Genomic DNA, 72,089 nt, shown 5'->3' with positions numbered 1-72,089 from the left:
GGCACAATCCCATTGGAAAACACTCTGTTAATCAGGCCCTTTATGTCAGCAAGTTTGACAAAGTCCCCTGTCTGAACTTGGGAACCCAGAGTGGGGTTGTGAATAGGATTGAGTGCAACATAGAGGTAGCATATGCTTTGCCCAGAGGAGGAGTTCAAGAGATCCCCAGACCACCCTCACTGTGTCCCCACCCTAAGGCAGTAGGCAGTCCCAAAATGATTAACGGCACCACCCCACCCCAATATGCAAAACCACCAAGGGAGTGGGGGCTGTCGCATCCCCATAGCCCATCACCCAATCAAGTACCAACACAGGAAAAGGGGATTGCCAACAAAACTTAGAGACACTCTTTCCTATAATTTGAACACACTAAGTCATTCAAACTCTCTAGCCAGACCCAAACGTCTAACATGGAAATGGAAGCACCTCTTCATGAATGAACACTGTTCCATCATTTCAAAGTCCCCACGAGCAAGGACACATATGTTTCCCTTCAGCTTGCATGCCGGACAAATCGTTTGTGACTCATAGTCGCGCAGCCTGTGGAAAACTCACTGTTACACAGTTGCTCTCAAACAATGAGGGGGGTGATTCACGTGGAACACACGAGGAAGCAAACACACCCCATTTCCCTAGCATTGCAGGGATTGCAAACTGCCAGGGGTATAGGAAGTTTAAATGTAACTGACAACTTCCCATGATTATCAGAGGGTTCCATAACTCCGGATCCATTCGCTGGTAGAGCAGAGGAAACCTCCTTAAAGAAGGCACAGGCAGCCTGGATTCCACGGGGAAGGGCGAAAGCCTTCATAACTATCAATTGGCCTTAAGGAATCCATGATAGCAGCAAGCCATCGAAACACCAACCCATTTCCCAGTTACACAACTGCACAGCCTGCAGGACGCATGTGTCCTCAAAACCATTAAAATCCCTTTTATAAATAGCTAACAGTTCCCTCTGGCTTCATTGGGTGTTCGAGAAGGAGTTGGATTTTAGGATTTTGCCAGAGAGAGACATACTAAGAGGAGTGAAAGAGAATGTAGTTGGAGATTGGAGAGAGAGCCTAGACGAGTTTGGAGAAGTGAGAGGTGTGATCAGACTAAGAAGAGCTTTTAGGGGATTGGAAAAGGTGGACCATCAGTTGAGAAGTGATCTCTTGATCTCTTTTGTTTTTCTTTGGCATGAATAAGGTGTTCATTTGGCCTTTTGAAAGCTTGGGTAATGGTTGTGTGTAGCGTCTTTACCGCTGGCATTTCCAAGCTGGCTGGAAGGTCTAGTTCAGAGGTACGTGGATGTCTGCCATAAAGGGTATAGAAGGGCGTTTGTTCCGTGCTTGAATGCAAAGAATTGTTATATGCATATTCGGCTATCCATAGTAGGTCTTTCCAATTCCTTTGTTCGTGGTGCAGCATGCACCGTAAATATTGCTTGAGTGTCTGATTGGTTCTCTTGGTATGGCCGTCCGTTTGAGGATGGTGACTGGTAGATAGCCGAACGTCTATCTGCGCCATTGCACAACATTTTCTCCAGAAGTTTGAAACAAACTGGCTGCCTCGATCAGAGACCAGAACCCAAGGGAAGCCATGTAGCTTAACCAGACCCTCCAGGAACACTTTCGCTAAAGTGGCTGCTTCTGGGAGGCCTTTGAGAGGAATACAATGGGCCATCTTCGAGAATAAGTCCACAACTACAAGGTTGGTGTTGAACCCTTGGCTTGGAGGTAGATCAGTGATGAAGTCAAAGGAAAGAGTGTGCCATGGAACTGGAGGAATGCCCAATGGTTGTAGGAGGCCAGATGGTTTTTGTTTCTGTGATTTATTTTGTGCACAGACACCGCAGGACTGAATATACTGAATGATGTCCTTACGCCAGGTAGGCCACCAAAAGTTCTTTTTCACCTTAGCTAGGGTTTTGGCGATCCCAGGTTGCCCTTTGATTAGTGAATCATGATAGTTTGAAATAATATGCTGTTGTAATTCCTTCTTGGGTACATATAGGCGATCCCTAAAAAAGGGTAGATTGTCCTTGATGGTATTTTGTTCGCCTTGAGTTTGCCATGCGAGGAAGGCATCAGGATTCATTGTCTGTTGGATTTCTTTTCGTAGTTCTGCTTGTGTTAAGGCTGTTGTGATCCCAAGAGTTTGTCTTCTGGTATAATTGGTCCTGGGTCTGGAGTTGTATATACCATTTCATCTATGCCCATGCGAGATAAGGCATCCGCCTTTCCGTTCCTGACTCCTGGTCGAAATGTGATTAGATAATCATATTCGGCGAAGAAAAGGGCCCACCAGAATTGGCGCGAGGACTGGGCCTTGGCTGTTTTGAGATATTGCAGGTTTCGGTGGTCTGTGATGACTGTAATGGTGTGTCTGGCCCCCAGAATGTTGTGCCTCCAGGCTTTAAAGGTGGATTTGGTTTCCGGGTCTCTCTTTGAAAGGACAGCCCCCATTGTGAAACTGGACGCATCAGTTTCAACGACATAAGGGAGGTCTGGACGAGGATGTCGCAGGATTGGAGCGGAGGTAAATCTTCTTTTAAGTTCCTGAAACGCTTCTTCTGCTTCTTCGGTCCAAGCAAACTTTTTATTGTTTTTTCGTAATAGTACTGTGATTGGGTGCACAACCTGAGAGAAGTCTGGGATGAAACGGCAGTAGAAGTTCGCAAAGCCCAGCATGCTTTGTACCCCTTTTTAGAATGGCATCTACCTTGTGCTCTTTCATTCTGATGCCTCCTGGAGTAAGGATAAAACCAAGAAACTCTACTTCGGTGATGTGAAAAAAGCATTTTTCAAGCTTTGCAAACAAGCGATGTTGACGGAGCTTGGTGAGGACTGAATGAACGTGCCTGACATGATCTTGTTTCGAGGCTGAGTATACTAGGATGTCACCTATGTACACTAAGGTGCACACATCAATTAACTCCCTTAAGACGTCATGCATGAAATATTGGAATGCTGCAGGAGCGTTGCACAACCCGAAGGGCATGACTTGATATTCAAACAAGCTGTACTTAGTACGGAAGGCGGAAGGTGGTTTTCCATTCATCTGCTTTTCTGACTCGGACCAGGTGGTATGCTCCTCGAAGGTCCAATTTGGTATAAATCTGGGGATCTTTAACTCGGTCTAGCATCTCAGGGGTAAGTGGCAAGGGGTAGCGGTTCTTCACGTGATCTGATTCAATGCGCGATAGTCAATACAGGTTCTCAAGTCTCCTTCCTTTTTCGGTACGAAGAACAAAGGACTGGCTGCTGGGGACTTCGAAGGACGGATAAATCCGTTTGCAAGGTACTGGCCTAATAGGATTTCAAATTAAGGTTTTCTGGTTCTGTGAGAGCGTAGATCCTGCCGCAAGGGATTTGTGCACCAGAAACAAGGTCGATCTGACAGTCATAGGGCCTGTGCGGTGGCAATGTATTGGCTTGGTCCTTTCGGAAAACATCCTGGAAATCATGGTATTCACTTGGCAAGGTATTTGTTGCTCCCAGGGTTGATACTGTCGCTCTGGGAGTCATGCAGATACAGACGTCGGGTTTCTCCTCTTGGTAATAGCAGGCAGGGGAGCAGTCACTAGGGAAGGTTAATTTTCATGCCCGTCAGTCTATCAAAGGGTTGTGAGCAACCAACCATGGCATCCCTAGTATTAGCCTGAACTGAGGTGCCCTGATGAGATCAAATGATATAGACTCCCAATGTCCGTCCTGGCACAGCAAGGTTACTCTGGTTGTGCACTGGGTTATTGGTCCGGAAGCGATTTCTATCCCATCCACGGTGGTTACCTTGTGCATAGTTGGCTTAGAACACAAAGGAAGCCCCATCTCTGCTGCCAGTTCTTGATCAATATAATTTCCAAATGCTCCGCTATCGATGTATGCTTCAACGGCATGCATTCTTGACGACTGTTGGTGATTAATTAAGATCACTGGTATTGCAAAGTGCGAGGTCAGCAACTCTCTCTTCTCACTCAACAAACTGACCTCTACACTTGTCGAGCTTGGTAGTTTTCCGATTCCTTAGCTTCATCCTTCTCTGTGGTCCCGACTATTCTTCTTGGTGGTTTTACTGGACAGTCCTTCAAGAAATGTCCTGGTTTCCCACATTACAAACAAAGTTGTTGTTGTCTTCTTTTGTCCCGCTCTTGTTTTGTTAATGGAGGCCATATCCCTCCAATCTGCATGGGTTCTACAGCATTTTCAGGTACACGGGGTGTGTTTTCCCCTAGTCGAACATACACGGTTTGACGGTCCGTCTTAAACCGGTCTGCTTTTCAGTCTTGCAACCGGTGGTCTAACTGCATGACCAGATTTGTGAATTCGGCACAGTGTCTGCGTGGATCAACCACCTGGGCTAAGACGTCCTTTAATTCACCTCGTAAGCCTCGATGGAATAATGTGGTTCTTTTGTTTTCTGGCCACCTAGCTTCGGCAACCATTCTGTTGAAGGTAGCAATGTACGTTAACAAGTCCTGATTCCTCTGTTGGAGGGACAAGAGTTCATTGTCTACTGCTTGTTCCTGGGTATGGCGAGCAAAAAGTTTTTCCATTTCTCTCTGGAACCCCCCAAAGTCATGTAATAGAGGATCGTCATGGGTTACCAACGGCACCAACCAATCTGCTGTGCTACCACTCAGGTATGATAAGACAAAAGCTACCTGAGCTTGGTCGTTTGGAAATGCTCCAGGCCTACAAAGAAAATGAAGGCGACACTGATTAATGAATGCAGCATACTTCCGTGGGTCGCCTGAGAACCTTTCTGGTGGTGCCAAGGGAACTGTTCCAGGTAACGTGATCTGCACCGGAGTGGATGATATGGCGGGGTTTTGCATCGTTGGATTGCTTCCAGGTAGAGGCGTCTGTCCTGCCTGTGATTGCAAGTATTGCCTGCTAATCTCTTCAGTGCATTCTTTGGTCACTATTAGGTCTCTCCAGAGGGCATTAGTCTCTTGTCGGGCAGAATGAACCTCAGCACAAAGCTCTCCTAGTAATTGAGCCAATTGGTCCATTTCTGATGTCTCCATTGCGCCCAGGTGGATTTGTTATGGTAGGCTTTGCATTCTGTTATGCTCACCTGGTATCCACAGGGACGCCACCCAGGCGGGTTACTCGCTGGTATGCTTCTCAGCTCTGCCCAGATGTGGGCTGCGGGGAAGGTTCTGCCTGGTGGTAGAATTAGGCATGCTCTCTGTCCTGCCTTCTTTGCAGGGGCGTGTCCTCTTTCTTGGGCGTGTGCGGTCCAGTTACTTCACTGACGCCGGCCCGTTTGGTATTGTTCAGGTAGGTTTTATTGCTGTTCTTTAGTTTAGTTGCTATCCTGCATGCCTTTCTTTATTTAGAATGTCTCTTTTTCCTCCCTTAGGTATGTGGAGCTTCAGCGTGGCAAACTGGCTTGGTTGAGCCCCGCTGGTAAATGATGGCGCATTAAGAGTGCTATGATGCGGTAAGTAAGCACTATGCGCAGCGCTGCAAAGTCTTTCCTTTGCTAACCTGTGTTTTCCTTCCTTGTAGGTCGCGGTGTTATTCAGCGCGAGTAGAATGTCCGGAATGGTGCCAGCCGTGAGGCGACCAGCCAGGTAAGTCTTTTGAGCAGTTTGTAATTTACAAATGTCCCTACTGCTTTCTCTAATGTTGCCTCTATCTTCCTCTTTCAGGTCGTGCTGTCCGGGAGGCGTGCTGATTCAAGGAAGCTGTTCTCAGAAGCTGCGAGTGGTTAAAGATGAAGACTGCAGGTAAGATGCTGCTGCTAATGATGTTCCTTATGTCTCCTTGCAGGTTCTGCTTCTCCGAGGTTCGAGGGAATAGCTGGACACGCTGAGCGTCACACTGCAAGCTGCAAAGTAACGCGAAGCGTGTTGTCTTGCTCGGGTGTGGTTTAAATAGCCCCAACGAAATAGTCCAGGTAAAGTAGTCCCTAGGCTACCACACCCAAAACACTAGACCACATAGCTTGCTTCCTGGAAACCAAGCAATGTGGATGCCGCCATGTTGGCTGGCAACTCAATAAGTAGTTCCCAAGCACATGTTTCTCTTGGTGTATGAGCCTGGTGCCATAGGCGCCAGGAGTGGCCCCAAGAGAGCTTTGGCAAAGGATGCCTTGCTCTAGAGGCCCGAGTCCTGACTCCACCTGGCCAATGGGTTTGCCAGAGGGGGTTTTGGGCGAGGGTCGTGACAAGAATAAGAACTTAAGGGATTCCCTGGTACACATGTTCATCGAACCACCACCACGAGTAGACAACACATTGTGGAATCTACCCCCGCTCTTGGGGCATTACAAATGTGGGAAGTGTGTTCTTTGCCCTCTGACATTACAGAAAAAATTGTTTGAACACAAGACTATCAAATAGGTAATGAAGGACAATTCCAACTGTAACACAAAGGACGTAATCGACATAATACAATGCCCCTGTGGATTACTCTACGTAGGGAAGACTATCCCATCAAAATGCGCATTTCCGAACACCGGTCGTGCATAAGGAACATGATAGCCGACAAGCCCCTGGTTGAACATTTCTGCAAAGAACACCACAGAGACACATATTTGAGGTGGTTCATCCTGCAAAAAGTGACACCAGCTAAGCGGGGCGAAGACATAAACAGAATTTTGACACACCTTGAGCAACGATGGATACATGAATTGGACACTGTGCAAACAGGACTCAAAATTTCCGTTGAATGGAAATCCTTTATGTAAATCCCCTTATATAGGATGGAAGTTATATAAAACATACCAACCTGCACAGAAAAATAAGGTCACGCTGGAGTGACATTAATCCTTATGACATTGATCCCTTTGCTACAATGTTCACAAAAAGGATGGCTCCATACACAGGCCCATCAACTCTGATGTGACACAATTGTTAATCTAATGTTAAATGTATATGCAAATATTTATATTGACTATCACCTGTGTCTAAAAAGCTTCACCGAGCCACCATGTATCCACCATGTGTCCAAAATCAAGATCTGCCTTCCTGCTTTATGTCAACATAAACTATGATGGTTTTTCCTTCCTCCTTGTTAGTTGACACTATGGGCCTCATTACACGGTAGGCGGTGAAAAAAAAGCAGGCGTTAAATTCCCCAACCCGCAAAGGGACCTCGTAGTAAGGCGGTAAGGATTTACCGGTACCGGTAAAATACCGGTACCAGTAAACCCTTACCATCTACCGAGTAATGAGGTCCTATGTCAGCATCCTGCCAGCAATATACAATGCTTCCTTAGTGTACTGTACCTCATTTGTCAGACACGTCGCAGAGACACGAATGATAGATACCTGGCACACAGTCATATGTACTGTCCTTTTTCCGGATACCTCTACTCTTTGTGGTCACTACGCAACAGACACCATACTTTTACCACTCACAATCGACTTTTTGCGATCTAAGAATGGTAACCATGGCAACCGCAACAAACTTTGTGTCCAAATTAGACCACAATTAGTGGATTGACCAGGGGACCCGCACTGGTTTTTAACTTGATTTTTAGGGCCCGGTACGACTCAGACAGACAATTCAAGATGGCCGCCAATATAAATAATCCCAAGACCTGGCAACGGCGTTGGCAACGCTATGCTTTCTGGTCTTTAGACTCACGGAGTGATACAGCAATCCATGCAGATCTCTGCAGCACCTCGCCTGCCAGACGCGGCCCGCGAGCGCCCCGTGAGATAGAAATCAATTGGTATGTAACACGCGCCAGAGAAATTCCACGCTAGCTACATACATACATATATATTTTTTTGATCAGGTTACTGATACTATGCCCTCTTCTAGGACATTTACTGCCGTGAGGCCAATCCAGAGCACTGACCACAGCCCCTACTTAGAGGTAAGCTCTCTCTAGCTGGCCGTGTCTATATTCAATCATGTATTTTCTTGAAATCATGCAAGCATGTGAAGAGAGTATATTTAGTATGTCCCTCCCTCATTTTGCCAATAGGAGCAGTTTGGGACCACTATAACACAAGACGCCATACAAGTGCCTTGGCTAATCATCCCCATAGGTAAGCTGTGTGTTCTTCCATGATACTTCTCACATGGCACAGTTCATTATTTATTCATTTTATAACATTTCCACTTGAGCACTCCCCTGAATAATTCTCCCTTTCCCTGTCCACAGCACTCTATGAACTTCCTTCTCATACAGCCCCCCATCCTGATGAAGGCTGTGTCAGATACGAGGCTCACTTAGCCCATACAGATGGCTGAAACACCCCGGTGTAGACGCAACTTTTAAACCACAGTATATTGTCACTGTTTTCTGAAAGAACATTCTGTTATTTGTTTTGTTGTCCCTGTTATAAATGTTCATCTGTTTCCTCTACAACACTGTCCACCAGATCATGACAGTGAAGGATTCATTTCCTGTTTTGATACACAAGCAATTGGACTAATTATTGTTTATGCTTCTGTGTTTTTTCACCCTTTATGATTTTTATGGAAAAACTTGTGTTTTTTTTGACCAATGCACCTTGCTTGACCATATAAAAATCAAGAGGTTACCCCCTCTGGCTACCATAAATTAAGTGCTGTGTATAATTGCTATGGCTACAGGACAAAGGAGAGTCTAAACGTGAACTTTTTTGACCTATTCAAGTGTATCTTTGTCTCATAAGTAGCCTTCCTGGGCAGAATAGGTTCCTCACCAGGAGCCCGGATTTAGAAACCCTAAAATAACATAACATCACATTAGAGGGCAGGGTGATCAAGGTTTTTAAATCTCATAAGCATGCATACAAATTGCAAAAATGCACAATATTATAGGATCCTATAGGCAATCACAAAAGAAGCAGTGCAGCTCTCATGCAAAGGTTGAGTTTACTTTTGGCCAGAGGTCACACCATGTTCCTGGGAAATATTTTCCTCTGGGGAACAGTTAGGCCCCTGGGGACAATACTCCTTCGGTTCTTCAAATCCTGGAAGACAAAATCCAAAGCTGATTGCCCAAATAGCATTATAAGGAGGGGCTACAAGATAAAGCCAGCGGAAGAGCTAACACCATATGCTCAGGCCATCGCTCCAGTTCCCCAAAACGAGGTGGAACCCCAAAACATGGTGACACGTCTGACTTTGATCAAATAAATTCAATATCTGTGGAAAAATAAGAATGCACTGTAATGGGTGCCTGAGGTCTCGAAACCAAATGGAAAGTGTCATTTTGTATTGGTTCTGAATAGGCTGAATGCATTTGTGGCTTCCAAGAAGTTTAGGATGGAGACACTGTTAGGGAGAATTCTCCAAAATAGCTAATTTCCCTTACCTACTGAGTCCCTCGGCAGCTTTGCTGGATTTCTAGGATTTATTTTTTTCACCAGGCTGGTAAGAGTGTGAGCCTTTTTTCCCACTCTTACATGTGTTTTGCTGTGTGTGTTTAACATTTTTGTGTTCATTGACTGTGGAGCCTCACCTACTCAATAGGCATCATATTTTTACTGTGTGTTACGCAGCACCTTCAGGTCAGTGACACAGGGTTGTCTTTTTCAGACCTCCCACTCTGAACTCCATTTTCTGGGACTGACTACTTTCTCCCAGAACTTGTAAAGTTGCCATTGACTTTATTAGTCTTTTTAGTCTTTTTAAATCCACAGACCCAGTACAAACTATCTTACATAGAGTTCTGGAATGGGTTAATAGCTATCCCTTTTTGTCTGTTTCTCATGGAACATGGTTTCGTTCCCTTTTCATTAAGATTTGGCTGGTGGCAGTGGTAACTACCCTATTTTTCCTACTGCGGTTATTTTAAATAGCCTTGGTATTGTTTTAGACTATCTTAGTAGCCTCAAACTTAAAGCCTCTGGACCATATTTACTTTTATATGGTTCCGGCTGGGTTTATTCACCATTTCTTTTTGTTAAAGTCTTTCTCGTGTTTTACTCTGCGTGCCAAACCAGGTTTGGTTCCTTTGTTCACCGACCTTTGGCGGACTTCTGCACAGAAGCCCTCCTTAGGCGCCTGAATGTCTGAGGGGGACAGGATGTGAGGGAGGGGTTTGCGACTCCCTGCACAGGGTCTCCTTGGAGACCAATGTCGCACTCTGTGTGGTTGGCTGTGGTGACTGTCCTGCCGGGACAGCCACCCTGCTGTGTGATTGACAGCCAGGCTGTGTGAATGGGGTAAAACTGCATACAAAGCAGGTCTCTGGACTGAGAAGGCCGAGTCGCCACTGGATCGAGAGAACAAAGAGAAGCTGACAGAAGAGGACCTCTACCACGACTGAAACTCCCGGTGAAGCCCTGCTGCGGGTCCGAATCTCCAAACTTCAACGACAGGGAAGATCTGCAAGGAATCGTCTCTCCTTGAGCTGGTGGGAACAACCAGTTCGCCAAACTGCAAGCCAGGCCTCCCTCCGCTGGTCGAATTTGCTGTGTACAGCTACAGTGAACTGGATAGCCAGGAGGATCGTACCCTGCTTGGGATTTAAGGAGCAAACCTTTTATTCGTTGCCTTGCTCTGCTGCTTGTTTCTTCCCTGGGCAGTGCAGGAATCTCCAGTCTTCCTACTTCATGTCAGTCCAACAGTCGCTTCAGGATTCGTGAGCCTGCAGGACCTGCCAGCAACGTCCACCTCAGCTACAACCTTCTTCTCCATTTAAGGTACTGTTCAAATCCGGTTGTTCGTTTCATCCGACCGTGGTAAAAGTGTTTGAAATCTTTTGCCAATCCGAGGGCTTGTCCTTCTCTATTCTTTAAAGTAACTTTTCGTCCAACCAACTTCGTTCTGAACTCTTGGCAAAGACTTAACCGCTAACTACTCTGAACTGTGTGATCCTCTGCAAAGACTTTGGTTCATTGACTTTGGCCTAGGCCTCTTGATTTGATTTTCCTCACTGTAGTTACTTTGTCTAGACTGCCCTGTTACTTACTTGTTGGGGCTGCTCAACTCTCGTCTAACTTTGTCTTTCCCTCCCTTTTAAATTACTGGAGTGCCATTTTGCTCACACTTCATTTTGAGCTTAACTTGTCCAGAATCTTTTGGGTGTGGTGTGGTGTATTAAGATTGTGATTTTCCAACTGCTTGATTAAAGTGAAATGTTTTATTCTTTTACTCAGAAACCTTGAGTCAGTGTTTGTTTGAACCATAGTAACTGCTGTCCTTTGTGTAACTATTGATACTGCTCACTTTACTCTTGAGATAAGTCTGGCTTCTCAGCCATCGCTACCACTTTACTGTGTAGAACAGGCTTGTACCAAAGTTGAATTTGTACTGTCACTTGTAGTCTTAATTGTGTGTGGTGTTGCCAAAGGGTACTGCATATGATTCTGCCTAACAGACACTTCAATGGATAATATCAATGATCAAGGAAAACATTTTCCTTGAATCGGTCGACCTACCAGATGTATAATTTCACATACCAATCCATGGTTCCCGTAAGCAATACCGGACGTTGGCATTAGCTGGATGGGGGAGGATTCTCATCTTTCATTCCATGGACATTTGGTTACTCTAAGCGTCTATGAGTCACTGATTGTCTGAATATCTCAAGATAACATCTAGGACATCGGTAGCACTGGAACTTTTGCGCAATTCAGACAAGTCACACCTAACACAGTTGGAGTCACAGAATCTACACAGGAGCCATATTTGGAACTTCCCAGGTATGAGCCATGCTGCCTCTTAATTGTGCAGGCAGACTTCAGACTCGGTTGGGAGCTGTCCTAGGTAGCAGTGAGGCTTTGGCAGGTGCATGGGAATATGACCTCCAGCGTCACTATGGAACCCTGGACAAAGCTTCATCTGAGGCCATTGGTGGACCACCTCCTCTGCTTCTTGGATCCTGTGTCACAGGACTTTGAGGTACAAATATCCTCATCCCAGAATCTGTGGATCAAGCTCCAGTGGTGGCTATGCACTGACAATCTTTTAAAAGGGTTACCCTAAAGCCAAAGCCACTCATTATGGAAAAGTAGTACAAGGTTAATAGAGGTTGGTGGGGAAGAAGGTAATAGGTTATATTCACTTTTATATCCCATACTACAGGGGTGGTGTATACCTAAGAGTAGCAGGTTGTAACTAACCCTTTGGGATTCCTAAAGAGCAGAGTCTTCAGTTATTTCCTGAACTGCAGAAACATTGGAGAAAACCTGATTGCAACTGGGTTAGTGTTCCATGGATCGTAGCATGAGCAGGCCCATTTCAAGGTTTTTTCTTCTTGAAGTGCCAGTTAAGCTGTGAGCCTTGCAATGGTCTAGCTCCAAGAAGAGTGTGTCCCACCTGATCCCAGAAGTTTGTAGCTAGCTAGGTTTGCGTTTGGGCATTAGTTTCCTTATATGTGATGTAGGAAGTTTTGAAGGGTATCCTGGCTGCGATGAGGAGCCAGTGCAATTTCCTTGGGCGGGGGAGAGGTGGTAAAATGTATTAGTCACAGCAGTATTTTTCTGGTCTCAGAAAATCAGGCACAGAATGATCTACTGGTTCAGACACAAAAGTTTCGCAAAAAAAAAGTGTTGAATGCATTTTCTTTTATGGAGGTTCCCCCCCAAAACCCCACTTTTTTTTAAAATTAAAAACACTTATTTTACTATACAAAATTAAAATAAACCCTTTAATATAAAAAAAAATGCATTCCACACTTTTTTTTCTGGAAACGTTTGTGTCTGAACTTTTGTCATTCGAAACTATTTATTAGAAACTTTGCCTGGGCACCGTTTGAAAATAATGTGTTGTCCACAGTGGGATGTTCATGATGATTTTATCATTGTTGGATGCAGAACAGGCATCTATCCGAAGTCCCGTGGAAGTGCACTGACTGTGGAAAGCAGTGGACTGACAATGGAAGCATCTAGCCTCAAAACTGTTATTTGATTTACTCTTCTTTGTAGAGTCCCTTTCTAAATAGATTCTCCTCTTCCCTCAAGCACTGAACATGACCACATGGATGGATTGTATGTATGGTAATAGTCACTGAGTCCTCATTTATAAGTACTTTTGTGTATTGTTGTGCCTTTTCTGATATTCCCTATATCAGGTTTATCCACCTTCATGGATTTGCATTTTCTGTATTTATGTGTTGGTTTCACACTAAGGCCCTAATTCACAGAAGCGTTTCATAATGGCAAAACGCCAGGTCTTAAATGTCAATACATCTAAACAAATCTCTCCTTCAGAATAGGTGGAGTGGTGCCCAGAGATTGGGCGATAAAGATATAGAGCATTGGGAGGAGGCATTCTGACAGATTCAGATTATACATTAGCCATAGCAACAGTCAACAAACTTTGGGAATGTCAAACATTTGCCAGTCACTGTTGTGGTGGTATTAAATGGCAATAGATGGTAGAAGCTGTAACATGGTGCGAGTAGCTGGTAATATAATAGGTGTGCTTGGCAACTGCTCAAAACGTATACACAATCCAAAACTGTTCAATTTGCCAGGGTTTATTTTTAACAGGACTTCAGTGATGGACATGCATAGTTGCATATTGTAACTCAAGATATGCACCCAGATGTCTTTGGGCCAAGCGCGCTATATAAATAAAGAAAATACAAATACGAATAGTGCTTATACATCGAGTGGCTGAAGGCAGATCTGGTTAAGACATTTTTATTACACTAGTAGTATGTTCACAGCTCCAATTAAGTCATTAACTCTCAGAAGACTGCTTTGAAAAAAAACACTGCTGACACTTCGAGCACAATGTTTGATGGTAAGGCTTGACACAGCTGACTCAAAGAGATCCAAGGAAGATTTGTTTAGAGTGGGCAGGGGCAGAAAGTGGGTGGGAATGACCATAGGGATTAGCATGACTGTGGGCGGTCAATGTGTGAGTAAATAATCAAACAGCACCTACAAGCTTTGTGTTCCCCCTCCTCATATTACATTTCACCCTAGCTGTTCTCTAATGCAATACCTAATAGCCAAAACTAAAAAGGGGAACATAAGCTTTGCAAGAGCATCAAGAGGACGATCAGAAAACTGCAAGGAATCAGAGGGGAAATGCCAGTACATGGTGTGGTCAACCAGGGGCAAACAGTTAATCAGCTGTAATATTCACCAACGCTAAAAGGATCGGAAATTAAAGCCATTACATTGTGTGGTCATCTAAGGGAAAACATGCATACCAAGCAAGTTGCTCACAGTTCTTGATGTCCACCAAACTGCAAATAGCACCACTAGAGGGTTATTTTGACTAGGGACAAACACAGATTCTGCTGTAAGTTCTTGATGGGCTCGTGGAATGGATATGTAATTACAGCGATGTTCTCATTTCTCCCCAGAATCGAAAGAAGTGAAGGTTATTTGCCACTCTTTTATTGCAGGCGCAGAATGAGGAATAATAAGAGGAGAATGGAATAACAACATGGAAATAGAGAAGACAAAAATGTTATTATTTTGGGAGAGGGGAAATATCGTGAAAGAACTGATGGGGGAAGTGAGGTAGAATGTGGGGAGATATGGGGCAGCGAACATGCTCGCCATCCACTTAGGGGGAACGATTTAGTCAGGGAAGGTCGGAAGGCTTTGCTGCAAATAAATGTGTGATAAACTTGGCGCCACATATACGTTGTGGTGCAAAGTGATCCCTAGGCAAAGGTTAAGATGGACGAGAAGTTTTAAAGGGGCCAAGGACTCCACGAGGCATTTGGATACAGAATTGGCAAACATTCTGAAGGGTATTGGTATGGGGCACGTTAGACATACATTGCTCACTGTCAGGACACCAGAGCATTTTGCAGCAGATCCAGTGGGTATGACCATTATGAGGATAAACATCAGGGACATCCTGGAGGTATTGAGTTGCAGATATATAGAATTGATGGAGTGATCAATGACAGATAACCTGGGGAAAAGCAGGAACGACACAACTGGGGGCAATAAAGCATAGAACATTGATGCACAGATTAGCTGTTAAAGGGCAGGGATGCAATATGAAGCAATGTGTGAGCTGAACAGTAAAGAATGTTCTAATGCATCAGTTATATAAGGAGTATTTTATTGAATTGTTGAGGCTGGGCAATTGGCGGGACTAACAGTAGATGGTAGAATTTTAAAATGGACTGGGAAGGGGGGTAGGTGAGGGTGGGGGAACACTCCCCAGTGGTGGTAGCTGTCAGAGATTCATGGCGGTCGAGGGGCAAGTAAAAAATAGGTCAACAGATGGCAAATGAGAGTTGGATCTTGAGAACAAGATAACTTTGCGAGAGACACTGCAACAAGATACTTGGGAAAAGGTCAGGAAACCAGGAAACCTATGAATCAAATAAAGGGGGCATGTGTGAAGGTAGTAACTGATGTAAGGGGTCAGGTGGCCAAGGAAACAATTAAGTTCGGAAATGTTGAGAGGCTGGTGAAACAAGACGTTCTGCAAATCGGCAGAAGGCGTGGAAAGCATCTAACTGAGGGCCAGAATACCCGAGAAACAAAGTGATCTGGTAAACATTCTGGAGGTCGGAAAGATAGCAATTGAATTGTGTAATAAATCAGGCGGCTTTGGAAACCAAGCAATTGTGTAAGATGCCAGGAGACCTGGGGAAACCAAGGAAGTGTGTAAGATGCCAGGAGACCTGGGGAAACCAAGGAAGTGTGTAAGATGCCAGGAGACCTGGGAAAGAATTGTGTAAGAGGTCACAAGATCAGGGCATACACGTCAATGTTCATAATCCAGAAAGCCTGGGGATTAGTAATGTGCTATCTGTGAGACTTAAGGTTGTAGACGGTCTTGTGACCTGTGGGCTGGACCATGAAAGAGGTGTAAGTGGTCCAGAGAGTGCGGAATTGAAAGGTATGCGTGTTTGTAGGCCACGGACTGATAAGGTTTAAAGATTATGAAAAAAGTGTACACGGTCCTATTACCAGGCCCCATAATGTTTGCACCTGTGTTAGGAGCATCAGAGCTGTAAAGAGGCAGCAATCCTTAGAATAGACAGAAATTGACCCAGTGTAAGAGGACACAAGTCCTGGGAAGCAAAGACAGGGAAGGGTCATGAGGACCTGGACGGTAGTATCACCATGATGATGGAGTAATGTATCTCAGCGGCAGGGGACATGGTAACTGTAAGGACACCAGTTCAGTATAGAACCCTGAAATTAGTCTGTCACTTGTAATTTAATTCCTGCCTAATAAAGCATCTGCAGCATTTTCATACCGATAGAAATTGTGTCCTAATTATCGATTGTAAGTTTGGCCGGGGGTATGGGTAATGAATGGGGCAACAGTGGGCAAGCGTGGACTGTCATAGATGGTTTATAGTGATAATATCGAAAACCAAAATCTCGAAAACCAAAATCTCGAATACAAAAGGCCGAAAAATAAAATATCGAATTTTTTTTTCAATGTGTTTTTTTTTTAAATGGGGGGGTTCCCCCCCCAACCCCCCTTTTTTTTCATTTTTTTTTTATTTTACCCCTTTTTTTTACTTACCTGACCCCAAAAACATATATAAATAAATAAATAAAAAATTCGATATTTTTTTTTTCGATATTTTTTTTTTCGGTCTTTTTGTATTCGATATTTTGGTTTCGAGATTTTGACTGACTACCGTCATAGATATGTGTCATGCGCTCACTGACTGATGTGTAACCTGCCTCCCTGAATCTCAGACCCACCTAGGAAAATCTCCCACATGCTGCCTTCGGGGATTCCTCCCCTCTCCTCCACCCAAGTGTCACCTGATGGCACATGTTTTGTCCACTCACTTCAATAGACAGACATTAACTTTTGGTTTACCGACCTCAACGAATCTCAGCTGCTCCCTTTCAGCAAAATCAGGTGAGTGTTTCACTCCTACAAGCTGCCCTCAAAGATTCCCAGCTCCTCACGCTCCTACTCCCAGGTGTTGCATGATGGCACATGTCTCAAACAGTTGTTTCAAGAAACTGACAAAGACTTGTCTGTCACCCGCTTCCCTAAAGATCTGGTTATAGCACTTTTGTTGTACACCCACTTCAAAGCACTAAGTGCATCCCACAGCGTTGTGTAGACAAAGCAAACCCTAATTCTAACTCTCTGACTGGTTCCCCAGTCACTCATACCTCTCCATACCGTTTAGCCTATAAACTACTCTTAATGCACTCCAGTTTATTAACCCTTCCCTACATTTCTTAAACCTGCCTCCAGCTAATACCACCTGTCTCTCTAAAAGATCCCTCAGACTAAAAAGGAGCTCTAGCTATGTGCCCCATTGTATGTCATGTGGTTAAACTTTGGGTGACATTTCCAAAAAAGTGCAGCCTAGTTTGGCATGTAGATTGACCTGAAATTAGGATGATTTAAGGTCCATGTAGGAAAGTTCACACAGGCCTATAAGCACAAGTAGTGATCAGCCTAGGACTCCACGGCAGGGCATAACATCCTGGCCTTTTATGGCAAGCCCTCCCTATGAACACTAGTATTAGTAAATCTGTGGAGCTTGCCATATAAAATTTCCTTTTTGACCCCAAAAGTATCCGGCACATCGTTGCACCGGGCAGGTCTAGGCAGATCACAAAGTGTCTCTCTTTAAGCTCTGTGATGAACCAGCAAACGTTTCACTTAATCTTAAGTGAAACAAGGTGTTTGAGGTACACAGTACAGCCATATCTTAAGCGCATATTCTCCTCATGAAATATCAGCTGAGCACTTTTTCCACAGGGCGCTTAACTCAAGGATACGTCTAAAGGCAAATGCCAGCGATCGTGGAATCTCTGAATTCTTGCCCCATTGCCGGTTTAGCGGCGGGCACCAATTCAGAGAGATTGTTCAGTAATGTGTGTGCGTTCATTCCAGAGACCAGGGGTGTTGCTAGGTCTGGAAAAGACCCGGGGCTACGGTAATGTCAGGACTGTCAGAACTGGGGGCTAGCTAGCCTTTTGATTGTAGTCCCTGAGATTCTATCCGGGGCTACAACCAAAAGACCCGGGGCTATAGCCCCCTCTGCCACCCCCTAGCAACGCCTCTGCCAGAGACCTGTAAAAAATGTGCAACCTACTTGTAATCTTAAAAGCGAGCTCACTATTGATAGCTTTCAATAATTTCTGATGGGGTATCTCTGGCTGCACGGTAATAGGGTCATTGAGGTTGTCCAATGCTTGAAAGAAAAGAAAATAAGTTGGTATATTACCTTAATTGTTGCTCCTGCAGATTCCTGATAGTTTGAATAACACGCAAATGTACAAGGTGTGATTGAATCGTTCTTTATTGGGATTGATCATTAATTGAGTTAAATGTACATTGGTGATGTGAGTCAAAGTTAGAGTACTTAATGTTACTTCACAAGAAGGTCCTCGAGGTCATGTATTTCCTCTAGGTTGAGTGTACATTGATAATTTAGACCAAAGTTGGGGTCCTTGGTGTTGTTTCACAAAAAAGTCCTCAAAGTTACTTGTTCCCTCGACACGTGTTTCCCCAATAGCTTTGTATTGGTTCTTCAGGAGGGTAATTGATTGTTTTTGTATTGATCTTTTATTGTTTATATTCTGCTGTTTTTTTTACCATGTTTGCTATTCCACATGGGCTAAATTAGATTCTTTTGATTGTAGTCTTGTTTATTATTCCACACGGGCTGGTTCACGTTTCCATTATGTATTGAACGACTTCTTATGTCCAAAATATATGAAATTGCTAGTCCTTGTTTTCGTTGGTTAAATATATACACCGTTACATTTAGAAAGGTGAGGCGCTGAGGTGCCGATATGGTAAGAGTTTGCTTGTTCTCATTATAGTTTGTCTAACCATAAAAACCCTTGAGTTTAAGGAGGAAAGCACAGTGGTGCCGGTATGATAGCCGCGGTCCGATGAGTATAGTGAATCTGAGCTCTGCTTCAAAGCAGCATGGAAAGCCAACATTCTCCACTGCAATTTATAACACCACTATTCTGAAGTGGATGAAATGACCACTTTACACATTAAGGACTTATACAATCGATGCTAAAGACACACACAATTGCTGTATTTTCACGCCTTTGTGTAATGCAAAAGAAGCTCTCTACAAGTAAAATCCCCTTGTTGTTTCTGCCCTGCATTGATGATGGCCACTAGAGCCATTGTCAATCCATAAATCATAGGCATTAAAGAGTTGAGGATTTGATGTCCATAGCACATTTTGGGCCTCATTACGACCCAGGCGGTAAGGAGTTAACGGCTCCGTAAAAGGTGTCGGCGCCGATAAACCCTTACCGCCAAATTACGAGGTCCCTTTGCGGGTCCCGACCTTAATGGCTGGTTTTACCAGCCATTAAGGAAGGAACCCGCAAAGGGACTTTCGAGGTCATTACGGTACCGCAATTTGCGGTACCGTAATTATTGCCTTCCCCATTGAGCCCTATGGGGGCAAAAATGGGAATGGGGAAGGGCCAATGGTGAATAAGGAATTACCGCCCTGCCAACCTTGGAATGGGGCGGTAATTCCGCCATTCACCATAGCGAAGTTGGTAAAATACCGGCGTCAACCATGGCGCTAATAGTGCCATGGTTAACGCCAGGGTCGTAATGAGGCCCTTTCTCTTTTAGAGAATATGGTTCTCTTAGTAAAAGTAATGGTGCTCCATTAAACAATACTTTTACAATTTTACAAGGAACTCAAAATCGGGCCCTCAAGGTTTATACCTATAAGACAGTCAATGGAAAATAGTTTGTAATGATCCAGCAACCTGTGGAAACAATATGCACAAACATGGAGTACATATTGGAACAGTCTTGACACGCAGAAGGCACTTGTAGGCCACTCTTTTATTGCAAGAGCAGAATGAGGAGAATGGAATTACAACTTGGCAATAAGACATGAATTGTTTTGTGTTGACAGTGGGCAAATGTTGTGGAAGAATCTATGGGGAAGTGATGAAAAATGTGGGGATATAGGACATGCACGCCATCCACTTAGGGGGAACAATTTAGTAAGGGAAGGTAGAAAAGCTTTGGTGCAAAGAAACGCAGGGAACATTGTACATGTAGGTAATAATGGGTTTCACATACATTTTATGGTGCAGAACTATCCCAATGCAAAGTTTAGGAGGGGAGAGATGTTGTAAAGGGTCCTAGGACTTCAGAAGGCATTTGAATGCAGAATTGTAAAACATCGGCTCTCTCTGTCTACACCTATAAGGCAATCAAAGGAAATGGGCCTCATTACAACTCAGGCGGTAAGGGGTTTACGGCGCCGTAAACAGCACCGACCCTTACCGCCTGAGTACGAGGTCCCTTAGCGCCATGGCGGACTTAACACCTGCTTTTAGCAGGTGTTAAAATCCATGGCGCTAAGGGACCATGGAGTTAATTACGCCACCGTAATTTACGGTGGCGTAATTAACGCCTTCCCCACTCCCATTATGCCCTATGGGGCAAAAATGGGAATGGGGAAGGGTAAATGGGGATTGGGGACTTACCGCCCCGCCAAACTCGGAATGGGGCGGTAAGTCCGCCAACCACCATGGCGTAAACATAGTTCACGCCATGGTGGTAAAGTCACGGCCCAGGCGGTAACTTACCGCCTGGGTCGTAATGAGGCCCAATGACTTTACAAGGATCCAGCAACGCCGCCATGGAAAGGTCCTACACAATGTACGCAAAAGAAATAGTACATACTGGAAGAGTCTTGATTATCAGAAGGCACCTGTTATGCGTGCAGTGGATCACCTTAGCATTATTGTTTCCAGCATTTTTGGCAATCCACCTTATCATTGCAAACCTGCCAGGTTGACTGTAACAAATGTATTTGCCACATATACAGCAAGAGATATCCCTGCAAAATGTGCATGCATTTGTTTTTTTACACCCATTTACACCCACATTTTACATGTGATATATATATATATATATATATATATAAGGATTGTGCACAACAGTGGTTCATGCCACTACTGTTCATTTTTATTAAATGTACACAATGATGAATCGTGGCCTTTTTTGTGAATTACAGGGCATTGGGAGTATGAAGTTGGCCATCAGAGATACTCATCTGTTCACTCCTTTTCATTGTCATCGTCCAAAATCATTTTAGCTGGAATGAAAGAAAGCGCATGTGCTTGCCCTTCCCTTCAGTGTATGAATACATGGTAACATCATTTCTGGGAAGTTTTCTACCGCCACCTTTTGGATGGAGGTAAAACGGGAGGTGATAATAGGAGGTACTACATGTAATACTGCCAATTCTATAATCAAGTGTGGGGTAAATACAGGCAGCATTTTCTATTACTGACACACTCCTAGTGAATGGCAAGTAGTTTGCAAAGCTCTGGAGCCTCATGATTGAATTGCATTAAGTATCTCGGAGTTTCCCATTCACTGTGTTGCAGTTTCTAACCCACAGAGAGGGTTGTGAGGCATGAACAAAGCTGCTGTATACAGGGTAATGTGAGAAACCTGAGAGGGCTCTCAGTCCTGTTCCCCGTGGATGCTCTGTGCAAGTGGCCAGGAAAAGAACATTGCTCTTGGATCCCGACCCTGGGGGTGGACAAGCGACGAAAGATCACCTGGGTGGAGGGTCTGTGGGGACTGGGAGTGTGATGCCCTTGGGAGGGACATGGTATCACCCTTTTCCTACTAATGACCAACCCAACCCTTCCCCCATCTTCATTGGGCATTATAAACCAACTCCCTTGACTTCCTTATGTAAAGCTACAAAATGTATTGAGTTGAGGAAGAGGCAACTGGAGTGATGAAGACTCTTTACTTTTACCACTCTGGTACTGGGATGAGGAAGAGGCCTGCTGAGAGCAGTAGACTTCAGGCATATCCCCTTAATGATGGTCAGGCAGGGCTAACTGTAAGCTTGCGCCTGCAACCTTTTAAAGGGTTGCAGGTGTATAAAAAGCCCCATTAATTGGAGTGAGGAAGGAAGCAGTGACAGGAGCAGTGGTGGTGAAATTGCAGTAGCAGCAGAGAGGCCTATAGACACAGCGAGGAGCTGTCTGTGTGGAGCACGCCTATGGTTCAGGGAAGAGCAGACCGGGAGCTCGGACTCTGTGGAACCGAAGGAGCCTTGAAAGGGGATCTGTGTTGGGAGGCTGCCCCTTTTTTCTATTCCTCGAAGTGCTCATTCTCCTGGGGCCAAAAGCTGACCCAGGAGTGCCTAAGGGACGCGAGGTGGAGCCCTGAGGCAATGGCCAGAGAAGGCCAGGAGATCTGCACTCCAAGAACTTGCATCAAAGCAACCTGTGAGTTTCTAAGTAAACAGAAAAACGGTATGCAAGTTTTTGATCTTACGCGCAAGATTGTTTTGTATCGGAGTGATCGCATGAATGGTGAGACACGTTTTCGAAGGTCTCTGATCCAAATCCTTGCAAACCAGCAAACAATAAGACTTGTTGATCCATGAACGAGTGAGAATACTTTGTTACGGAGTGGTCGCCTGCATATGAAAGCACGTTATTGAACGTCTCTGAGTGCTGGGCATATTTAGAGGCAAACTATAAAGACATATTACAACGAAGTGAATTGAAAATAACAGAGTGATTTACATGAAAACCGTTAAACATTATCAAATGCCAAATCGAAAGAAAAGCTTGAAAATGATATATTCACATTCTGGATAACGTACTGAAAGAAGATTTTTACTTATGAAGATTCTGAAGAAATTAAGCTTTACCATTTAAATGAATACACTGCATGACAAGTCCAAAAGTGAATGAAAATTAAATTGCAAGCAACGTTCATATACATTGAATCTACAAATCAATAATGTCCTAAATCAAATAATCCAATGCATATTGAACTCGAAGATGAATAGAATTTTAACAAAGCCAGCAAAACCAATGTGTATTGTAATCCAAAGTGAATGGAATTTTGGAGATGAACTTTAAAAAGTGAATTAAAACAAACTGCTATTTTCAACCAAGATTTGTTGTGCAAAGACCAGCCATATGCAGAAGGTGCAAGTGTGGTAAAGAACATTACGAAAATTGGGAAATTCCATAATATCGGTACATCAGTGAAAGTACGTCTTAAGGAAGGGAACTCCAAAGTTTTCAACTATTTTGATTTGAGGACGGAGCCTCAGGCTTTTTTATGTTTTAAAATGTGTTTTGGAACTTGTGGGAGGGAACCCTGAGTAATGATTAATCCTACTATTATTTTGGATCTTAAGGTAATCCTGAAACATTTGTTAGAACTGCTTTATACTTGAGGAAGGGAGCTGAAAGAAAGCTGCAAGTTGGACAAAGCTTGAAACGTTATGCTGAACACTATTTTGTTGATTGCTGACAGCCCTTCACGTTGTAGAAGATTAGTTGTGAGGGCAAGTATAGGTTTTGAACACAGACAGATACCAAAGTTGAACTTGTGGACTTTGACTATCCTTAGTTTCAGTTTGTTAGGGCAATCCCACCATAGGATAGGGCGAGAAAAGCATTTTTCCATTCTGAAATTTAAGTTAATAAAAGTGTTTACTTTGAACTTTGAATCTGTTGTCTGTGTCGTCTGTGTCTTACTCCAAGATTCCTTCACAGAAACAGAAAAAAGTGCTATGTAGCATTTCACCTGCTGGATAGTTCCAAGGCCGTTGGTATTTCTATATTGCCTGAATAGGTGGCTCTCAAAGGACCCTGCTTTGGATAACAGACAGGGAGATAGACTCAGCCTCAAAGAGACAATTGGTCTGAAATAATATGTAAAGTGTGAGTGATTTGGCTAATAGGTCATTGCACAGATAGGTAGTTCAAAGCATCACATATCTTGGAAGGGGCTTCCAGGTAAGAAGGCCTGTTAATGCAAAGAACTGTGCTTATTTTACAGAGAAGGTATACAGAAGTTTCTGGGATGAAGGGATTCCCTGAGGCAAAAAGGTATACATTCATGGGAGAGAAAGGTGTGGACTGTAAAAGTGTGCAGAAAGTGCATGTTTTGACTAGGGGTGAGTGGAAATTCCACCTGCGAGACAGAATTTCATTTGTGTAGAAATTTCGTTTTTGTGCAGTCTGAAATACCCCTTTCCCACACAAAATAAACATTTTGACAAGGAAAATCCCCAAAACTGCAAATTCTGCTCCCCGGGTGAAAATGTCAGATTTGGTGAAATTTACCAGGAATCTGCCCATTTACGTGCATGGTGGAATTAGCCATAACCCCGCCCCTCAACCCCCACCTCCTAATGCTGACTACAAGGTTGTACCACAAGAAAATCTGGTTTCCCATAGGCCCATAGGTAGTAAACAGATGGCTTAGGAAATCAGGGCTCTTATTGACCTCTGGTTGTCAAGAAGCAGGGTGTTCTCACGTTCCTATACCACACATTGAGGTGTTTCCATCCTCTAAAGTAGGATGCTGAGTATCTAGTGCCATCGACTTCAATCAACTGAGCCGACTACATATTTGAGCCCCTAGTCGCTACCTATTCGCGGTTGCTTACCACCAAGTGATCGCACCATTTCAGCGCCTTATTTGCTTGCATCGTCTATGTCTGTTCTCATTGCCGCCCAGCCCATACCTTCGCATTGCATGACCACGGCACCGCTTTCATTTGCGGCTCTGTTCGCCTGTGCTTGCCTTGAAACTACTATGCTATCAACCCCATGCTCGCTTTTGAAATAATTGAGCTCTTGCTCAGAACCGCAACTTGGACCCACTTGTTAGCTCCATGATATATGCTACTCTGCCTGCCTGATACGCTCATTGAGTATTCCCAATTTTGCTGCGCCACACTTTGATCTATGCCTGCATAAGTTGCACCGCTCCGCGTAAGACATGTCCACATGATCTAAGCTAATTCCAGGGTACCTCCCTTACTCTGCCGTGCCTTTCAACTTGACATTTACCTGATCTGCCAATGCTTGCTGCCAACACTAGAATGTCTTCTCTGCCTGAATTGTTGCACCATTACAATTAGATCACGCCTCTTGCATTCTGCATTGTTCCCTGCCTAACATGCTAATGTATATGCAAGCTTTGGTATTTGCTTTGCCTGTGTACCCTGATCTGATGCACCCCCATTGCTTGACTCTGAATAAGTAGACTTAACCTGTCTTAAACTCATTAGCCTGCATTGCTCGTACAGAGCACGCACTGCTTAGCCAAATAGTGCCTGTAACGCTTACCTATAACTGCCTCACAAACCCAGCAGCCCTTCCTCTCTAACCTCGGTAACATGCTACCACGCTGGTCCACCCTAAGGTCACTGCTCTCCTCATTACAAGTACTACTCTCAGTGTGGTCAATTACCAGGTCATCACACCTACCACCTCCCGATTTAGCTGCACCTAGCTCCTTGCACACCTCATCCATGGCCTCCTCTCACAGATCTCCTGATACTACCAAAGTACTGCACCTCAATACCACAACATCTACCTCAACGATCCAGCCCTATGGCTCGACCATTTCGCCAAAAAACCTTCACCTAACCAACCATGTCCTATCACTCTTAGAAACCTAAGATTAGGATCTAGACTTATGGGTAAGAAGGGACACCCCATGTACCTGAGTTCATACCTCAAAACTCATACGCACAGCCCGCCTCCACAAACGGCCACCTCACCCACGCCCCATCACACTCAAACCATCACAGCTTCATCAAGCAACGTTGGTTTAATTAAAGCTGCCCTGATTAACGCAAGATCCCTAGCTGTGCACGCTCTGGACATTGCTGACACCAATTGCAATATTAGCGTAATCTCCAACTCCCCTTGCTTGTGGTCTGACCACCATGTCATCACTTTCAGCATTGAAGCAGCCCCACCACCCAGGCCTTTGGTCTCCCCAGCCACCCTCACTAGAAATAAAAAGAACATTACAACAGAAAAAATACTCCCCCTTATCCTTCCCACACTAAATAACGCTCCTGACACTTGCTCAGACCCCACCAACCTAGCCGACATGTATAACCAGTCACTGCTTGCAGCCATCAACTCTATCGCCCTGCTCAAACTGAGGAAACCCAAACAATGAGCACACTGGTTTACTCCCCAGCTTAGAGTGTTACGCAAAGAGAAACACTCAGCAGAGTCACACTGGAGAGAGAAGTCACCACTCAGACGCCCACAAGGACAGTCTTCTGATAGCCACCCTTAACTATAAAGAAGCTGTACGCCAGGCAAAAAAAGATTCTTATAATAACCACATTATGTCAGCCCAGTCCAATACTAAGGAACTCTTTAATATCCTTAAGGAACTCGAGACACCTGCAGCCCCCCCTGACTCTTGCTCAAAGGACAACACTTGGTGCACCAATATTCAGTCAGCACTCCAGGGTAAAATTGCTACCCTCCAATCTAAAATCAGGGACAAACAGAAATCCCTACAGCTTGACCAACCACCGACCACACCTACACTTAATACACATTTAAACTATCCGCATAAACCTTTCTCCTTCTCCCCACTCACTACTCTCGAAGTAGAAAACATCATAAACAATTTAAAACCTTCCAATTGCCAAGGCGACCCCTGCCCAGCACCTATTATCAAAGAAGCATCTCATGAGCTAGCCCCGTTCATTACAGCATTCATAAATGCTTCTTTCAAGACGGGTATTGTCCCCGACAACCTAAAGGATGCATGGGTTATCCCACTCCTCAAAAAACCCTCCCTTCACCCTAATATCCCAACTAACTTCAGACCTATCACTACGGTCCCATTCCTGCTCAAGATCCTGGACCGCGCAGCCTACCTGCAGATTCAGGATTACCTCGGACTAAACAATCTCCTGGGCTTAAGACAATCAGGGTTCCACCCTAAACATGGCACGGAGTCAGCTCTGATCGACTTGAAAACTCAGATGGAGTCACTGAAGGACAATGGGAAGCTAGCTCTTCTCCTTCTCCTCGATCTCTCCGCGGCTTTTGATCTGGTCAACCACGAAATACTCTTCCAGCATCTCAAATCCGCAGCCCACTTCTCCGACTCTGCCAATGCCTGGATCCACTCATTCCTGAGCAATAGATCCATGAGGGTCTTCTCACCGCTGGCATCAGCGGATCCCTCCCCCATTCACTGTGGCGTTTCTCAAGGCTCGTGTGTATCCCCTACGTTGTATAACATATTCACCAAGCCCCTCTTCGATGTGCTTGACTATCTGGGTGTCTCCTACACTAACTACGCGGATGACACCCAGATACTCATCCCTATCACAGGAGACTACACAGCTGACACCAAAGCCCTCAACGATGTTTACTCGGTCATCCAGGCCTGGATGGCACAGCACGAACTTTGCCTTAACGATGATAAGACTGAGCTCTTACTTTTAGGATCAAATCATCGGCTCAACAAACTAGACCAAACCTACAAGTCCTTCATTATTGACGGCAATGACATTAAAGTCTCCAAAGATACTAAGACGCTAGGGGTCTATCTTGACTCCTCGCTTTCTCTGAACAGACAAATAAATGCAGTTAGGTCAGCTTCGGCCTATAGCTGCAAACTTATCACTGCCTGTAGACCCTTCCTAAACTCCACCAACTGTATCACACTCGCCAGAACTCTTGTTATGGCCAAAATCGACTACTGTAGTGCTCTCTACCTAGGGACCAGTCAGTCTAACCTTAATAAATTGCAAACTGTACAAAATAATGCCTTAAGGGCAGCCTTAAACATCCCGAGACGCTCTCATACCTCCTCCGTCAGATTGGACTTACCCTGGCTCCCGGTAAAACAGAGAATTGCCCTGAAAACCCTAGCTTTGACACACAAATGTCTGAACAACAACGCCCCACCTTACCTGTCCACTCGCTTCTCACGCCACACCTCCACTCGACCTACCAGAGCAGCCCAAACTCACAGCCTCATCGTGCCTTGATGCAAACTCCAAAAAGCTGGTGGGGTGAGCTTCCCAGTCCTGGCCTCCAAACTCTGGAACACCTTGCCCACACCTATCAGAATTGAACCATCATTCCACTCCTTCAAGAACAATGCTAAAACATGGCTGCTCTCCCAAGTCTCATGAGACCTTGACACAGTCCAGACTCCATGTGGGGTACAGAACTGAATATACATTTTCTCTCTGCTCTGTCCCTGTATTATACGCTGTTAATGGTACCCTTCGGTACATGTATATATGCTGTATATTTTTGTAACTCACTGTAACTACTGCTTTTTGTAACATGTTTAAGAGTATGTACATGTATATATGCTGTATATTTTTGTAACTTCTATAACTACTGCTTTTTGTAACATGTTTAAGAGTATGCGCCCGGTTGCCCCTGGGCCAGGTTTTTTGCGCTTTATAAATAAAATAAAATCAAATCAAATCAAATCAAACCATCTGCCCAAGAAGTCTAATGCAACTTCAAATACCTTCCTGGCCGAGTCACCCATTTCCATTCAGGAATACGCCTCATGTTTAGAGCAAATTGGCAGATGTCAATCAGATCTCATGTGTCCGACTGTAAAGAGCTTACTCACATAGAGAATTGTCCATGGGAACATTTCCCCACTACATTAAATTATCATTTCCAATCCCTAGAGTTACACAAGAAATATGAAACGCTTACAAGATGTGACATTATAACTTAGATATTCCCATCTGAACATGCCTGATTGATCTGCTATGCAGCTGTTGTGCTCACTGCTGTACCCTGTGTAACATGGTCCCCTGCCTCACCTTGCTAGTGCATGATGGGTTTATGAAGGGGGCCACGTGCCACCACAAGCCAGGTGATGCTATGCCCCAGAGTACCCTGTTTACCCCCACTGGGGGTTCCTCACATTAATGTTAGGAAATCAAGTAGTGGCAGTCGTGTGGAGATGGAAGTGGCTGCACACTGAGCTCCCTGCACCTGGGTGAAGCAATCCCATATTGATGTACAGAGGGAATGAGAGGAACCTGGACAAGGACAGAAAACTTGAGAGGCAGCCATATTGTTCTCTCACAAAGTCTCCCCTCTGATACAGTCCAAGAACAAATAGGATAAGGAAGTATATCCTGAGGGCAGAGTTAAGTTGTGACTGCCACAGAGCGGTACGCCGAAAGGGAGGGACTAGCTGGCCCAAAGTCCTACGTCACAACGGGAAGCCATTGTAAGGAGTGGGCCCACCAACCAATCACTACACCAGCTACATGAAGAGACACATCTAACTTCCCTTAACCCAGAGAGAGTCGGGAAGGCAAGAAAAAAGAGGATCAACCAAGGAAAGGAGCAAGCTAATCCCAAGTCACACATTAATGGTGTAAGCCATCCACAGTGGCAATGTCTGACAGCCTATCCGCATCCCAGCTAACACACCTGACTCTCCTTTCAGAAGAGAGAAGCTGGAATACAGGGGCAAGAAACACCTGGGGTGGAGAATGGGGGGACAAAAAAGGTGGGAGAGATAATCTAGAACTAGAGACATCTGACTATTACATGAGAGGTACCCAAGTGGTACTCGAGAGGTGAAGTGAATGGTACGGTAAGCTAGTAGAGAATTGGAGAATCCCAATCGTTACACGAGAGGTGCGAAAGGGCAAAGGAAGAGAGAAGTGGAGAAGCTGGGCAGAGAAGAGAATACTAATGAGAGGCGGATTGGAAAAGAGAAGAGGAAAAAGATAAGGAGTCACTGTAAAGTTACTGAAAGAGAAAGAGTGGAGAAATATTGGGAAGGGACATACTGAGAAGGAGTTGTGGAATAACACGGATTTGATGGAGGATGTGATTGAAGGAAGTAAAGAGGCAGAGGATGAAACATCAAGGCTGTGATGGATGAAGGGACATGGGGAATTGGGGTGAAGGAGCAGAATATTTTGAGGGAGTAGGAAGGCGATTCATTAATTGAGAATCCGAAAAACAGTAACGAGGGGAAGAAGATGGTTGACCCTAAAATATATAGGTACATCTAGTTGGGGTAGAGGTTCAAGAATGGAGGCGAGACTCTGGGATGGGAAGAAAGGCTGGATCAGTTAGCTGGGGGAGTAGAACCCTGGGAGATAGGGAGAACGTTAAGGCATATTAAGAACCCAGTTGAGGCCTTAGGGCAGCCACCTGTCATTATGTGAATCTGATCTTTGCTGGAAAACCTGCAGTTGACACGCCCCCTACAGAGTTCACCAGTATGCTCCAGTCCAGATCTTAGACTCTGGGGAACGGGTCGCCCTCTTGGAAGCTAGAATAAGAGTGTGGGAAGCCCTTAAACCTGGGATTCAGAACCAAAGAGTAGGGAGCCGGAGATCACTATGAAAGAAATGTGTGAGAACCCCTTAAGCCAAGACTTAAAGATTATCGGTATTTTGTTTAACCTGTCTAAAGATACCAAATTACAGACTTACTAAGAACTGAAAACACATTTGTTGGGCACTTTCAATTACGAGAGACACATTATTTTCAGACTTTCTGAAGAATTCGCCCCACTTCCTTGATCTTCCTGACAACTTTAGTTTAGTGATTCAGATCCTACCCATCTGGTTTTTGGCACTATATGTGCATGGTCCTTTATAAACATTTCCGTTAAGCACACCCCTTTTCTGGCCTACATGTGTCGGTCAAAATTAGCAACAAGACACCTAAAAAAAAGGAGCAATTACATGAAAAAGCATACAATTCTGGAGTTCAGTAAATAACTCTGCAAGTAGATTGAAAGCATATAGGCATCACACAAGAAAGCAAAAAAGTTCTGATACAAATCATACCATCACTGGCTGCTTACATACAAAGCATCAGCCATGACTGGAGGAGCGAGTGCACAGCACATCAGCCATGCTGTAACCGGTTATCCTAAGAAACCAACGGCTCCTTCTGTCATCCTGAAACAGGAATCTGTAAAATAGGTGGCATATTAGGTGCACCAGAACTTAAGCCAGCTTTCTCCAACTCAATCATGAACATAACCACAAACTCCAACCACCCATTCCCAAAACGATCCATCCCACAGAGACATACCACCATGCTGATTTCCATTTCTGGGTATTATAATAAAGTTGCTTGCATTGTCAAGTGGCTCTGGGGGCCAGGTGCCTCCTCAAACTAGTTTATGATGGTTCTGGGGTACTATGGAGAGGATGACCGGTCATTCACACGTAGGGCCTCATTCTGAGTGTGGTGGTAAGGGGTTAACAGCGCCGGTAAGGATGCCGGTGCCGTTAACCCCTTACCACCGCATTCCAAGGACCTTTAGCGGGTCCCGCTAAGGGCGGCTGGTAAAACCAGCCACTCTTAGCGGGAGCCACTAAAGGACCAGGGAGCTAATTAACGGGCCCGTTATTAGCTCCCTCCACATTCCCATTGAGCCCTATGGGGGCTCGAATGGGAATGGGAATGGCTTCCCTAAATGGGGAAATACCGGGTCCTCCAAGGTCGGAATGACCCAGTAAGTCCCTATTCAGAGAACCCGGACCCGAGTTTGGAGGCAGCCATGCCGCAAATAATGGCATGGCTACCTCCAAACTCGTAATGAGGCCCTTAGACCTGCAAGTTGGCATGGGACCACTACATGTACAAAGGCATTGCAACTGGCCCTGTAAGGGCAAGACATTTATTCATTTATTCAAGGAGGCTAATGGTCGCCAATCCTGCTCATGTTTTTCAATGTCCTGCACGGTACCAGCCCCGGGACAAGGAAAACAAAGTTTATAATAATAATTTGTGTTCCGTTTGAGCTACAGAAACATTCACTCACAGAGTTAAACACGTGTCAGTGTGCACATATACATGCGTAGTGAAAATCCAAGATAGGGAATCGTTTTTGAAGTAATGGTCCGCCTTCTAAGAACATCTACAGCAAGACATGTATTAGGGAAAAACCGATCATCTGCCAAGATTCAAACTAACACAGCAGAGGGAATACTGGGATATATGAACCTGCAAGTAAAACAGTGGAATGTGGGTGTTTAGAACAAGTGAAGAGTGGAGTTCAGAGCTATTTGACATTTAGAGAGAGATCTGAGATAAGTAGATCAGAGAAGCAGGCGGGGAAGGAATGGCGGAAACCAAAGACAAGAAGGGGAGAAGGAAGAATAACAGGTGGCAGGAGAAGATGCTAAGTTGGTCATAAGAGGAGCAGACATCAGGTGGTGGTTGGAGAAGAACAGGAGGTGGTGTCAGACGAAGAATAACATAAGGTGATGGCAGCAAGCGAACGATGTAAGGTGGTGGTCGGGGAAGGAGATAATATGGTGGCAGGAGGAACACTTAGAATGTTGACAGGTGGAGGACAACTGATGTTGGCAGTAGAGAAACACCAGGTGCTGAAAGAAGAAAGAAAGAAGTTGGTGGCAGGAGAATTACTTAAGTAGTGGCTGGAGGAGAGTCTAAGGAAGTGGCAGAAAAAACATCAGAAGGTGGTAGGCGAGAGCCAGCAGGGGTGGGCTAGAGAAGATGCAGAGATATACAGAACAAGGGAGTCTGGAATAAATATGTTTAGGTAGGAATGAAAGAGCATCCACCATCCAGGACAGGGGTTTAGGTTGATTCCCCAATCTCAAAGAGTAAAGCTCACTGTTGGAAAGGGTAGATGGTGTAGCATCAATAAAAACCAGGACCGAGGATAAGGAGTCGATAGCGTCCGACAGCTCCTCCAGTGTGAGGGGAGAGTCGAGGGAGGCCGCGTCTTCCGGGGACAGGGCTGAGAGAGGGACGGCTCTGAGAAAGGAGTCGATCTCCATCACCGGCACCTCATCTGAGTTGGAGTATAGAGTTTCATAAAATGTAAAGAATTCCCTATTGATATCTTGCGAGGAGACAGCCATGGAGCCGTCAGGTCTCTCGAGCCCGATTATGTGTGGGGACTCCGTCTCATGACGGATCAGATGTGCTAGAAATCGGCCAGGGCACTCTCCCTCCCCATATCTCCTCGCCATGCCAGGATTATCCAAAAACCTTTCTTCACGATCCGCGAGGGACCGAAACGTGTCTAATTCCGACCCTATGTCAGCCAGGCCGCTCGAGGTGGGGTGAAGTGAGCATGCGGCTTCCAGGGTAGATAGTCTGGATTCACTAGCAGCGAGATCCCTCCGGATTGACTTCAGGACCCCATTCTCCTTGGACAACGCGATCCCTCTGATATAAGCCTTAAATGACTCCCATAGAGTGGCCTGGGTCGCTACCGAGCCCGTATTAGTCTCGAAGAACTCCTCAATCGACCGCTCGAGCTCTGAGCAGAACTCCGGGTCCAATAAGGACAGGGGCTTCAGCCTCCAGCTACGTGGCCGGCCAGGATCGGGGCCCCAGCTAATGGTTACAGTGACTGGCGAGTGGTCAGATAGGGTTCTGGGGAGGATCATTAGTTGTATAACGCTCTTAACCAGTTCTTTGGAGATCACCCATCTGTCAATGCGGGAATAGGAGTCGTGGACTGAGGAGTAAAAAGAGAACACACGGGAGTCCGGGTAAAAGAATCTCCATGCGTCCACCATAGCGAGACGGGGCAGAGATGATAGTGCAACATAGGCTGCCCTAGAGAGTAGACGGGGCCTGGAACCAGATCTGTCCAGGGCCACGTCGAAAATCGTGTTGAAGTCGCCTCCCCAAAGGATGGGAACCAGGGGGAAGCCTTCGAGGAGGGACGTGACATGTACATAAAAGTCTGGGTCGTCTAGGTTAGGGCCGTAAATGTTCATCAGGACCACCTCCCTGTGTTGAAGCGTAGCATGGAGCAGAACATATCTGCCTTGAGGGTCTATTTGTGAGGAAATAAGAGAAAACTGGAGGCTTTTGTGAATAAGGGTCATGACCCCCCGGCTTTGGGTGGAGAAATCGGTGAAGTATCTATGGGGGCCCCAAGTTTTGGCAAAACGCATACACTGTTCCGCGCGGGCATGTGTCTCTTGCAGAAACAAAATCTTGGACCCATGACGCTCGGTCTGCAGCTGGAGCTGTCTCATTTTTTTGTAATTTCCCAACCCACGTACGTTCCAGCTCATAAAGGTCAAGTCACTCTTGGTCACAGATATGGTGGTGATCGAAGGAGACCGAATGTCAGTACCCAACGGGTCAATTTCACAGTCGTGCCGCACCAAGCCCTGAGCACCACCTCAGGGTTCGCCTTCGCTGCCAGCGCCAACTTTTTAACAACAAAAACCCTAACATGTCCCACCCCCGCCCACATCCCTACCCCAAACAGAGGGATGACAATCCCAACCCCCCTCAACCAAAACCAAACCAAAGGCATCAACGCCTGGGGGCCTGAGGGCCGGACTAGCCGCCGTAGTCCGGGCCGCGGCAGATCTAATAAGATAAGGTGTGCCCACAGTGGATCTTAACAAATGACTTGGACAGGGTTCTGGCACATGATGATAAGGCACACATTTGTAAGAATGAACACAACAAGCAGATTACGAAGTAGAGGATCAAGTAACCCCGATACAGGAAGGCGGCCTTGCTCGGCCTCTCCCCGTCGGGACAGAAGGATAACTGCAGACTCGTGAGGAGAGGGGAGAGGTCAACCAGGGAAATGTTCGTCGATGAACCTGGAGGCCTCCTCCGGGATCGTGAAAAAAAACACCTGGTTGGCATGCTCTATGCAGAGCTTGGCAGGGTAGAGCATGGCGTATTTGACTGAGTGGTCCCGCAGCCTGCGCTTCACAGCCTGAAAAGTCTTGCGTTCGCGTTGGACAGCTGTGGAGAAGTCCGGATAGAGAAGAAATCTTGGCACCATCCAGTAGTAGCTCCCCTTTGAGTCTAGCCGCCCTGAGGAGGGCATCCCGGTCACGGAAATTCAGCACTCGGGCTATGATGGGCCGGGGTGGAGCCCCAGGTCTGGGTTTAGCCGTCAGGGCTCTGTGTGCCCGCTCAATAGCGAAGTGTGGGGAGAGCTTGGGAGAATCCAAGAGCGAGACCAAAGTGCGCTCGACAAAGTCCTCCATCGGTTCGTGCACTTCGTTCTCGGGAACCCCGATGATGCAGAGGTTGTTACGCCTCGAATGAGATTCCAAGTCCTCGTTCTTCTTCTCTACCTCAAGGACTCGGTTGGAGAGAGCGGTGACCTCGGAGCGCAGGGCTCCCAATGCATCCTCGGCGGAGCCGACCCGCGTCTCGACTTCTGAAACACGGCTGTCAGTCCGCTCGATGTGGGCCTTAATAGAAGATATAGTACCGTTCATGTCATCCAGTTTTGAGTGCAGTGCGGTGAAGCCCTCGCGAATGAAGTCCAACATATTGTGGGATTCCGGTACTGCATCGGGTGGAGGTGTGGCTGGGGTCTGCTCGTTGGTCTCCCCTGACGATCTCGACGCAGCCTTAGCAAACATGTTGATAGAGCTCTGTTTCCTCACCCCTCCCTTGGTCATCCTGGCGATGTTGAAAGTCAAGTGGGGAGAGGGGGGAGGCACAGGCCCTATATCACCCGAGGTAGGGCGCAGAGTATGGTGCCAGACAGGGAGTGATGCAGGTGAAGCCGTGGCCGAGAATCCGTGTAGATGTGAAGTTTGTGGGGCAGCCAACACACAGGGATTTTCCTCAACTCCACATCACCTCAAGAGGCGGGTATGTGTCCTTTCCATTACCAGAGAGGTACTGTAACACACAAAACAGACTAAGGAACCAACAAGCCCCACCAGAGCTATTCACCATGCCGCGCCATTAATGCAACAACACAACAACCAGCCCCGGCGAAGCCCACCGGCTCCCCAGATGTGAAGCCGTGGTCACCAGCGCAGGCCAAAAGGTCCCAGACAGTCCAGAGAGGCGCGGGGGGAAACGTGAGGAGACCTCGGGGGCAGTAGATCCCAGGGTTGGGGGCATTGGCGCCCAGCGAGCAAAATGTGAGCCTGGACCCAGGTATGGGTGGTTGAGAGCGATGAATGATGGGGGGGTGCCTCCCGGCACAACGCCCAGGCGGCAGAGAAGCCGCGGCCCCGTGCAGAAGACAGGTCAGGCAGCCGGTGGGTTGAAGGGCCCGGGCGGTGCAGTGTCAGCAAGATCCCCGTGGCCCCCCCTGAAGGCCACCCTGGAAGTAGACACCCGCAGCCCGCGGTGGCCAGTGGAGCGGGGGGAAGAGAGAGGTTCCGGGGGGGACACCAGGACAGATGTGAGCCGGGGAGGCGCCAGGCCCGGGGCAACACTGGCGGCTGATGGGCCCAGAGGCCGGGGGCGCCGGCGAATAGTCCTCGGCACTGCGAATGGGAGAGGTGAGGTAATGCCGCTGCCCAGGACAAGTCAGCGGGGGCCTCCCCCGACCCACGTACCTGGCGGCGCAGGGATCCGCTGCACCGCGTGTCCCGTTGTCAGCGGCAGCCCCGCAGGGGTCCAGCAGGTGTAGAGAGGGTCCCGGGCAGCTCCGGTGCGCACAAGGCCGCGGGCGCTCAGCCAGCCAGCAGCGCGCGGGTTGAAGATGTGTCCCAGCCGCCCCGAGCTGCACCTCGAGATTGGGGGGCGGCGGACCGCCACCCGGCAGCCTGCACCCGCCGAGGCGGGGGGGATAACGCCGGCCCCGGGCGAGCCCGTCCGCTCCACCAGAGGGCGAGTTTCTGCGCGGGAGCGCTGCAGCCGAGTGGGGGGATGGTGCGGCGGCGTCTAGGAATCACGTCCTGGGGATCCGATTTCCGACGAAAATCGGTCCGCTGGGTCCTCGGGGTGGCCGCTTCAAAAACACATGAGCCGGGAACGGCTATCCGGTGTTCAAAGGTGCCGATTCAGGATCTCGAGATCTGCCGGCTCCGGAGCTCGAGACTCAGGCGGTCATCTTGTTCGGCGCTCAACAGCGCCCCGTCACTATCTTTTCAACCACTTTTAATAGAAAGTGAAAATTGGCAATTGGTCTAAGGTTAGCTGTATCTCTAGGATTTAAGCCCATTTTCTTCTTTACCAATAGGGATACTATAACTTCCTTCAAGGCAACAGGAACACAGTTGTTTATAAAGCATGAATCGACAAACTGTGTGAGGAAAGGAGTAAATATGTTTTTATTTTCTAGGATTAAGGTTCGTTTTAAGGGAATAAGATCTCAAAAATAAGAGGTGGGGCGCAATTTCGATTTCGATTTCAGTCACTGTAATGGAATGGAAAGTACATTCCAAGTGACTCAATATGTTTTTCGGTTTCTGAGAATTGTTTGACGAGGACCTGCATAGGGTATAGGTCAGACCCCAGGGAAACGAGTTGATAAGACCTTTGAGTGCTCTCCTGAAGTAACACGGATGAGAGGTCCTTCATATCTTTTCCAGTGACTTCAAGTGAAGCTCTACCTGCTGTTACAACTTGTGTGGAAATCTAGCATTGTCAACAGATTCTACAGGCATGACCAGAGAAGTGCACACACCTTCTCTAGCACACAGCATGCCAAAAAAAGTATTTTTGCGAGAAACAGCTGACTGGACTGTGAGTGATGAGGAAGGACCCAAAAGTCCTTGTGAAATAATAAATTTAAGAAATCCTGGTGAAATGATACCTGCAGAAGGAAAACACTGTGAGAATATATTTACCTTGTTTCAGTTGTCAATTAATTTAATTTGTGATTATTAAAATCCATGTTCACATCCTACGGGCATCTGGACTCTTTGTGGTTCCTACTAAGCTATAATATAGGATGCACTGCTGGGAAAATAGCAATTCCCAAGCATACACAGAGCCTGAGGTCTTGACCTGCGTGACCCCAGCAGCCATGGGATGCATGCTGATCCACACCACCCCAGATGCAATTTGTATCATAAAGACAAGGTATGACAATATACATCCCTGCCCGGTGCATGACATTTATCAGGAGACTATTAAAAAATGACAATCCAACTGGAGAGGTGAAACAAATAGGAAGTTTCTTAAAATGTATTGTTAGTTGGATAAACTTGTCAGTCACAAAAAAAAACCTATAAATATGCACTACAAATGTGGCCACCGCAAATCTTAGAAACCTCAAATTCTTCATGTCCATCCAATAGCACAGATGGAAGAAGCACAAATATTTGCTCAAAACAATATTAATCCACTGATTTAAATTGGGATAAAATGAGAAGGTATTGGTTACATTGTGGTAGCATGTAACCGAGACAAAGGGCAACACAATGCGCCCCATCACAACATTCTGAAAAAGCAGATGGACCCACCTGACTGGTAAACAAAAATACAGGCAGAATTTGTGATGCCCACCAAATTTTGCCACATAAAGAATAGATTAATGATACTTTCTCAGCCTGTCAGCTCTCTTCTACACTGCCAGATCCTGACCACGCCTTCTGCACAAGACCTTTTCTTGTGAATTATCAAACCTGGAGGAAAGGTTATTACAACATTGAGCCCGATTAATTGGTTTTGCACTGGTGCAGAGGGGCTTTGCACTGCCAACAAACACCCTGATTCACAGAGCGGTGCAAAGCTTATTTTTGCGGTGCAAAGTGACTTTGGTCCATGAATCGGCGCCATTATATTGTGCAGAGAAATAAGTTCAGCATGGTTGGAAAAAAATGTACACATTTCATTGGTGCCATGTATGAAAATTGCAGTGAACTTTTCAAATCAAAAAATAAATTGTGCCCTCTACAGCAAATGTCTCCACTCCCAAAAAGTATTGTTGATTGGCAATAATTCACTCTCTATAACTGAATAAGGTCTCTCAAAGGTGATACGCATATAGAGAAATGTTTTTAAAAAATAGGATTGTCTACTTTATCATCGGTCTGAATCTGTAATAAAGCATCTCCAATGGTTCAGCCAGAAGCACCAATACCAATAATACATTTTCTAGAAGTATTTGAATGGCTGCCAGGCAGGCCAGAGGTGAAGATCAACTTGAATGTTTGAAACCTGTCTTTAGCATTTTCATTGAGCTGAAATACATTATTAGAGTTCTCAAAACATGAGCAATGTCAGAAAACTGATTTTCTTTAAAGTACTTCAGAGACTATCATTCCAAGACTGATTACACCAGATAGTTTAGACAAAGTGTGAATCAAAAATACTCTCCCTCTCTGCCTCACGCTTTTCTGGTTTTCAGATAACCTATTCTTCCTTAAGAATTCCAAAACCTCTCCCACATAACCCCAATGATTCTAAATCAAGTGTGAAAAAAAACATGTCATACAAATACAGAAGCATAATTAATTCCGGACATCAATCAGTGACACCAAATAATCTTTATTTTGAGGTTTAAAAAAAAGAACTCCATGAAAGCACAACATTAAATATGTAGATACTGAAATCAGTGACCCAACCACTGATCCACCACCATCTAATAAATGACCCAACATGATCACTCATAAAAATCATATAGATATAAAAGCATTTTTTATTTTATTTGTATTTATTGTGTTTTAGCCATACATGAAAACAAAGAAAACACAATTATGACTTTTAACACATTAGTACACAGAGTTCTCCAAATATTAACAAAAACAAAAAACCAAAGACATTGCTCACATACCTAAACAACAAAACTACTACGTGCAACCAATTAATAAAATAACAGCACAACATATGATAAATAATGTTGCCTTAAAAAAGACATAATCATACTAAATGCTGAAAGAAACTTTCTCATAAAAACACTTAGAGCAATTCTGCATCTTAACAACAGAATAAAGGCAGGGGGATGTGAAGAGGAAGGGACGGGAAAGAGTAAGAAAAGCGTAAACAACCATAACAATTAGCAGCAGGAGAAGAAAATAACAGAGGTAGAAAAAAGGAAATGGACAGCCCCATAAAATCTGTTTGAGTCAGTGAAAATGTGTTATACCTAATCACCTCTCAAAGGACTAGAGATAACCCACTCCCCCCTAATTGCAAGTCCTTAAGAACAGCTACAACTTCAGTGGTCAGGAAGGTTTCATTCCCTGATGACAATCTATCCCAAAAGATAACCGAGTCAGCCATCGTACATCATATACAAATCTCTGAAATCTGGCCACTCTCATGTTCATGATACCTGGGCAATTTGACAGTAGATGTTGGAGTGACTGTCTTTCTTTTACATTGCATTTATCACAGATGGCAGAAGGGTATTCCTCCTTGTTTCTAATACAAAAAATGTCTAAAGTAGGAAGCAAGTACAATCTAAACCTCAAAAAATTCTTATCTGGCATCTGGATCTGATGATTTGTTAAGCTAGGGAGGCAAGACTGGTCTAGGTTTAACCCTGAGTGTATGAGACGCTGATACCTTTCACCAACCTAATTTTAGTGCTTGTCCATATACAATCCATTCATTTAATTTGTTCTTTAACTTTGTCTGGATTTTGGACCAGGAGATCACAGGTGCAATCTGAACTAGCCAAGATTTCATTGCACTTTAGACTGAGATTGGTGAGAAAAACATTATCATCTCTTTGCATTGATAGAGTTACATCCTCATAGAGGGAATTCTTTGGTGGAACAAGGATTAACCTGAACATGAAAGCATTTTTATCAGAAAATTGACAGAGTAGCCAGGCACATCACCATAGAGATTGCAAAACAACCTTGTGTACGGAGAATAACATAACAAGAGACGTTTGGTAATATTAAGCAGTCCCAGAAAGTTGACCTAAATTGCCATCAGTGCTCTTAAAATTGGTAAACCATATTGTATGTGCAAGTCATGGTATATTTCACAGAACATGACAAAGTGCATTGGAATTTCAAGAGTTTGGCCATTACAAATAAAAGCCATCTCTTCAAGAGCCATCTAGGTCCAGGTGTCAGGAATTGCAACAGAACTGAATGGTTCAGGGTACTTGTCTCTGTTGCTGGTCTCCAAAATATAGACCTGCTAAGATCTGGCACCCCACATCCCAGGTCTCTGGACAGTAGTCTAAAATGTTCAATCACACACTGATTTTCTGTGGCAGGCTATTGTGCTGTCTTGGGAAAATACAACAAAGCCTCCAAGCACTCTGTGGTGTACACAACTCCACTCTCTTTAGTGTTTGATAGCTTGAAAAATAGCATAGGAGGATGGAACTTGTTATTATGATTCACTGTTTTCCTGCTTTATGAAAGGAGATCTCACTAGACTACCACAGCCTTTGATTCTACTGAGAGGCAGCAGGTGCATTCAGAGAGGATTCTGCACATGTAAGCTGCCAAATCAATGTGTTGAATAAAAAGTACATTAACGTAGATATTTTGAGTCATGTGATTTTTCTCTAACAATGATTGCCATATATAAAAAGTCCAGAACTTCTTGAGTTTCTGTGTTTTCTCAGTTACATACATACACACATTAAGTTCACGTTGGAAGTCTTCAAACCAGACCTCCATTTCATTGATATCAAGTTCGTACTGAGTAATAATGTTTTGACAACAACGATATACCGTAAACCGACTGATGTCAACAATTTGTTACATTATTCTTGCTTTCACCCTACACATCTGAAGAACAACAGACCATACAGTCACCACCTTGGACTGTAGCAATCGTCTCCAATAACACTATCCTAAAGAAGAAATATGATCCTATGACCTCATGTTTTACACAGAGAGCATATCCAGGGACTTTGCTGAAAGAGGCAGTTGACCAGACAGAGTGTATGACTAGACAACAACTCATGGTCCCAAAACACATGGATGGTAATTTATCCTTTATAAACACTATGAAGTTTTCTAGTCAGAGCTATCCAATCTCCAGAATTGTTCAGAGAAACTGGCATTATGTTCAACTTGACCCCCTCCTGGCAAAGCTTTTCCCTAACCCAACAATGATTGCGTGCACAAGAGGCAGACATTTCCAAACCAACTGGTTAACGCTGAAACAACCGAACAAGACGCACAGACATCTTCAGAAACCCAGAGTAGGAACTTATCCTTGCCTAGACTGCCAGCACTGTAATAACATTATACATGGTGATTCCATCAGACACCCTCACACAGGGAAGAAGATTAAATGACATCACTAAGCAACATGTGACACATGCACTGTCATTTATGGCATCCACTGTCCATGTGGAAGATAATATGTGGGGCAGACCACTCACAAATCCAACGAATGGTGGGTGGAGCACACATCTAATATCCATACTCTTAACATTAAATCCAAGCTATACAGACATTTTCAAGAACATAAATGCATCTTATCTCAAATGAGATTTGTGATACTAGAGGTCATGCACTCACTCCCCGGAGGATGGGATAGCACAAGGTAATTGCACCAGAGAGAGATCTATTGGATGCATCAATTGGATTCAAATTTCATTTCACTTAATTTCTCTAAACCTAACTCTGGATTAGAACATTTGAAGAGAATGTCTGTACCTGTGGTAGCAAGTTAATGTTGCTCATTGGTGGCACGGTAGAGATTCGCCCAGGCCAACACAACCATTAGAACTCATTTCAGAGCCATATTGTTTCATCTAAGACCTGTTTTCTAATTGTATATATTATTGTTAACATCTCATGCGCCCCAACTTCATTCCACTTTCCACAATGCTCAGTTTGGGATGTGTCAAAGGAATTCTGATATGTGGATTTGGGTAAGAACCAGAATCTCCCAGGTGCTGGGTCAGTGATGTTATTAGCTGTATGGTTTAATTGAACTCTCAAGCAATAAATGAGAAGTCTTGTCACTTCATATTAGCAGGATTTAATTACACACTTAAGCCAACACGTGTTTCGACCCAACATGGGTCTTTCTTAAGGCGTGCATTATATGCGAGAAAATGTGTGTGTTGGTAGTGAACTCTGGTGTAGTGGCTTTTGTTGAATGACAACCTGAAATGCAAGAAGGGCCTCTACATAGAGATAGATGGGAGGTCACTGTCCAAACCAGACAGTATTACAAGGCCTGCCTTGGTGATCACAGCTTCAAAATATATTCTAATGATTGTGCCTGGTGCCCTTTCCTGTGGGACAGCTGGTCTGAATAGAAACATGGCAAGGATGCACCAAATCTTGTCCTTTATCCTTGCCACCCAACCTGACACAATTGTTACCCCATAAAGGAATAGGTCTAGGTGGAGTGGTACCCCTCGCTGTGTGATGTCACTGCAGAGTGCATGTATTAGTGCTAGAGCCCTAGTATGGTATGTGCCTTGTGTTGAACACACTACATCATCCTCTGTGAATGAGATGGTCATATTCAGTTTGCTCTTGAGATGGCTGCCCAAAAGGTTTACTGGCATATCTCATGAATCTAGTAAATGTGCTATGAGGTCTTGTGTTTCTACGGTGATGGTAAGTCTTCAATGAAAGGAACAGATACAATAGCCCCAGGAAATCCCTGCATGTCCAGTATTTTATCAGACAAAGAAACCTCCCCTCTTTAATGCAGGACTTGCTACCCCCTGTGTCTACCAAAAAGAAAATGTTCAATCTCCTATCTTAAGTCCCACTCTGGGTTCGTAATCTTGGTCAACAGTTACTGATAATACTGGGCATGTCAGAGCTATCTGTGGCTCTCCGATTGCTGTTGACCCTTCATACTTGGGAACACGAAAAGGATTCCCAAATACGCTTGCTCCTGTTTAGTAAATTATCATCCCCTGTGGCAAGGCGTTCTTATCCCACAACTGAGCAGGTGCCTGTTACATATTTGACTGAATGATGTTTGGTGCAGGGTATTGTATTGGCTGCTGTTTCATGATGTCTAGAGCATATGGTACAAACTGGGGCTGCATGCAGGAATTTGGATTGCAGCTAAAATGTGGAGTGATACCCTATAATGTTAGGGTTATGGGGCATGGATGGTCTACTTCTGCATTCTCACGCCACATGACCTATCTTCCCACAGGACCAACACTGCCCAACAAATCATGGTTTTAGGCCCTAAATACTCCCCCTCGACCTCTCTGAAAACCCCCTTTTCCCCCCGGATACCTCCCATTCCCTTCCACCATCTATTGGCCCTCTGGGTTTCCCTGTATGGGGTTATGTTCATGTTGTCCTTCCGGGGTGCTTGTTATTACTGGCCCTTCCATGTTCAGTTTAGTCAGCTTTTTAAAAAACTCAATATTTGTATCCCTCTTCTATCTCTAACTGCCACATCTCTTGCATCTGTTGGATAAAGATTGCAGGGTCCTCATCTACCTTCATCGTGCGAGCCATGAAAGAATTTATGTCAGGCCTGCCGTTGTACATGTCCCGCAAAACCTTCCATATTCATGTTTGGCAGTAGTTAAACATAGCACCATTATGGGTGTTGTTGATCAAAGACACTTCCATATACCCGACCCTTTTCCATATCTCATCGCCCTGGTCTTCCAACAGTGAAGCAAACACACTTTTAAGTCTCCTACAGCTAAAGTGGCCCCTGCAATTTGCTTTTCTGGGGCATAAATCCACTTGCCAGCTCCCACAGTGAGGGCAAGGTGTGCATTAACTTATCCCGAATAAAGTGGGGCCTGGGCATATAAGGAGATCTTCCCAGCACCTTCTGCAGCAATGGGAACTGGGTTCCTCATTTTTATACTGTGATACTTTCCCTCGCTTCTTACCCTTTGCAAGGGCCATTTGCCCTAGCCGCAGCATAAGCCTGCAACCCCATGTTGTTATTTGCTATGGGTCCTCTGTCTCCCACCCATTGCTATCGTCCTCTACTTCTCAATAGGTATATACCAAGTCATAATCTTCACTATTGTTACATTTGTTCATATCTTGTGGTCCCCCTCTAGCTTCCGCTAAATTAAGTGATTCCTCCTTTATGGTTCTTTGGGATCTTTGATAGCTTTACTATAAAGCTTAAAAATAATGTGGCCCACCCTCCATTGGTCTGTGCCTATTAAGGCTTTCAAGCAGCCTCAGTAAATGTATGGCCATACCTCAATTTAGTGACTTTTCCCTAGCCAACACCATCTTAGTTTTTCAAACAATTTGAGGAAATATATCTATGCAATATAAAGGGGATCCCTACCTTAGGCCACAGCTCTGAACATCAAAACAGGCAGAGCAAGGCCAACTGTCATTTATAGATCTACGAAGTTAATAGTGGCAGCAGTAGGTTTTGTTCAACCATGACGATAAATGCTCTGGTAAACATGTAGGAAAATGTTGTCTTAAGGTATCCATGAGGATAATCATTCTATAATTAGTTGGTGTAGAGTGAGGTTCCTATTCGTGCACACTGCCCCTCCCCTTACCTCTGTCCTGCTTTTGCCAGCTCCTCCTCTGCTTTCTGTAATGCTGCTTCTAATTGTCGGTAAGCCTTTTTCTCAATTTCTAAAATTATTGGGTCTCTGGTGATGGCTTTAGGTTTCTCTAATGTTCCCTTTGTGTCTTCGGTTGGGGGTGAGAGCTGGAGGTTAGTGTATCCTATGTCAGGCCATAGAGGGTAGGACTAATAAGGGGGGGTTATGGTCTGGTCTGACTTTGAACCTTACTGATTCTCTCCTTAGTATTCTCTGGGACATTATCTTCCTGTGTGTATATGTCCTAGTAGATTTTTCTCAAACGTGCCCTCTTTGGGCCATTGTTCAAATAGTTTGCCCACTGTTCTTTGTACCCCCTCTTTGTGGTATTTTAAAATGTTTTTTCTGGGAGCCACCTGGGGATGCTGAGATGGCCATATCTGTCTCCTCCATGGGCTGTGGTTTCAGGGACCTGAGCCCCCCCAATATCTCCCAGGAGTGCGAATTAGACCCTGGGACGTCTCCTGGACAGTAGCATGCAGCTTTGCAGCGTTGTATGGACCGGAAAAGGTGCTCCAGAACCCTAGATCGGGCCCTGTGAACGTTGGAGCGGGAGAGGTCTAGCCTTCTGGTTCGCTCGGGGACCGCCGCTCTCTCGGGGAGGCAGAACACTGCAACAGGGAGCTGAGGTGCTCGGAGCTGCCCCCCCCCTTGAGGGAGCACGGAGCGACCCTGTTGACTAGAAGAAGAGGATCCCTGGGCTCAGGGGAGCTCGTGTGTCGTATGAGGGTCTGGACACCTACTCCGCGAGCGGCCCGAAGAGAGGAGCAGCGAGCCGCCGGACCCGCCGAAGTGTGAAGGTGCAAGTACCCTTCGGTGTGTTGTGCCTTCCACCGCGCCCAGCGCCATCTGCCGGGGTAGTGGTGGTGGGGAGCCTGGCCATAGTGGCAGAATCGACCCGACCCGATGGGAAGACTGGACGAGCTGCGGGCGCCCGCCTGCCTGCAGGAGGAGGATCGCTGAGCTCTGAGGCGTGAGTGAGGGGGTACATCAATATGTGGGCCTCAGGTTTAGCCCCTGCCCCCGCTCCCTGGCATTTGCTGGTTCGAGCTTGTGTGGAGGGTGCCCATCTCGCGAGGAAGAGTTTGTGAGGCCCGGTTTGGGTCTTGGGGGCTGGGTGTTTTCCCCCCCAGTAGGAGGTCTGAGTGTGCCTGATGCCCCCGATTGCAAGGATAGAGACTTTGGACACTTGGTGGGGGCCCGCTCTGCGGATATAGGGGGCACCCGTAGCCCACAGTAATTTTGAGAACCCGGATCGGCCCTCTCTTCACCCGTCCCCCCGGGGGACTGTGGCTCTTTTAGACAGGCTCTTGGAGAGGAGTGGGTGTCCCCCCTTTGAGTGTGGTCCTGAGACAATGCAGTCCGGGGCACGGGGGGGCTGCCCCTCCCCACCTGCAGTCAGTGACTTTGGGAAGCTGAGGGTCCTTAGCCCATGAACGCCCTGAGCTCTTTGAGGCCTCAACTCTGGGTCTGTCCCGGGGGTATTCCGGAGGGGCCGGTTGGGCCTGGTTAAGTGTCTGAGGAGGAGTCACGGGCCTGGCTTACTATCAGATGGGAGATTGGGCCTGTCCTTCTCTTGATCTAGAGAGGGCTTTCTCTACGGTGTCCTTCCCAGTCTGCCCTCCGGGCTACACTGGGAGCTTCCTCGGATGAGCTGGGCCTGGGCTCTCCAAAAGTGTGCTTACTCTCCACCTCTGATCCAGGCCCCTCTTGATATGTCGGCCAGGGCGCAACTCGAAGCCCTAGATGTCCAGGAGGTTAACAGGAACATGGCTGCCATCTTGGAGGAAATCCGGGGCTTCCGCGTGGATACAGGCAGAAGGTTGGATTCCTTGGATAAAAAAGTGGACGCTGTGGATGAGCGAGTTCATGCACTGGAGGCGAATCAGTCCTCGGTTGACATTTTGGAAACTCAATTCGACATGCGTCTGACCGAGCTGGAGAGAAGTGAGGAAAAATGGACCCTAAAGCTAGATGATTTGGAAAACAGGGAGCGCCGGAACAATCTGAGATTCCTTGGGGTTCCGGAGCAAGAGGGGGAATCTCAGGCAGACATTCTCAGGGTCATCAACTCAGTGATTCACAAGCTGTTTGACGAGGGCAATATTGACGAACCAACAGTTGACAGAGCTCACAGGGCAGGTAACCCTAGGAGGGGGCCCAGATCCATTTTAGTGAAATTTCACTATTTTTCTGAGAAGTCTAACATCCTCGATCTGGCAAGGAAAAAAGCCCCATCACCTGGGAGGATTCAAAGGTGACGATTTATCAAGATCTGTCGGCATTTACCCTGGCCGACCGCCGTTTGTGCGCACCTCTAACTAGATGGCTCCAGTCCAAGGGAGTTCGATAAAGATGGGGGCATCCCTTTTCGCTCTCATTTGAATATGATGGCTATAAATACTCTTTGGTCACGGAGGACGACATTCAAAGGGTATCTGGTGAGATTTTGGACACGTCCAGCCAGGGTACCGACCAGGGGAGCGAGAGTGTTGACCGGTCTCAGTCACGCGTCCCAAGTGGGCCTTCGGAGAGAAGGCGAGTGCGAGGTCCTAGGAAATATAGGAAAGTGTCTGCATCCTCGCTGAGCACTTCCAAAGTCTGAATCCTTTGATGTTTCGGTTTGCATTGGGGTGTGACGTGGAGGGGCTGTGCATTTATATGGATTTGATGAGAATGTGTATCAACCCAGGATCCAATTGTTGTTAGAGATCGGGTTGCATGGTTCTCTGTATTCTTGTTGTTTTTCGGGTTCCGGGGGGGGAGTTCTGCCCTTCTCTTCCCTTTGTTGTTGCACAAGAGCATGGGGGGGCTCATGATGGGTCAGATGTGTTTTGATTTTTCCCCGTTGGAGGCTGACGTTGGTGGCCTGGATCTCCTGTCATTTATGAGTCGCATGCTTTCCAGGTGCTCTGGGGGGAGGTGGCGGGGGGGTTGGCAAATTTGGCGTTTGTGTCTGAGTTTCATGAGTTTACCGAGTAGGGATCTGTCTCTGATGGAGGCTTCCATTTCTTTTCGGGACCGGGAGGTTGGGGGCAGTCATGGGAATCTGGCTCTAGAATTTCTCCAGAGGGTAATATGCAGAGATAATCTCTTCCCTGATGGCTGACTCCCACCTTGCGCTGACCCTAGGTTCCTTGAATGTTCGGGGTTTAAACTCCCCCTATAAGAGGTCCTTAGTGGTTAGGGAGTTTAAGAGGTTGAAGCTTCATGTATTATTCCTCCAGGAAACTCATTGGGTGAGTGGAAGGAAATGGCCTCTTAGAACCAACTTTGTACAGGGAATCTTTCACGCATCGTGTCAGGTTAAGAAGAGGGGGGTGGCGATAGTGGTCTCTCCAGGGGCCCACTTTGTCCTACAGGCTCAGCGAAAGGATCCAGAGGGCCGATTTGTAATGGTTAAGGGGGAAGTCAAGGGCAATAAGGTGACGCTGGTATCTGTTTATGCCCCAAATGAGGCCCAAGACAAATTCTGGGAGGAGACTAGGACCAAAATTATGGAATTCACAGAGGGGGCTCTCTTGGTGGGAGGGGATTTTAATATGGTCCTCGACCCTGACGTTGACAGAAAAACGGAACGGCCTTGTCCGGTCTCGGGCGGACAGAGGAGGGTCTCAGATTCTTTTCGTAACATAAATGCTACCCTGGGCATCTCGGACTCTCATTCCTCCCGGAAGGGATGCGCACCCCTCTTTACCTTCTTTTCTAAGCCGAATGCTTCCTTCTCCTGTATGGACTACATTCTGTTTGATAGTTCTCTGAGGGAGAAGGTATCAAATTTCAGGGTGGAATTAATTCCATGGTCAGTTCATGATTTGGTGCAAGTTCAAATAGGATTGCTCCCTACCTGTCCCCATAGCCTGAGGTGTTCTTGTAACGACTTGTTGTTGCAGGATAAAATTTTGTCCCAAGAACTTTTGGCTGCAATCAAGGACTACTTCGCTCTGAATGACAATGGTGAGGTGGTGGTAGCCGGCGTTTGGGAGGCATTTAAGGCTACGATTAGAGGGTTGCTTATTGGCATGCGAGTGAGAAGGAGGAGGGAGAGGGATAGGGAGGAGAAAATCCTTAGAGATAAAATCGAGGAAATCCAGCCGGGGGGCAAACTTAGGTCCCAAATGTGCCCAGGCAAATGGTCTGAACTCCAAAGGCTCCTGGTTGGGCAAACCAAGAGAAAGCCTGCCTTTCTAAAGCAGAGATACATGGAGAGAGGGGAGAAGGCAGACAAAATCCTGGCTTGGAGACTAAGGGAACTCAGAAATAGTAAGAGGGTTCATGCGGTGCGTACCCTGAGTGGAGGTAAATGCACGGAAGACTTGGAGATTTCAGAACACTTCCGCCTTTATTATGAAAACCTCTACTCCTCAGAATGTGTTAGAGAGGTCTCAGATGTCGATTCCTTCCTGGACGCCTTGCCAATTCCCCGCCTTACTTCTGAGCAGGTGAGTCCACTGGAGAATCCTATCACTCCTCAGGAAATCGTCGACACAATAAGCTCGATGAAGGGGGGGATCACCCCGGGTGATGACGGGTTCACGATCGACTTTCATGCCGTTTTTGGGACTTCTCTAGCTCCTCATTTGGCCAAATTTTTCAATTCCTTTCTTGAATCTGGTGTCCTCCCTCAGTCAATGCTTTCAGCTCTTATAGTAGTTATTCCCAAGGAGGGGAAGGACCCTACTCTCTGCCACTCATATCGTCGTATTTCTTTACTTAATACTGACGTGAAAATATTGTTGAAACTCCTAGCTAATAGATTGGCCCAGCATCTTCCCTCTCTGGTCCACGGTGATTAGGTGGGCTTCATCCCTGGGCGGCAGGGGTCAGATAATATCAGGAAGACCCTGGACCTGATGCATGAGGCCTCAAGTGGTGGTTTGGATGCCTTCCTGCTTTCTATTGACTCAGAGGAGGCTTTTTACCGGGTTGAGTGGTCTTACATGGTCGGGGTTCTCTGGAAAACGGGGTTGGGTGTAAGGTTTTGCCACTGGGTTGCCTCCATGTACAACGGGCCCTCAGCCAGGGTATTGGTGAATGGTGTTATTTCTGATCGGCTCTTTCTTTCCAGAACAACTAGGCTGGGCTGTCCTCTTTCCACCCTTTTATATGCTCTCGCAATGGAGCCGCTAGCCATAGCGATCCAGCAGCATTCGGGGTTTACGGGTATGACGGTCGGGGAGCTCGATTTTAAACTCTCTCTTTTGGCAGATGACATCTTAGCATACTGAACTAACCTGTAAGTCTCCCTGCCCAATCTTCTCTCCTTGATTCAAGCCTTTGGTGACTTTTCTGGCTTCAAGATTATCCCGTCGGAATCATGTTTAATGCCGGTGGGGTTGGTCTCACGAGACAGCGTAGGGGGGGCGACGGTGGAAGGCATTAAAGTAGTGTGGTTAGACATCCTCTATCTTGGAATCCACCTTCTGCGAGATTTAGACTCCCTGTTTGAGTCAAACTTCCCCCCGACTCTCTCTAAAATTAAGTTGGACCTTGCTAGATGGGCACCCCTGACTCTCTCCTAGTTTCGACGTATGGTCTCTGTTAAAATGAATGTGCTCCCCCATCTTCTTTACCTCTCTTCCCATAAAGATCCCAGAGCCGTTCCTCCGGTCTCTCCATCTCATGATCCATCGTTTCATTTGGAATAGTAAGAGGCTTAGACATGACACATTGACTCTCCTGAGGTCCTTTGGGGGGTTCAAGTTACAAGATTTTCACATGTATTACAAGGCGGCACAAATTAGGGTGCTGTTGGAACATATGAGGGACGATCTACGTATGTATTGGACGTATATTGAGGACTCCCATACGCATCTGCGGAAGGTAAGAGACTGGTTATGGGCTCCTGGTGGTGCACTCCCTAGCCGAGTGAGAACTCATCCTACGCTGGAAGTTCTATGGGAGCTTTGGAAGCCCTCCGGGGAAAACCTTGTTCTCTCCTCTTGGCCTTCTCCTCTCTCTTCTCTTTGGGGTCCTCCCTTGGATCTTGGCAAAAAGGGTCTGAGAAACACCCAGAAGTGGTCAGATTTGGGTCTGGAGAGGGCCGCCCAGCTGTTTCCTCAGAACTCCTTCATTGATTATGCATCTCTGCTAGAGGCAATGGGGGAAAGTTCGATGTCCATTTTTGAGTACTTTCGCATTAAAGGTATTCTGACCTCCTCACCCTGGGTAACGGACCTCGCGCCTCCGCTCTCCCCCTTTGAGAGGGTGATTACTGAGTCTTACTCGCATAAGGGGTCCCTTTCCAGAATGTATGGGACCTTAGTTACGGCCCAGCTTCAGGGTAGGCAGGGGTTCAAGTCCCTTGGGGACAAGAGGGTTGGGTTTGTGATAGAGGACGATATTTGGTCTAGAATTTTTGATGTTCTTTTCTCCAGCTCGCTATATACTGCTGCTATGGAAGATAACTTTAAGATTCTTCACGCATGGCATCTCCCTCCGGCCAGGCTGCCCAAGATGTACCGGGGCCTCTCCACTCTGTGTCCTAAGGAGTGTGGTGCCCTCGGAACATGGTTCCACATGTGGTGGGAATGTCCAGGTGTTCAGCTCTATTGGTCGGAGCTCCTTAGCTGGATCAAGGACATTATGGGATTTACTGTGACCAAGGGCCCCCTGGAGATTTTATTTTGGTTCTCGGTCTCCAAGGAGGACCTGGGTGGTCTCCCGCAGGAATACAGGGAATGTTGAGAGCGGGGAGGTTAGCTTTCGCACAGTGTTGGAAAAGTAAGCTCATCCAATCTAAAGCTTAGTGGCTGTACAAATTGTGGGTGATATTTACAGATGAGAAACTGTATGCTATGGTATTGTTGATTGGCAATAATTCACTCTCTATAACTGATTAAGGTCTCTCAAAGGTGATACGAATATAGAGAAATGTTTAAAGAAAATAGGATTGTCTACTTTATCATCAGTCTGAATCAGTAATAAAGCATCTCCAATGGTTCAGCCAGAAGCACCAATACCAATAATACATTTTCTAGAAGTATTTGAATGGCTGCCAAGCAGGCCAGAGGTGAAGACCATCTTGAATGTTTGAAACCTGTCTTTAGCATTTTCATTGAGCTGAAATGCCTTATTAGAGTTCTCAAAACATGAGCAATGTCAGAAAACTGATTTTCTTTAAAGTACTTCAGAGACTATCATTCCAAAAATGATTACACCAGATAGTTTAGACAAAGTATGAATCAAAAATACTCTCCCTCTCTGCCTCACGCTTTTCTGGTTTTCAGATAACCTATTCTTCCTTAAGAATTCCAAAACCTCTCCCACATAACCCCAATGATTCTAAATCAAGTGTGAAAAAAAACATGTCATACAAATACAGAAGCATAATTAATTCCGGACATCAATCAGTGACACCAAATAATCTTTATTTTGAGGTTTAAAAGAAAGAACTCCATGAAAGCAGAACATTAAATATGTAGATACTGGAATCAGTGACCCAACCACTGATCCACCACCATCTAATAAATGACCCAACATGATCATTCATAAAAATCATATAGATATAAAAGCATTTTTTATTTTATGTGTATTTATTGTGTTTTAGCCATACATGAAAACAAAGAAACCACAATTATGACTTTTAATACATTAGTACACAGAGTTCTCCAAATATTAACAAAAACAAAAAACCAAAGACATTGCTCACATACCTAAACAACAGAACTACTAAGTGCAGCCAATTAATAAAATAACAGCACAACATCAGATAAATAATGTTGCCTTAAAAAAGACATTATCATACTAAATGCTGAAAGAAACTTTCTCATAAAAATACTTAGAGCAATTCTGCATCTTAACGACAGAATAAAGGCAGGGGGATGTGAAGAGGAAGGGACGGGAAAGAGTAAGAAAAGCGAAAACGACCATAACAATTAGCAGCAGGAAAAGAAAATAACAGAGGTAGAAAAAAGGAAATGGACAGCCCCATAAAATCTGTTTGATTCAGTGAAAATGTGTTATACCTAATCACCTCTCAATGGACTAGAGATAACCCATTCCTCCCTAATTGCAAATCCTTAAGAACAGCTACAACTTCAGCGGTCAGGAAGGTTTCATTCCCTGATGACAATCTATCCCAAAAGATAACCGAGTCAACCATCATACATCATATACAAATCTCTGAAATCTGGCCACTCTCATGTTCATGATAACTTGGCAATTTGACAGTAGATGTTGGAGTGACTGTCTTTCTTTTACATTGCATTTATCACAGATGGCAGAAGGGTATTCCTCCTTGTTTCTAATACAAACAATGTCTAAAGTAGGAAGCAAGTTCAATCTAAACCTCAGAAATTCTCATCTGGCATCTGGATCTTATGATTTGTTAAGCTAGGAAGGCAAGACTGATCTAGGTTTAACCCTGAGTGTATGCGACGCTGATACCTTTCACCAACCTCATTTTAGCGATTGTCCATATACAATCCATTCATTTAATTTGTTCTTTAACTTTGTCTGGATTTTGGACCAGGAGATCACAGGTGCAATCTGAACTAGCCAAGATTTCATTGCACTTTAGACTGAGATTGGTGAGAAAAAGATTATAATCTCTTTGCATTGATAGAGCTACATCCTCATAGAGGGAATCCTTTGGTGGAACAAGGATCAACCTGAACATGAAAGCATTTTTATCAGAAAATTGACAGAGTAGCCAGGCACATCACCATAGAGCTTGCACAACAACCTTGTGTACGGAGAATAACATAACAAGAGTGTTTGGTAATATTAAGCAGTCCCAGAAAGTTGACCTAAATTGCCATCAGTGCTCTTAAAATTGGTAAACCATATTGTATGTGCAAGTCATGGTATATTTCACAAACATGACAAAGTGCATTGGGATTTCAAGAGTTTGGCCATTACAAATAAAAGCCATCTCTTCAAGAGCCATCTAGGTCCAGGTGTCAGGAATTGCAACAGAACTGAATGGTTCAGGGTACTTGTCTCTGTTGCTGGTCTCCAAAATATAGACCTGCTAAGATCTGGCACCCCACATCCCAGGTCTCTGGACAGTAGTCTAAAATGTTCAATCACACACTGATTTTCTGTGGCAGGCTATTGTGCTGTCTGGGAAAAATACAACAAAGCATCCAAGCACTCTGTGGTGTACACAACTCCACTCTCTTTAGTGGTTGATAGCTTGAAAAATAGCATAGGTGGATGGAACTTGTTATTGTGATTCACTGTTTTCCTGCTTTATGAAAGGAGATCTCACTAGACTACCACAGCCTTTGATCCTACTGAGAGGCAGCAGGTGCACTCAGAGAGGATTCTGCATATGTAAGCTGCCAAATCAATGTGTTGAATAAAAAGTAAATTAACGTAGATATTTTGAGTCATGTGATTTTTCTCTAACAATGATTGCCATATATAAAAAGTCCAGAACTTCTTGAGTTTCTGTGTTTTCTCAGTTACATACATACGCACATTAAGTTCACGTTGGAAGTCTTCAAACCAGACCTCCATTTCATTGATATCAAGTTCGTACTGAGTAATAATGTTTTGACAACAACGATATACCATAAACCGACTGATGTCAACAATTTGTTACATTATTCTTGCTTTCACCCTACACATCTGAAGAACAACAGACCATACAGTCACCACCTTGGACTGTAGCAATCGTCTCCAATAACACTATCCTAAAGAAGAAATATGAACCTATGACCTCATGTTTTACACAGAGAGGATATCCAGAGACTTTGCTGAAAGAGGCAGTTGACCAGACAGAGTGTAGGACTAGACAACAACTCATTGTCCCAAAACACATGGATGGTAATTCATCCTTTATAAACACTATGACGTTTTCTAGTCAGAGCTATCCAATCTCCAGAATTGTTCAGAGAAACTGGCATTATGTTCAACTTGACCCCCTCCTGGCAAAGCTTTTCCCTAACCCAACAATGATTGCGTGCACAAGAGGCAGACAATTCCAAACCAACTGGTTAACGCTGAAACAACCGAACAAGACGCACAGAGACATCTTCAGAAACCCAGAGTAGGAACTTCTCCTGGCCTAGACTGCCAGCACTGTAATAACATTATACATGGTGATTCCATCAGACACCCTCACACAGGGAAGAAGATTAAATGACATCACTAAGCAACATGTGACACATGCACTGTCATTTATGGCATCCACTGTCCATGTGGAAGATAATATGTGGGGCAGACCACTCGCAAATCCAACGAATGGTGGGTGGAGCACACATCTAATATCCACACTCTTAACATTAAATCCAAGCTATACAGACATTTTCAAGAACATAAATGCATCTTATCTCAAATGAGATTTGTGATACTAGAGGTCATGCACTCACTCCCCAAAGGATGGGATAGCACAAGGTAATTGCACCAGAGAGAGATCTATTGGATGCATCAATTGGATTCAAATTTCATTTCACTTAATTTCTCTAAACCTAACTCTGGATTAGAACATTTCAAGAGAATGTCTGTACCTGTGGTACCAAGTTAATGTTGTTTATTGGTGGCACGGTAGAGATTTGCCCGGGTCAACACAACCATTAGAGCTCATTTCAGAGCCATAATGTTTCATCTAAGACCTGTTTTCTAATTGTATATATTATTGTTAACATCTCATGCGCCCCAACTTAATTCCACTTTCCACAATGCTCAATTTGGGATGTGTCAAAGGAATTCTGATATGTGGATTTGGGTAAGAACTAGTATCTCCCAGGTGCTGGGTCAGTGATGTTATTAGCTATATATTTTAATTGAACTCTCAAGCAATAAATGAGAAGTCTTGTCACTTCGTATTAGCAGGATTTAATTACACACTTAAGCCGACACGTGTTTCGACCCAACATGGGTCTTTCTCAAGGCGTGTGTTATATGCGAGAAAATGTGTGTGTTAGTAGTGAGCTCTAGCGTAGTGGCTTTTGTTGAATGACAACCTGAAATGCAAGAAGGGCCTCTACATAGAGATGGGAGGTCACTGTCCAAACCAGACAGTATTACAAGGCCTGCCTTGGTGATCACAACTTCAAAATATATTCTAATGATTGTGCCTGGTGCCCTTTCCTGTGGGACAGCTGGTCTGAATAGAAACATGGCAAGGATGCACCAAATCTTGTCCTTTATCCCGGCTACCCAACCTGACACAATTGTTATCCCATAAAGGAATAGGTCTAGGTGGAGTGGTACCCCTCGCTGTGTGATGTCACTGCAGAGTGCTTGTATTCGTGTTAGAGCCCTAGTATGGTATGTGCCTTGTGTTGAACACACTACATCATCCTCTGTGAATGAGATGATCATATTCAGTTTTCTCTTGAGATGGCTGTCCAAGAGGTTTACTGGCATATCTCATGAATACATTAAATGTGCTATGTGGTCTTGTGTTTCTACGGTGATGGTATGTCTTCAATGAAAGGAACAGATACAATAGCCCCAGAAAATCCCTGCATGTCCATTATTTTGTCTGACAAAGAAACCTCCCCTCTTTAATGCAGGAATTGCTAGCCCCTGTGTCTACCAAAATGAAAATGTTCAATCTCCTATCTTAAGTCCCACTCTAGGTTCGTAATCTGGGTCAGCAGTTACTGATAATACTGGGCACGTCAGAGCTATCTGTGGCTCTCCGATTAATGTTAACCCTTCATACTTGGGAGCAGGAAAAGGATTCCAAATACGCTTGCTCCTGTGTAGTAAATTATCATCCCCTGTGGCAAGGCGTTCTTATCCCACAACTGAGCAGGTGCCTGTTGCATATTTGACTGAATGATGTTTGGTGCAGGATATTGTATTGGCTGCTGTTTCAGATGCCTAGAGCATATGGTGCAAACTGGGGCTGCAGGAATTCGGATTGCAGCTAAAGGGTGGAGTGATACCCTATAATGTTAGGGTTATGGGGCATGGATGGTCTACTTCTGCATTCTCACGCAAAATGACCTATCTTCCCACAGGACCAACACTGCCCCACAAATCATGGTCTTAGGCCCTAAATACTCCCCTTTGACCTCTCTGAAACCCCCTTTTCCCCCCTGGATACCTCGCATTCCCCTCCACCATCTATTGGCCCTCTGGGTTTCCCTGTATGGGGTTATGTTCATGTTGTCTTTCCGTGTTGCTTGTTATTACTGGCCCTTCCATGTTCAGCTTAGTCAGCTTTTTAAAAAACTACAATATTTGTATCCCTCTTCCATCTCTAACCGCCACATCTCTTGCATCTGTTGGATAAAGAGTGCAGGGTCCTCATCTACCTTCATCGTGCGAGCCATGAAAGAATTTATGTCAGGTCTGCCGTCGTACATGTCCCCCAAAACCTTCCATATTCGTGTTTGGCAGTAGTTAAACGTAGCACCATTAAGGGTATTGTTGATCCAAGACACTTCCATATACCCCACCCTTTTCCATATCTCATTGCCTTGGTCTTCCAACAGTGAAGCAAACAAACTTGTAAGTCTCCTACAGCTAAAGTGGCCCCTGCTGTGTGCTTTTCTGGGGCATATATCCACTTGCCAGCTCCCACAGTGAGGGCAAGGTGTGCATTAACTTATCCCGAATCAAGTGGGGCCAGGGCACATACTGAGATCTTCCCAGCCCCTTCTGCAGCAATGGGAACTGAGTTCCTCATTTTTATACTGTGATACTTTCCCTCGCTTCTTACTCTTTGCAAGGGCCATTTGCCCTAGCCGCAGCATAAGCCTGCAACCCCATGTTGTTATTTGCTATGGGTCCTCCGTCCCCCACCCATTGCTATCGTCCTCTACTTCTCAATAGGTACATACCAAGTCATAATCTGCACTATTGTTAGATTTGTCATTATCTTGTGGTCCCCCTCTAGCTTCCGCTAAATTGGGTGATTCCTCCTTTATGGTTCTTGGGGATCTTTGATAGCTTTACTATCAAGCTTAAAAATAATGTGCCCCACCCTTCATTGGTCTGTGCCTATTAAGGCCTTCAAGCAGCCTCAGCAAATGTATGGCCATACCTCAATTTAGTGACTTTTCCCAAGCCAACAGCATCTTAGTTTTTCAAACAATTTGTGGAAATCTATCTATGCAATATAAAGGGGATCCCTACCTTAGGCCACAGCTCCGAACATCAAATCAGGCAGAGCAAGGCCAACTGTCCATTATAGAGCTACGATGTTAAGAGTGGCAGAAGTTGGTTTTGGTAATCCATGATGATAAATGTTCTGGTAAACATGTAGGAAAATGTTGTCTTAAGGTATCCATGAGGGTAATCATTCTATAATTAGTTGGTGTAGAGTGTGGTCCCTATTGGTGCACACTGCCCCTCCCCTTACCTCTGTCCTGCTTTTGCCAGCTCCTCCTCTGCTTTCTGTAATGCTGCTTCTAATTGTCGGCAAGCCTTTTTCTCAATTTCTAAAATCATTGGGTCTCTGGTGATGGCTTTAGGTTTCTCTAATGTTCCCTTTGTGTCTTCGGTTGGGGGTGAGAACTGAAGGTTAGTGTATTGTATGTCAGGCCATTGAGGGTAGGACTAATAAGGGGGGGTTATGGTCTGACTTTGAACCTTACTGATTCTCTCCTTACTATTCTCTGGGACATTATCTTCCTGTGTGTATATGTCCTAGTAGATTTTTCTCAAACGTGCCCTCTTTGGGCCATTGTTGAAATAGTTTGCACACTGTTCTTTGTACCCTCTCTTTGTCGTATTTTAAAATGTTTTTTTCTGGGAGCCACGAGGGGGCGCTGAGATGGCTTGACGTCTCCATATCTGTCTCCTCCATGGGCTGTGGTTTCAGGGACCTGAGCCCCCCCAATACCCACCAGGAGTGAGAATTAGACCCCGGGACATCTCCTGGACAGTAGCGTGCAGCTTTGCAGCGTTGTTTGGTCTGAAAACGGTGCTCCAGAACCCTAGATCGGGCCCTGTGAACATTGGAGCGGGAGAGGTCCCGCCTTCTGGTTCGCTCGGGGACCGCCGCTCTCTCAGGGAGGCAGAGCAGGACAACAGGGAGCTGAGGTGCTCGGAGCTGCCCCCCCCCCTCGAGGGAGCACGGAGCGACCCTGTTGACGTGAAGAAGAGGATCCCTGGGCGCAGGGGAGCTTGTGTGTCGTGTGAGGGTCTGGACACCTAATCCGCGAGCGGCCCGAAGAGAGGAGCAGCGAGCCGCCAGACCCGCCGAAGGAGGGTAAGGTGCAAGTACCCTTCGGCGTGTTGTGCCTTCCGCCCGCACCCCACGCCATCTGCCGGGATAGTGATGGCGGGTGGGGAGCCTGGCCATAGTGGCAGAATCGGCCCGTCCCGACGGGAAGACTGGATGAGCTGCGGGCGCCCGCCTGCCTGCAGGAGGAGGATCGCTGAGCTCTGAGGCGTGAGTGAGGGGGTACATCAATACGTGGGCCTCAGGTTTAGCCCCTGCCCCCGCTCCATGGCGTTTGCTGGTTTGAGCAGGTGCGGAGGGTGCCCATCTCGCGAGGAAGTGCTTGTGAGGCTCAGTTTGGGTCTTAGGGGCTGGGTGCTGCCCCCCCAGTAGGAGGTCTGAGTGTGCCTGGAGCCCCCGATTGCAAGGAAAGAGACTTTGGACACTTGGTGGGGGCCCCTTTTGAGGATATAGGGGGTGCTCCTAGCCCACAGTAATTTTGAGGACCCCGATCACCCCTCTCTTTGCCCGCCCCCCCGGGGACTGTGGCTCTTTTAGACAGACTGGAGAGGAGTGGGTGTCCCCCCCTTTGAGTGTGGTCCTGAGACAATACAGCCCGGGGAACGGGGGGGGCTGCCCTTCTCCACCTGCAGTCAGTGACTTTGGGAAACTGAGGGACCTTACCCCATGAACACCCTGAGCTCTTTGGAGGCCTCACCTCTGGGTCTGTCCTGGGGGGTATTCCGGAGAGGCCAGTTGGGCCTGGTTAAAGGTCTGAGGAGGAGTCACGGGCCTGGCTTACTATCAGATGGGAGATTGGGCCTGTCCTTCTCTTGATCTAGAGGGGGCTTTCTCTACGGTGCCCTTCCCTGTCTGCCCTCCGGGCTATGCTGGGAGCTTCCTCGGATGAGCTGGGCCTGGGCTCTCCAAAAGTTTGTTTACTCTCCCTCTCTGATCCAGGCCCCTCCTGATATGTCGGCCAGGGCGCAACTCGAAGCCCTAGATGTCCAGGAGATTAACAGGAACATGGCTGCTATCTTGGAGGAGATCCGGGGCTTCCATTCGGACATAGGCAGAAGGTTGGATTCCTTGGATAAAAAAGTGGACGCTGTGGATGAGCGAGTTCAGGCACGGGAGGCGAATCAGTCGTCGGTTGACATTTTGGAAACTCAATTCGACATGCGTCTGTCCGAGCTGGAGAGAAGTGAGGAAAAATGTACCCTAAAGCTAGATGATTTGGAAATCAGGCAGCGCCAGAACAATCTGAGATTCCTTGGAGTTCCGGAGCGAGAGGGGGAGTCTCAGGTGGGCATTCTCAGGGTCATCAACTCAGTGATCCGCAAGCTGTTTGAGAGGGCAATATTGATGAACCAACAGTTGACAGATCCACAGGGCAGGTAACCCTAGTAGGGGGCCCAGATCCATCTTAGTGAAATTTCACTATTTTTCTGAGAAGTCTAACATCCTCGATCTGGCAAGGAAAAAAGGCCCCATCACCTGGGAGGATTCCAAGGTGACGATTTATCAAGATCTGTCGCCTTTACCCTGGCCGACCGCCGTTTGTGCCCTCCTCTATCTAGATGGCTCCAGTCAAGGGAATTCGATATAGATGGGGGCATCCCTTTTTGCTCTCATTTGAATATGATGGCTATAAATACTCTTTGGTCACAGAGGACGACATTTAGAGGGTATCTGATGAGATTTTGGGCACGTCCAGCCAGGGTGCCGACCAGGGGAGCGAGAGTGTTAATTGGTCTCAGTCACGCGTCCCAAGTGGGCCTTCGGAGAGAAGGCGAGTGAGAGGTTCTAGGAAATATAGGAAAGTGTCTGCATCCTCGCCAAGCATTTCCAAAGTCTGAATACTTTGATGTTTCGGTTTGCATTGGGGTGTGACGTGGAGGGGCTGTGCATTTATTTGGGTTTGATGAGAATGTGTATCAATCCAGGATCCAATTGTTGTTAGAGATCGGGTTGCATGGTTCTCTGTATTCTTGCTATTTTTCGGGTTCCGGGGGGGAGGTTCTGCCCTTCTCTTCCCTTTGTTGTTGGACAAGAGCATGGGGGGGGGCTCATAATGGGTCAGTTGTGTTTTGATTTTATGCCCGTTGGAGGCTGACGTTGGCGGCCTGGATCTCCTGTCATTTATGTGGTCGCATGCTTTCCAGGTGCTCTGGGGGGAGGCGGTGGGGGGGTTGGCAAATTTGGCATTTGTGTCTGAGTTTCGTGAGTTTACCGAGTAGGGATCTGTCTCTGGTGGAGGCTACCATTTCTTTTTGGAACCGGGATGTTGGGGGCAGTCAGGGGAATCTGGCTCTAGAATTTCTCCAGAGGGTAATATGCAGAGATAATCTCTTCGCTGATGGCTGACTCCCACCTTGCGCTGACCCTAGGTTCCTTGAATGTTCAGGGTTTAAACTACCCTATAAGAGGTCCTTAGTGGTTAGGGAGTTTAAGCGGTTGAAGCTTCATGTATAATTCCTCCAGGAAACTCATTGGGTGAGGGGAAGGAAATGGCCTCTTAGAACCAACTTTGTGCAGGGAATCTTTCACGCATCGTGTCAGGTTAAGAAGAGGGAGGTGGCGATAGTGGTCTCTCCAGGGGCCCACTTTGTCCTACAGGCTCAGCGAAAGGATCCGGAGGGCCGATTTGTAATGGTTAAGGGGGAAGTCAAGGGCAATAAGGTGACGCTGGTATCTGTTTATGCCCCAAATGAGGCCCAAGACATATTCTGGGAGGAGATTAGGCCCAAAATTATGGAATTCACAGAGGGGTCTCTCTTGGTGGGAGGGGATTTTAATATGGTCCTCGACCCTGACGTTGACAGAAAAACGGAACGGCCTTGTCCGGTCTCCGGCAGGCAGAGGAGGGTCCCAGATTATTTTTGTAACATGAATGCTGCCCTGGGTGTCTCGGACTCTCATTCCTCCCGGAAGGGATTTGCACCCCTCTGTACCTTCTTTTCTAAGCCGCATGATGCCTTCTCCCGTATAGACTACCTTCTGGTTGATAGTTCTCTGAGGGAGAGGATATTGAATTTTGGGGTGGAATTAATCCCACTGTCAGATCATGATTTGGTGAGAGTTCAAATAGGATTGATCCCTACCTGTCCCCATAGTCTGAGGTGGTCTTGTAACGACTTGTTGTTGCAGGATAAAATTTTGTCCCAAGAACTTTTGGCTACAATCAAGGACTACTTCGCTCTCAATGACAATGGTGAGGTGGTGGTAGCCGGCGTTTGGGAGGCATTTAAGGCTACGATTAGAGGGGTGCTTATTGCCATGCGAGCGAGAAGGAGGAGGGAGAGGGATAGGGAGGAGAAAATTCTTAGAGATAAAAGCAAGGAAATCCAGCCGGGGGGCAAACGTAGGTCCCAAATGTGCCCAGGCAAATGTTCTGAACTCCAAAGGCTCAAGGCCCAGCTAGCGGCCCTCCTGGTGGGGCAAACCAAGAGAAAGCTTGCCTTTCTAAAGCAGAGATACATGGAGAGAGGGGAGAAGGCGGACAGAATCCTGGCTTGGAGACTAAGGGAACTCAGAAATAGTAAGAGGGTTCATGCGGTGCGCACCCTGAGTCGAGGTAAATGCACGGAAGACTTGGAGATTTCAGAACACTTCCGCCTTTATTATGAAAACCTCTACTCCTCAGAATGTGTGGAGAGGACTCAGACGCCGATTCCTTCCTGGACGCTTTGCCAATTCCCCGCCTTACTTCTGAGCAGACGAGTCCACTGGAGAATCCTATCACTCCAGAGGAAATCGTCGACACAATAAGCTTGATGAAGGGGGGCTCACCCCGGGTTATGACGGGTTCACGATCGACTTTTATACAGTTTTTGGGACTTCTCTAGCTCCTCATTTGGCCAAATTTTTCAATTCCTTTCTTGAATCTGGTGTCCTCCCTCAGTCTATGCTTTCGGCTCTTATAGTAGTTATTCCCAAGGAGGGTAAGGACCCTACTCTCTGCCACTCATATCGTCCTATTTCTTTACTTAATACTGACGTGAAAATATTGTTGAAACTCCTGGCTAATAGATTGGCCCAGCAGCTTCCCTCCTTGGTCCACAGTGATCAGGTGGGCATCATCCCTGGGCGGCAGGGGTCAGATAATATCAGGAAGACCCTGGACCTCATGCATGAGGCCTCAAGTGGTGGTTTGGATGCCTTCCTGCTTTCTATTGACTCAGAGGAGGCTTTTGACCGGGTCGAGTGGTCTTACATGGTCGGGGTTCTCCGGAAAATGGGGCTGGGTGTAAGGTTTTGCCACTGGGTTGCCTCCATGTACAACGGGCCCTCAGCCAGGGTATTGGTGAACAGTGTTATATCTGATCAGCTCTTTCTTTCCAGAAGAACTAGGCTGAGCTGTCCTATTTCCCCCCTTTATATGCTCTCGCAATTGAGCCGCTAGCCATAGCGATCCAGCAGCATTCGGGGTTTACGGGGATCAGGGTCGGGGAGCTAAATTTTAAACTCTCTCTTTTCGCAGATGACATTTTAGCATACTTAACTAACCTGGAAGTCTCCCTGCCCAATCTTCTCTCCTTGATTCAAGCCTTTGGTGCCTTTTCTGACTTCAAGATTAACCCGTCTAAGTCATGTTTAATGCTGGTGTGGTTGGTCTCACGAGACAGCCTGGGGTGGGCGACGGTGGAAGGCATTAAAGTAGTGTGGTTAGACATCCTCTATCTTGGAATTCGCCTTCTGCGAGATTTAGACTCCCTGTTTGAGTCAAACTTCCCTCTGACTCTCTCTAAAATTAAGTTGGACCTTGCTAGATGGGCGCCCTGACTCTCTCCTGGTTTGGACGTATGGTCTCCGTTTAAATGAATGTGCTCCCCCGTCTTCTTTACCTCTTCTCCTCTCTTCCCATAAAGATCCCAGAGCCGTTCCTCCGGTCTCTCCATTACATGATCCATTGTTTCATGTGAAATAGTAAGAGGGTTAGACATGACACATTGACTCTCCTGAGGTCCTTTGGGGGGTTCGAGTTACCAGATTTTCACATGTATTACAAGGTGGCACAAATTAGGGTGCTGTTGGAGCATATGAGGGACGATCTACGTACGTATTGGACGTATATTGAGGACTCCCATACGCATCTGCGGAAGGGTAGAGACTGGTTATGGGCTCCTGGTGGTGCACTCCCTAGCCGAGTGAGAACTCATCCTACGCTGGCAGTTCTATGGGAGCTTTGGAAGCCCTCTGGGGAAAACCTTGTTCTCTCCTCCTGGCCTTCCCCTCTCTCTTCTCTTTGGGGTCTTCCCTTAGATCTTGGCAAACAGGGTCTGAGAAACACCCAGAAGTGGTCAGAATTGGGTCTGGAGAGGGCCGCCCAGCTGTTTCCTCAGAACTCCTTCATTGATTATGCATCTCTGCTAGAGGCAATGGGTGAAAGTTCGATGTCCATTTTTGAGTACCTTCGCATTAAAGGTATTCTGACCTCCTGACCCTGGGTAACGGACATCGCGCGTCCGGTCTCCCCCTTTGAGAGGGTGATTACTGAGTCTTAGTCGCGTAAGGGGTCCTTTTCCAGAATGTATGGGACCTTAGTTATGGCCCAGCTTCAGGGTAGGCAGGGGTTCAAGTCCCTTTGGGACGAGAGGGTTAGGTTTGTGATAGAGGACGATATTTGGTCTAGAATTTTTGATGTTCTTTTCTCCAGCTCGCTATATACTGCTGCTATGGAACTTACCTTTAAGATTCTTCACGCATGGCATCTCCCTCCGGCCAGGCTGCCCAAGATGTACCGGGGCCTCTCCACTCTGTGTCCTAAGGAGTGTGGTGCCCTCGGCACATGGTTCCACATGTGGTGGGAATGTCCAGGTGTTCAGCTCTATTGGTCGGAGCTCCTTAGCTGATCAAGGACATTGGGGATTTACTGTGACCAAGGGCCCCCTGGAGATTTTATTTGGGTTCTCGATCTCCGAGGAGGACCTGGGTGGTCTCCCGCAAGTAATACAGGGAATGTTCAGAGCGGGGAGGTTAGCTTTGGCGCAGTGTTGGAAAAGTAAGCTCATCCCATCTAAAGCTGGGTGGCTGTCCAAATTGTGGGTGATATTTACATATGAGAAACTGTATGCTATGGTCCACGACAAAATGGTATCCTTTTTGCGGGATTGGACTCCTCTCCTGTTGCATGAGGGATGTGGGGCGCTGAGACTTTGAACTTTGAACACTTCGCTGTACCGGGCCTCATCCCTCTTCTCGCCACTCCTGGGCCTGGACTCCTGCGCACTCATTGAGTTTGAGGATGATTGTGAGCCTTCTTGGGTCAGCAAATGTTTGAAATAAGGTTTTCTTTTAATCTTGGCTCCCGTCTTTCAGGTGCAACGGCCCCACTCTGTACTCGGTAACAAAAGGGCAAGGGAGGAAAGGGTAAGGGAGGGGGAGGATTTCACCAGATGTTCTTGTTGCAGTGGGTAGTGTTTTTAATGACTGTGGGCCTGATCACGACTTTGGCGGTAACGACGGTGGTATTACCACCGGCGGTATTAGCCCTACCGCCGAACTCCCCGGCACTGATAGCGCTGGATCACGAGTTCTGCGGTAATGTTAATCCCCATTGAGCCCATTCGGGAATGCTCCATTCCCCATTGGGCTCAATGGGGAATTTTTGCGCTCTTACCGCAGGCGGATTTCCCGCCGGTGGTAATAGCGCACATTTTCAGCAGATTTCCCCCCAGCTCAGAGCTGGGTGCGAAATCCTCCAAAGTCCTGATTTGGCAGACCCTTAAATCCGGTGGTAATAGTGCTACCGCCAGATTTAAGGGTTACCGCCAAAGTCGTGATCAGGCCCTATGTCTGGTTGTTATGTATTTTGAAAATGTTCAATAAAAATGGAATGGGAAAAAAAATGTTTTTTCTTGTACTGTGGAAGTGCTTTACATATATGCTCCAATGGAGTATCCACAATAATGCAATGTCGCAACCTCACTCAAAACAGTAATTCACAAATACCGAATTAGCAGTGTATTATTTCCAAAGCTCACAGTATACAAATCAACCAATTATTCACATAACCGTCACAAAACACTGAAACCCTAGAACACCTCAATTTCTGCATCTGCTAAAAACTATTCCCTACCCACAAGCACCTCTTATATGAACCATTTGCTAATAATGCCTCACAATGAATGCAACTGCTAACAATACCTGCAATGTAAACACATTTCTTTACACAATGATGTAGATCCTTCCTCTGCCTCCTTACCTCGAGGCAGGGTACTTTACCCTCCTCATGTTCCCTTCACTTTTAGAACTGAGGTATAACCTGTCCTTTAATCATAAAACCATTTCTTTATATACAGCACTGTTTCCCTTCTTTAAAAGGAACTTCCCCACATTAATCCCAGGGACATCATCTCCCTTGCTACCCCTAGAAAAAAAAGATTTTTTCCCAAACTTTTTTTGTCCAACTTTTTTTTTAATGTAACTCCTGGGCTGTGGTCAGTGTCATGTGGCTCTTTATTTTTGGAGTCGCTGACTTTCTTGTTCAGGCCGGTTTAAAAAAACCGGGGTTCCACAAGTGTATCACTTTGAGCAGTGACGCTAAATGTGAAAGAATAGGAAGAACACATAGGGCCTCATCACGACTTTGGCGGTACCGCCGGCGGTATTACCGCCGGCGGTATTAGCCCTACCGCCGAACTCCCCAGTGCTAATAGCGCCGGATCACGAGTTCGGCAGTAAAGTCATTCCCCATTCCCCATTGAGCCCATTCGGAAATGCCCCATTCCCCATTGGGCTCAATGGGGAGTTTTCACGCTCTTACCGCCAGCGGATTTCCCGCCAGCGGTAATAGCGCACATTTTCGGCGGATTTCCCACCAGCTCAGAGCTGCGCAACCGCCAGATTTGAGGGTTACCGCCAAAGTCGTGATGAGGCCCATAATTTGGCTTTCGGGAATTCTATCCAATAATTGCCAGACTCATAAAGGTTTATTTCAGGCACACTACAGGCGGTGAGTCACTGATTTAGTCAGTTCTTAAACACCTCAACTCAGCCTTTCACCGCTCTGAGGTCGATAAATGAGTACCAACACATGTTGGGTGATATTATATGTATATTTGATATGTATAAAGCGCTTAAGCGTAAGTGCTAAATAATAACATATTATCATTTGGCCTTGGACATCTGCTTGCATTCACAGTAATTTGGTAATATGGTCCCAATACACACTGATATTAACGATACATATGGTGATCTATTCTTGTATGAAATGTATATAACATTATAGTGATATCGCAACCATATTATTCGTAGTGTACTTAGGAGCAATACGTCGCTTCCTGTGATGTCACTTCAAGGGGGGGTTCAAATGACATCACTTCCTGTGATGTCATCAGAGGTCAAAGCTCATGTGACGTGCCTGAATAATACATCCCTTTTCATCACGTTTATGATGTTATCTTTCCCCACATCAAGGGACATTCACCTCAACACTTCATTAATACACATGCACTATTGTACAAAGGTGTATTTCCTCACCTAGAGTGTTTATCTCCTGCTATCTCATCCACTCATAGACAATAGCAATTCACAAGCCATAATAAATAAATATCAGGATCGCTGTGTTTCACACAAAAAGTTCACTCAATTACTGTTCCCCTCGATGCTGTGTCCCCTTTAACTGCCTGCACAACCTGATGCAGTGCCCTTAATCCAGAGGTCAGACATTTAGAAAACACATCGCCTGCTCACCTTCTCCGTTTGTTTGCACACAAACTGCACTCTGAAAGGAAGGTGCCTGCAGACCAGGGCATTTGGCAGAGGGGCCCTGGCCACTTTGGGGGGCACTGGAGATCACGTTGGCAGGTCACCAGATGTTTGATTCCAAATACATCCAGGACACAATAACGAAGTGCTTAAGTTGCAGAAAGACAGCACTTTAATGCACGCCATTGTCAGCTGGGGGGGTCAACCGGCCTCCAGTGATTCAACAGCAGAGAACTCTTGACCCGCCCACAAAATTACAATAAAATTCCAGGCATTAAGTAGGTGCAAATCCCTGTTCTCCTACTGGCTCTTGTCATTTACAAACCTAAAGATTAACATACATTACCTTGCTCTATCGGTTGGTAAATTACATGTGACATCCCAAATCCATCCACCTGGACATGACCTAATTTGGCAATTAGCGATAGTGAAATCAGCACCTTGTACCAATAACAGTAGATACACTAAGTTCCTTTCCCATGGCACCAAACATTTTGGCACCCTAGGCGGGTTCCCAGACCTTGACGCTTCCTCAATATGAAACAAAGCTTTGCAACTATCACATCGATACATGTAGCATATAGCATTGGCTTTACTTTTGATAAAGGATTTCTTGTATTATTTGCCCTACCGGCCCACCACCACACATGCGGAGTTCCTAAGACCTCACTAGAGGGCAGTAGATTCAAAGCCTGATTCAATGTTTTGGCAGTGCCTCAACCTGAGGCCTGGTTTACACCAGAATACATCTTTTGTAACTATTGCAGTGCTGTCTGACTAATGCTAAGCAAATAAATAATTATTTCTCCATGTGCTCAACGTCCATGTGACCTTGGGAAAGGGTTTGTGTGAGGGAAGAGAGAGAGAGAGAGAGAGAGAGAGAGAGAGAGAGAGAGAGAGAGAGAGAGAGAGAGAGAGAGAGAACTCACCCTTGAAACAATAACTAATACGATTCGTTTTTTCTCACTGCCTACAGTCAGCCTCATACTTGACAACGTTAGATGTTTTCTTGGATACAGCAGGCCCGAGACCTAATTCAAAATGGCAGAGATATGAAAGCACCATGGCATCAGTACCATCATTATAATGGCAGAAACCCTCACGCTTTTGGTATTCTCAGTTTAAATTTCCCTCTGCGTTTGGGGCATTGCTTTTGCATATTTACACCTTTGCTTGTGGAAAATATAGAGATTAGATAATAGTTGGGCTAAAACGCAAACTTCTTGTAGCCTAAAAGATGCCTTTACTTTTTCAGAAAGCTGGTCCTCTCTACTTAATTGCACTTGCACCCAGGTGTTGGTAATAAAGCCTTCAAGCAGCCTCAGTAAATGTATGACCATACCTCAACTTAGTGGCTTTTCCCAAGCCAATACCATCTTATTTTATCAAACAATTTGTGGAAATCTGTGTGGGCAATATAAAGGGGATCCCTACCTTAGGCCACAGCTCTGAACATCAAAACAGGCAGAGCAAGGCCAACTGTCCATTATAGATCTACGAAGTTAAGAGTGGCAGAAGTTGGTTTTGGTCATCCATGATGACAAATGTTCTGGTAAACATGTAGGAAAATGTTGTCTTAAGGCTTAAGCTATCGATGAGGATAATCATTCTATAATTACTTGGACTAGAGTGAGGTCCCTTTTTTATAAAGAGGCACATTCAAAGAAACCCTCCTAATGTCAGAGAGATCAAGGCCTGTGGGCATTTCCTTATGAGTGCAAGTAATGGTTTAGCCCAAAACTCGGGCAAAGCCAAATATGGATCCTTGCAGAGGGCTTCACAGTCTGTGGGCATGGGGGATTGAATCCACAAGACTGCCAGTCTTTAAATGCACAAATACATTTGATGTTTCCTCCAGCAGGTTCACTTTACGAATGTATTTGAAGTGCAGGATCACCTAAAGTGCCAATGAGTATTTTTTACATTATCAGTAATCATACTTTTCTTTCTGCTTGCAAAAAAACAGATTGAGTTTGAATGGAAGAACAGCCACGTTTCCCGTTTCTCCCAAAGTCAGGAAGTCCTCACATGACTGTAGTTATAGAGGGTTTACATTTCATAAACTGGACAAAATGGCCGGGAAGGCCGGTCCACCTTTTCAGGAAGGTTTGAGCATGGTGCTTCAAACAAATGTCGACTCGCTGATCACAGCATGCATCCCTCAACAAGATGTACAGCATCAGTATTAGCAATAATTCCCCTGTTCATACGGACTGTATGCACCAAGCAGATGGCCTTAATTTACATTAGCCCTCATGGCGGGGGCGCACCCAATCGGATTTCATAGAACGCAGGCTGAAATCGCTGATCTCAGCCCTCTTTCTACGGAACCCACAGGCTGCCTCCCTGCTGCAGGGCTGCCTTTTTTATTTTTATTTACCACAAACGTCCGCCCTCACTTTTTGGCGGTGGCAGCGACACTGGCCGCCACCCACTGCTGCTCTACGCGGTCAGACCAGGCGTTAAAGGAGGGACCCGCTAACGGAACTCGTAGTGGGGCGGTAAGGGATTACCAGCACCGGTCTCCTTACTGGTGACCGGTATCCCTTACCGCCCTACTCGTAATGAGGCCCATGGTAATGAACGGGGATAATGAGCTTATTTAAAACTGAGAAGGCACAACTCATGCTGCCCCATCAACCCCTTCACTCACCACCTGGTAAACCGCTGGGTTTACAGATGATAGGTACAGACTGTTGTCCGCGAAACAGAAAGTACGAAATCCACTCCTGAGCTTTGTCCTCGATTCAAATTTCAGACCGGTGCTAGAGCCAGATGGCACGCTCATACTCTATTAGAGCTCCGAGAATGCCTCCATCAGCTGCCTCACTCACATCTCCCTGTACAGATCCCGCCACATTCTCATTCCATTTTCCTGCTGAAAACCTACCTGACTGGTATTTATTTATTTTAATTGTATTGGTTATTTATAGCCAGCTCAATTACAAGTTAATTCACAGCAGACATTGAAGGTTAGTGGGGAACACGTAAGAATGGGAAAGGATGGTAAGGTTAACAATCAATTGTAGTGTACGTGGTACAACAACTTCCTGTGAAATCAGATAAAAAACACAGCAAATGACTCGAACAGGGCTTAAGTCTTGCGAAAAGTGTTGTGTCAAAGTGCAGGAGTGTCATAGACAGGAAACCAATCATTAGTCTGTAACAGTCAACGTCATATCCAATGCTCCCGAGGGTCAAGGGAATTACCGGTGACGGAAACTGCTGTGATCACAAATAAATCTGACAAGAGGCTTAAAGCGAGGTTAGAAAAGAGGAAATACTTTCCATACAGTTAGAGGATTCAATATATTTACACTATGCTTATTTTTTTCAGGGGTTTACTTAAAACCTCAAGAAAGGATACTATATGTAGTGGCTTGATGGGGTTCAAGGTGGACTTTTAAAAAAAAATGGAAGTGACCAAAGAAAAGTAAGCAGATGTGAGATCTCATTTGCTAAAGCTTGCAATGTTTTAAAACAGAAGCACAATAGCTCCCCACAAAACTATGCTAAGACATGGATTTCTGTTCGATCGGTTATTGGACAATGGAGCTCTTTGAACAGTTGAAACCTTTTATTTTTATTTCATTTTTCGTTAGGCATCGTCTGATGGGCAGCTGGAGTAACAGCTAGGCTGTGCTTCCGAATGTGGGTTGCACACAAATCATTGGCCTCGGGAATCCAACATTTACTCCATTTGCACTCAAAGGAGTGGCATGCAGTTGTATCTCTGCTAATTAGGTTGAATATAAAGGTGCGTGATGCCCACTTTGTTTTGAGCGTATCAGTATAACTGGGCAACTTTCATCCTGCTACTTACCTAGCCAAATAGAAAGATGATAATTATGCGTTATATATATAGCGCTTTACATAAAAGATATTTACATACATTTTCATGCTACTGAAGTTGGTACTCATTTATCGACCTCGGGAGAATGATAGGCTCAGTTGACCTTGACAGGATTCAAACCTGTGACCTGCAGATCACACACAGTACTCAGCAGGGTGTGCTTAGGCCATTAAGCTATTTTATCAGCAGGATACTTCTATGCAGGACAATCCACATCTGCCCAATTAATAATGGGGATTTTGAGTCAATTGAGAGTTCAACCATGTCATATCTCAATTAGGAAATTGTCAGACTGGTTCTTTTGACTACTCCTGAAATTCTAACAGCATTGGTCATGAATGTCAGCATCAAGTAGAACCCTGAAGAGGTCCACCCAGAGGAAAGTGAGTGATTGGAACACTTTGGTATTTTTTCATGAGCTGAATAGCAAAACAATCAAAAGCCTATCCTTCTGGGAAGGTATATGTGCTAACTGGTTGAGACTCAGTACTTCCAGATCATTTATCAGATTAATAGTAATAATTTGAGAGTGATCCTGGGGCCACACATTAAAATCTCCCATTACCGTTAGAGGTGGTGAGGTACAAAGCGCCTGAAATAACATCACCATAAGTACTTCTGCAACCGCCCATCAGGTGGACTTTGCACATCAGAGATGACTGAAGTAGACCTGTTTGGCTTAGAGCATTTCAGGACTAAA

This window comes from Ambystoma mexicanum, chromosome 2q, assembly GCF_040938575.1.
Source record: "Ambystoma mexicanum isolate Mex_15411 chromosome 2q, UKY_AmexF1_1, whole genome shotgun sequence".
NCBI lineage: Eukaryota > Metazoa > Chordata > Amphibia > Caudata > Ambystomatidae > Ambystoma > Ambystoma mexicanum.
Note: the sequence above shows the minus strand (reverse complement) of the source record.